General features: G+C 37.9%; 3 protein-coding genes, 1 long non-coding RNA gene and 1 other non-coding gene across 13 annotated transcripts; 3 read left to right on the top strand and 2 right to left on the bottom strand.

The window, feature by feature from the left end:
- Positions 1-23,936: 23,936 nt before the first annotated feature.
- LOC148211433 (small nucleolar RNA R71) lies at positions 23,937-24,043 on the top strand. Its single transcript, XR_015791152.1, has one exon. It is a non-coding gene; the product is annotated as a small nucleolar RNA R71 (small nucleolar RNA).
- Positions 24,044-38,064: 14,021 nt separating this feature from the next.
- Positions 38,065-40,364, top strand: LOC148211432 (uncharacterized). Its single transcript, XR_015790995.1, has 3 exons — positions 38,065-38,461; positions 38,565-38,752; positions 40,059-40,364. It is a non-coding gene; the product is annotated as an uncharacterized LOC148211432 (long non-coding RNA).
- A 10,839-nt stretch (positions 40,365-51,203) lies between these two features.
- LOC148211431 (uncharacterized) lies at positions 51,204-54,564 on the bottom strand. Its single transcript, XM_088124505.1, has 5 exons — positions 54,428-54,564; positions 52,486-52,785; positions 52,005-52,403; positions 51,826-51,921; positions 51,204-51,741 (listed from the first exon to the last, which is right to left on the bottom strand). Exons 1-3 carry the CDS (start codon positions 54,428-54,430, stop codon positions 52,353-52,355), a joined length of 354 nt encoding a protein of 117 aa, XP_087980631.1. The 5' UTR covers positions 54,431-54,564; the 3' UTR covers positions 51,204-51,741; positions 51,826-51,921; positions 52,005-52,352.
- LOC111023475 (uncharacterized) lies at positions 54,418-59,713 on the top strand. Of its 4 annotated transcripts, none has more exons than XM_088124502.1 (7): positions 54,418-54,896; positions 55,132-55,241; positions 56,874-57,030; positions 57,183-57,333; positions 57,937-58,047; positions 59,374-59,418; positions 59,489-59,713. In XM_088124502.1, exons 1-7 carry the CDS (start codon positions 54,782-54,784, stop codon positions 59,646-59,648), a joined length of 849 nt encoding a protein of 282 aa, XP_087980628.1. In that variant the 5' UTR covers positions 54,418-54,781; the 3' UTR covers positions 59,649-59,713. The 4 variants fall into 4 exon arrangements, with proteins under 4 accessions (XP_087980628.1, XP_087980629.1, XP_087980627.1 ...); XM_088124503.1 differs by having other exon boundaries at positions 54,419-54,896; positions 56,874-57,023; positions 57,113-57,333; positions 59,497-59,713; XM_088124501.1 differs by having other exon boundaries at positions 54,419-54,896; positions 56,874-57,023; positions 57,113-57,333.
- Positions 59,714-60,665: 952 nt separating this feature from the next.
- On the bottom strand, positions 60,666-69,077 carry LOC148211430 (uncharacterized). Of its 6 annotated transcripts, XM_088124332.1 has the most exons (6): positions 66,842-67,015; positions 64,483-64,545; positions 63,797-63,939; positions 62,956-63,289; positions 62,030-62,431; positions 60,666-61,245 (listed from the first exon to the last, which is right to left on the bottom strand). In XM_088124332.1, the coding sequence occupies exons 3-6, from the start codon at positions 63,874-63,876 to the stop codon at positions 60,793-60,795; spliced, it is 1,269 nt and encodes a 422-aa protein (XP_087980458.1). In that variant the 5' UTR covers positions 63,877-63,939; positions 64,483-64,545; positions 66,842-67,015; the 3' UTR covers positions 60,666-60,792. The 6 variants fall into 6 exon arrangements, with proteins under 6 accessions (XP_087980458.1, XP_087980459.1, XP_087980455.1 ...); XM_088124333.1 differs by lacking the exons at positions 64,483-64,545; positions 66,842-67,015 and adding an exon at positions 69,059-69,077; XM_088124329.1 differs by having other exon boundaries at positions 63,797-64,545.
- Positions 69,078-72,089: the final 3,012 nt, after the last annotated feature.

The raw sequence follows: 72,089 nt of genomic DNA, 5'->3' as shown, positions 1-72,089 counted from the left end.
AGCTACAATCGATTCTAATCCTCTGAGATAACTGCACGTTCAAGTAAGGTGTAGTGTTAGTCTTGGAGAACAACTGGCGTGGATACAATTTAACACCGAGGTCGTGTCGAAATTGTTTTCAAGGAAACGATTCTTCCACATTGCAAAAATTATATTTTTCATCTTTATGTTAGAAATGACAAAAAAGAAAAATGGCTTTTACAAACATTTAACTTATTAATTATGCTTTAAATTCATTTATGAAATTAACTACATTTTACTATAGATAACGTTTTCTTTTATATAGTCTTGGTTACTTCTAAATGAGTGATAGAAGTTATTCTCTCTTATTGGTTTTTTCATTATTTTCTATAAGAAATTCTGAGCATGTTCTTGGATTTCATTTGGTTCCGACAAGTGCACGCTTGAGTTTGAAGTTGTGTTAATCTTGGGAGCAATCGACAAATATAGGTGGTAACACTAAGGTAGTATGGAAATTGCTTTCAAGACAGTGATTCATTTCCAGGACACAACCACTTTTTCATGTAAATCAGATCTGGTTCTAGTCATTGCAGATTTGGACGGAGCAAGTCTGATCGTAGTTCAGGTGTTCGCAAATATGGTCGATATGTCCAGGATGCAGATCGACGGTCTCGCAGAGCGTCGATGGGTCTCTTCAGGTAGCGGTACAATGTCATAGATCTGATTGGGGTCACACGGTTGGGATCTGTTCGTTGAAGCTCCAGACGTTGCACGTGGGTTTTCTCGTGGTACGCCACCGTAAAACCTCGCCATAACGTTGATGGTTTACGTCGTGTTGCAGATCCGAGGAGATGAAGACATCAGATCGATCGACGATCTCCTCTAACCGATCAACGCGGTTCATGGACTTGAAGGCCTGCACCGCCTTGGGTCACTGTAGTCGTGTCGTTGTCAGTGGTCGTCGGAGGTAGTCGCCAGCAAGATAGGGTTATGGTGTGGCGAGTGAGATTGAACAAGAGTAAGAGAAAAAAGGGGAGAATATGGGTACTTGGTATGCAAGTGGAAGAAGGGAAATATGGGTTTCTTTCTTTTGTCTTATTCCAAAAGAAAGAGAGAGTCCATATTTCTTAAAAAACTTGAAGTACCCATGAAGCAGGCCGTGAACAAGATCAACATATCCTTCAACGAATTATATATTGTAATTATGTGATTGAGATTTTCTTTTAAGTTTATAATCTCTATAATTTATATTCTTTAAGAATTTTCAATTGATCGGACACATTTGAAGATAAATATGCATTGGTTGGTCGAGGTCGGTTTTTTTTGCCAAAACCGACCTAATCGATTTTCATTATTAGAAACTGACTATTCTTATATGCATGCTAAAGCCGACCGACCAACATGTCGGTTCGATCAGTCGTTGTGTCGGTTTGGATTTGTTTTTTTTTTCCCTTAAAATACCTTGTTTTCATTGGTTTCCACGCAACGACAAGCACAAGAATAAGTAAAAAACTTACCCGGTTACTGTGCACGAAAGAGAAGGAGGGTTTTAGCGCTACCGTTGCACACTAAAGAGAAGAGAGGAGAGCTGTGCACAGAAGAGAGCTATGGTTGTTGTGGCACATGAACAAAAGGGAAAAAGAACATAAAAGAAAGAAGATGAATAACAGAAGAAGGCTGAAGATCGAAGAAGATGAAAAAATACTTGAAGAAGAAGAGGAGTGCATGAACAAAAGAGAAAAAAAATCAAAGAACACTAAATAAAGAAGATGAATAAAAGAAGAAAGATGAAAAAGGAATTGGAATTGGGAGAAGAAGACCAAGAGGTGGCACACGATACGAGGTAGAAAATAAAGAAAAAACATTTTTGGGAAGAGGGAAAGTTGGATTAGATTAGAGGTCTTCACGGATCGGTTGGGTCGGGTTAGAGGGATTTTATGGACCAACTCGAAAATTCGGATCAGTAAGATTTGTAACCCCAAAAAGGTTTGCAAACCAACCCAACCCAACCTTATATTTTCGGGTTGGATCGGATTGGGTCGTCGGGTTGCTAAAAGATTTCGTGCAGAGAGGGAGACGGGAGTCGGAGATGGGGGACTAGAGGGGAGGGCGGTGAGATTTATACAGAGGGTAGGAAGGTGAGATGTAGATTCTGAAATCTGAAGGCAAAAAACAAAAACAAACTAACTAAAATAAAAAATAAAAAACAAGGGCAACAAATTGCTCAAAAAAAAATCCAAATGAAATTCAAGACATAGAAACTTCAAATACTAAAAGAAATTGACTTTCAAAAAAATGAAATTAAGGTTGAAGATGCTATTCTGTTATGTTTTGTGCTTGAATGGAAGATGAAGAAGCACTTCTACCAGAGCAATCCACGGTGTCATCTACTGTTCGGATTGAATAGAAAAAAAATACTTCCAACCCGCGAACCGAACCGAATTTTCGGTTCTAAAAAAATCCAACCCAACCCAAATTGAAAATTTTTCTAACCCAACCCAACCCTTACGGTTTGGATTGGGTTGTTCGGGTTGCTCGGATCATTGGATTTTTTGAACACCCCTGAATTAGATATCTGAATCATTAAAAATAAATAAATTAAAATAAAAAGAAAAGTTACGGAGAAGAGAGAAAGTTGGATTAGATAAGTTAATTATTAAAGATATATTAAAAAAGAAAAACTACGGAGGAGAGGAAAGGTTAATTATTAAAAGAAATAAATTAAAAAATAATAATAATAAAAGTTAGAAACCAGGAGAGGAAAGGTTAATTATTAAAAGAAATAAATTAAAAAATAATAATAATAAAAGTTAGAAACGGATTTTTTTTTAAATATTGTTCCAAATGAAACTTATTTTAAAAATATAGTTGTTTAATTAGAAATATTAAAAATATTGTAGGTTTTGAAACTAATTTTAAAAATATTGTACTTGAAGGTTGGTCGTCTCTCGAAGAGACGACCATTTAGACGTGGCACCACGTGGGTGCCACGTAAATTTTTTAAAAAATTTGAACGTGGTCGTCTCTTGGGATGGTCGTCAGACGACCATTTGGTCGGTTCATTTTTGGAAAAAAAAAATTGTTATATTATATATTATTTAGTAGTTTTAATGTAAAAAACTGCTTAGTGGTGTAGTGGATGTATTACTACCCTAATATTTCTTCCATAAACTTGGGTAACTCACTTTTTTATTTTATAACATTAATCATCTCTCTTTTTATATATATATATATATTATTCTTATTTATTTGTCTCTTTTTCCCTTAATATTACCATTTCCATCCAAACTTCTTTTTTTATACATTATTATTTCTATTCTATATATTATTATTCATTTAATAATAATAATAAAGTTATTATTATTACTATTATTGTATGTTCTTTTATTTTATATATTATTGTTTATACTATTATTTATAGTAAGTAAAAAAGAGAAAATAGATGATTAATGGTTATAAAAATAAAAGTTGAATTACTCAGGATTTGAATTTGAGAGGGAAGTGTTATCCAGGTAAACAGTACACCCACTGCACCACTAAATAGTTTTTTGATTTAAACTACTAAATAATATATAATATAACAAATGTTATTTTTTTTTTCAAAAATGAACCGACCGGATGGTCGTCTCTTGAAGAGATGGTCGTCTCTGAGAGACGACCACCTCCTAAATTTAAAACAAATTTACGTGGCGTCCAGCGTGGCGCCACGTTGCATGGTCGTCTCTTGAATATACCATATTTTAAACATTTTTAATTAAAATACAATATTTTTAAAATAACTTTTATTATTAACATTATTAATAAAAAACACCCAGTTAGAAACCAGCCTGATTTTCGACTGGTTTCTTGGTAATTGTGGCAGCCATATGTTCTTAAAAATAATTTTTTATGTTTTCCCTAAAAAATCAATCAGTCGGTCAGAAAGTTATTTTTTGGTCATTTCGACCGACCACTGATCGAACATCTCATGAAACCTACCGACCGACCTCATTTTGGTCAGTTTCGGTCAGTTGGCTCGATTTTTCGGATCCCTTTACTTACCCCTAATCGTGGGAAAGACCACCAGAAAGAATTTTAAAGATGGAGAAATGACAAGAGAAGTCAAATAGGTCGTATTACTATTGTCTTTAACTTGTGCAATATTATAAATCTCATGCATATTTGTTTTGACCTTTCAACAAGTAAGTTTTTTAATATTCAAATTGAAAATTTTTGGACGAATTATTGTAAAATATAGGCCAAGTTATTTAGTCTATTTCATTAAAATTTTGGATTGATTTTCCACGGTGTACATATTTAAATTTTATATAGACTGGTTTTATATAGTGTAAAGTTTTTGAATCTTTTAAGTGCCTTACGAGTATTTAATAATTTTCAATTAATGTTGTCACAATTTGAGTTGATATTTATTGATAATTTTGTATAAAATGAGGTGCCTCTGTTATCTTATTTTTGCAATTTACAATTATTTGTGATAATTTGAATAATTGTCAAAGTTGTTTTAAGCTAATTAGCTTGAAATTGTGAAAATTGTTTTAAACTAATTAGCTTGAAATTGTGAAGAAGGAAAAATGAGGTAATAGAGTATCAAGGAAAAATTAGGTAATCTAGGGCTTGTTTGGTAATAGTGTCGTATCTTGTTTCTATTTTTTTTTTTTTTAGAATTAGAAACAGGAATATGTTTGGTAACCATTTCTGTTTCTTGTTTGTTGAAAAAAGAAATAGAAACTAAGAAAAAAAGAAACAGAAACTAAAAAATGTTTGATAACTATTTCGTATTTCTTGTTTCTATTTTTTGTTTTACAACAACATGTAGGGGTGGGATTCGAACCTACTACAACCTATTGACCGAGAATTTATACATTAATTCATGCTACCTAATTTTTATTTTTAGTTAAATAAAATTGAGTTAATATAATATAAAAAGATGTAACATATACTTTGAAGAATAATATTTATTAAAGAAAATATAATTTAAAATATGAATTTCTTTGATATAAAAGTATCAATTATTAGCTTAAATAAAGAATAAAATTCCAAAATATTTTCAATTTGAAAAATAAATTTTTTTTGTTTAATAAAATATAATAACTTTAAATAAAGAATAAATTATCAAAATATTATAAATTAGAAATATAAAACATAAAAAAAAGAAAAAAATCATAATTTATTAAAGAAAATAAAATTTATATTTATATAAAAGTATAAGTTATTAGTTTAAATAAAGAATAAAATATTAAAATATTTTTAATTTAGAAAATATATATTTTTTTCTAAGAAAATATAATAGTTTTAAATAAAAATAAACTTTCAAGCAAAATTTTAAAATATTTTTAATTTAAAAAATAAGATTTTTTTTAAAGAAAATATAATAGTTTTAAATAAAAATAAAATTTAAAAACATTTCAAATTAGAAAACTATAAAATATAAAAAATAAATAAATAAAAACAAAACAAAAGATTGATATTTTGCATCTGGGTCAAACTCTAAAACTTGGTGTAAAATAGGGTTACACATGCCCCACCAGGCCCTTGATTGTTTTTATATAGCATGAGACAAATATATTAATTAAACGTAAACAACGCCTGGACACAAAATAGAGAAACAGAAACGATAAAAACGAAACTAATTTTCGTAGTTTTCAAAAATTGGTCCAGTTTTTGGAAACGTTTCTCAAATTTTAGAAACGAGAAACAGGATTGGTTACTAAACATGTTTGATTCTCAAAAACATAAAAAATAGGAACAACAAACAGGAAACGGGAACGTTACCAAATGAGCCGCTAATGTCTCAATTAAAGGAATTTAAGTTTGATTTTATATCTTAAATTATTGTGGTTAGATTTTAATTGGTGAGGACTTTTCATTAGAATGAAAATTATTTAATTGATATTAATTTAGTTTGGACTATAATTTCCTTACTTTAGTTCGAAATAGGAAATATGTTGATGAAAAATCCAATTATATGTGCTACTAATAAAAAAACTTATGATGGATTAAGATTTTCTTGGCGGTGGTTTGAGATCTTGCTTGACTATAATTGAATATACAGTCTTATTTTAATTAAAGATATGAAATTATTCATTATGAATATTTTATTGCGAGCCTGTCTATGATCCCAAATAAATAAATGATGCATTGTATTCTCTTTTGAAGTTATATATTTATTATATGATCATGAGTATTATTGAAGGTGAAAATTGTGAATTTATATAATTGGTTAATTACTCATGTGCATCTTATATCTATTAAAGACGTGATGTTTTTGCTTTTAAAATTATTTAGCAAACTGTGGAAAATATATATTCTTGGTGAAGTTTATTGACATGATTATGTGAAATTAAATTAATTATTGGTAGAATAAATATTTTGAGATGTCATGAGTATGATCAAGTGAAATCAATTTTTCTTAATGATCTTTTGGTAGAAAATTCAAATAAGATAGATGTTCAATGTGTATGCATGTATCTTATAGATGAGGTGGACTTGATAAACTTGCCTAAAGAAAATGAACATATTAGATGTAAATGAATTTTTAAAGTATTGGACTAGTTGGTTGAATAAAAATTCTTAGTAGTTGTAGGATATGCACAAAATATGGTATTGATACACATTCTCTTGTAACTAAAATAGCTATTATTAGATCTCTAATCACGTTTGCAGCTATTCATGACATGTTTATATATCAAATTGATGTAAAAAATTGCATCTTTTAATGGTGATTCAGAGGGGGAGATTTTTATGGCAACCTAAAAACTTTGTGATTATTGGTCAAAAAATTAAGGTATGCAAGCTTAAAAATCTATTTATGGTCTTAAACAAACTCCTAAACAATAGTACGTGAAATTTAATGGTTCTTTAGTAAATAATGATTATAAAGTGAACTTCCATGATAAGTAAGTATTATATGTGTGTTTACGTAAAATTGTTTGGAGCTGATTATTCCCATGATACATGTGTTTACTTAAAGTTGTTTGAAGCTGATTATATTTCTTTGGAGCTGATTTTGTTGTTGCATGTTTATATGTTGATGACATGCTTGTTTTGTAAAAATTTAGATGTTATTAACAATACCAAGTTGCATTTATCTTCCCATTCTGAAATGAAAGATTTAGGAGAGACTGATATAATACTTGATATTAAGATAAGTAAACATGATAATGAATTCTTCTTATGTCTATATTGAGAATATGCTAATAAGTTTGATTGTTTTGATGATCTACTGTAAAAACATCCTATGATGCTAGTATGATTTTGAATAGAATCAGGGTAATAGTATATCTCAATACGAATATTAAAAAATTATAGGCAACTACTTGATATTGAATATGTTGTGAGTAGATTGAGTAGATATACTCTATATTTTGGTAAACACCATTGGACTATTTTTCATCGTTTGAATTATAGTTTGAACCTTAATAAGTTTTATCATGTGTTAGAAGGTTATTGTGATGCAAATAGTGTTATAGATAACGATGAGGTGTCCATTAGATAATATGTGTTTCTTTTAAGTGGAGAAACTATATTTCATAGAAATGAGCAAACTGTCATTGGGATTATTCTACCATACTCTTGCATAGAAGTGTATGAATAATTTTTATTTCATGGAATATAGTATGATTATGGGAGGAATCTAATTCCTTATATTGTGATTCATAAGCTGCCATAGAGATTGTAAAAAATAATGTGCACAATGGCAAGAGAAGGCATATATGAGACATTGAGCTGTAAAATAATTACTAAAAGGTGAAGTTATCTCCTTGGAGCATGTGAGGTCTAAAAGGAACTTAGTGGATCCTCTCACCATGTTTATGCAGGAATTTGCACAACGGTTCTTCAGGAATCAAGCTCGAACCTGGTCTCCGGTTCCGACCTGAACACTAGAGTGGACCTGCACAAGAGGGTAAGCACTCCGACGCTCAAGTCTGTATAGATCGGACTCCTTATTTAGTTCGAGGTGAGATTCGATACCTGAACGTGAAATAAAGCCCTCTATTTATAGGTGACGGATCCGACAGCACACATGACCGGCGGTTACATGTCTTTTCTCATGTCGGACCTGTCGGATTCCGAGCAGTCGGTCCCCAGTCAGGTCGAACCTTGGTGCCCATACTTCATCTTTTATAACGGGCAAACCCGGTCTCCTCGGCAGGGCCGAGGTGGACCTAAATAATCCTTTTTTATTTAATTTCTTCAAACACTAATAAGGGTCCTCCACGTGTCTTGGGTATGTTTACCCCCAAACATTGGCCCCCTCTCTGTCAGGTTCGATCTCGACCTGACAGAGAAGTTTATTCGAATCTATTTTGGACACGTGGCGACTTCTCATTTGCAGAGGAAATATGACCGTTGCGGAAGATGTTTCGACCTGCCAGGTTGTCGGAGCACTCAAGTGTTTCGCCGTTGCGTATCTCGAGAAGATCCTAGCCGCTCGTTGATTACACGTGTACGGCGCAGAGGTTTTTCCGATCAACTATAAATAGTCCCGAAACTTCAGGTCAAACCTTACGTTTCCTGAATTTCTGGAGTTCGATCTGAAACTAGCTCGAACGCTTTCTCTAGGTCAGTCACTTTTCCTTGCTCTTACTCTTCTTTCAAACATGGTAGTTTTCTTGTCTTCTCCCTCCAGTAGTGATAACCTGGGTAGTGTAGGTCGGACAATAAGTAGTTCGTCCCCCAAGCCAAGTGACTCTGGGGAGGTCTTAGCTCGTAGGTTAGAGTCCGAGCTGGAAGAAATAGAGAACTTTAGGTTCTCAGATGACGGAGAGGATAGCGATACCTCTACCTCAGGCCAAGGTCTGGAGTACCCTTCTAGGATGCCCGAGCACTATCTTGGACCCCTTCGTAGGGGGTTTAACATTCCGAATCATATCCTCCTTAGGATTCCGGAGGAAGGGGAAAGAGCTGACAATCCTCCAGAGGGATGGGTCACTCTTTATTTGAAGATGTTTGAGTACGACCTCAGACTTCCCATTCATCCCTTTGCTAAGGAGTTCATAAACCGAACTGGACTGGCTCCTGCTCAAGTGGCCCCCAATGGGTGGGGTGTCATTTTTGCTTTAGCCATTCTTTTTTGGTTGCGAGCTCGGGACGAGGATGAGGGCGAGCTGCTAAGTGTTAACCAGCTTCTTGGGTGTTTTGAGGCCAAGAGGATAGCCAAAAAACCAGGTCGGTACTATATGTGCGCAAGGAAGGGTGCGGGTGGTATAGTCAAGGGGCCGACCTCAATCAAAGGATGGGTAGGTAAGTGGTTCTTTGCTTCTGGAGAGTGGCTGGCAAAGGACGAATCAGGTCGTGCCTTTTGTGATGTTCCCACTAGGTTTGGGAACCTAGGTATGGAGTCTTTCTTACTTTCTTTTTCTTTTAGTTTCTTGATATTCACATCTAACTCGAACTTTTTGTTTACTTTGTGCAGTATCGATCAAGCCGATTCCTGAGCTCGGTCAAGCCACTTTTGACACCCTCAAATTCTAAAAGGACAACTTCCCAAGGGGCCGGAAGATCGGGACCTTGGTCACTGACAAACTGCTGCTAGAATCAGGGCTATTGGACTACAATCCTTTAGTTCGCCCGATTGAAGCTTCGAGGCCAAACTCCGAGCTTGGTAAGCCGTGTTCGATCTTCAACCTCAATTTTAGCTTCAAGTTTTTACTTCTAACATTTCATCTTATTCGTATTGCAACCATGGTGTGTGGATTCACGAGCAGCGTGAAACGCAAGTCTAAGGGCCGTGCTCACGCCCTTAAGACAGTTCAGAGCTCTGATCCATCTACTCCTGCTGTGGATCAGAATGCGGCTCAAGACCAGGCGGGTCCATCTTCTGCAGCTCCAACTCCGGTGATTGAGTTGGATTCTATTGGGGAGTGCTCCAGGGAGAAGCGCTCGAGGAGCGAGTCCGAAGCCTTGGACGTGTCACCTCTTCGTGAGGTAAGAGAGGGCTCTCCTCTGAAGAGGAGGAAGAAAAAGAAGAAGACCACCTCCTCCTCGGAGGTTGGACCTCGTGGCCCCCTACCCTCAAGCCACGCCGATCTGGTAGATGACTCGGAAGCTCGGATGGGGGGGGGGACATCCGACGTGAAGATGCGGTTCAGAATGGAACCGTCGAGCTCCGGGGTGAAAGACCAGGTGTCACGCATCTCGGCTGCCTACTTGGATCGCTGTCTCAGGAGAGCATCCAAGTTTGTGAGCGACCCAGGGTCCGTGCTGCAACGGGATATCGACCACGTCGTCGAGGTAAGACCTGCTCTTTAGCACTTGGTTTTACTTATTTTGTGATTTGGTCTAATATGCTCGCCTTCTATGTCTTACAGGCGTTCATTGCCTCCATCCATTCAGCAGTCATGATCAAGGCCGAGCTGGATGGAAGGGAGGCTGCCACTACGCTCAAGGGTGAGCTACTGAAGGCTCGGAGCGAGGTGGATATACTGAGGGCCGAGGTTGAAGCCAAGGCCCAGCTGCTGAAGAGGGAGGATGAGAGGCATAAGGCCCACCTCCGAGCTGCCCACGCCATCACAAAAGGGTTGGAGAAGGAAAAGTTCCAACTCCTTAAGGAGAACGACGACATGCTCCAGGCCCTTGAAGGGAAGAACGCTGCAATTGGGCGTCTCAATGCTGAGCTGAAGGCGGAGAAGGAACGCCTTACCAGCGGAGCTCTCCTTGAAGCAGTCTTCAGGCAACACCCAGATATTGATGGGTTTGCCAAAGATTTCAGCGACGTAGGCTTCAAATTTTTGATGAAGGGGATTGCTGCTGATATGCCACACCTCCAGGTCGACCTCGGTGATTTGAAGAAGAGGTACGCTGAGAAATGGGCTTCTGGGCCTAACGGCACCCCTGGTCCTGCATCCCTGGTGGACAAATATGTCAGAGATCTAGACTCTGACTACTCCGACCTGGATGAAGACGAGGTCCCAAGTTAGGAACCTACTAAGGTCGGCACCACTCAAGAAGGAGTCCCTTCTCAGCAGAACGGATCTCAGGAGGTCAACCTTCTAGGCTCTCAAGGCGAGCTATCTTCTCATCTCGGGAGCGGCTGAGTCTCCTTATTAGCTTTGTTGTTGTTTCTTTTTTTATTCTTTTGTAAGCCTTTGGGCTGGGCTACAAGGTATACAAGCCTTGGCTCTGCCCTTTTGATTAATGAAATTTCCAATTCTACATTTCCATTTGTTCTTCTGCTACTTTTCCTTTAGGCTTTTAAACTTGATTTTGTAAATTGGAACTTACAAATGAATAAATTCATCTCGCACCTCTAACTTAAAGGATCGCACCTCTAACTTTAAGGATCGCAGCTCCAACTTAACTTTGGGCTGAGCTTCAAGATAACTATTTTCACATCGTACCTCTTACCTAAGGTTTTAATTTGAGAGTTTCTTTTATTATTCTTTAATATTTCTCCTCGAACTCGGAAGTTCGAAAGAACATTAAGCAATTGGAACTTTCTACATCGCGCCTTTAACTCGTTTGCTCAAAGGGTTGAATTTTGAGTCCCTAGTTATTATTCACATCGCACCTCGAACCCGTAGGTTTAGAGGTCCGAATTTCTTGAGCCTTCAACATCGCACCTTTAACTTTATCGTTACAAGGATTGAATTTTGGCTCGTTATTGATTTTGACATCGCACCTCGAACCCGTGGGTCTTGAGGTTGCCAATTTTAAATCTTACGGGAGTCCATGGCCCCCATTTAATTTCTAATCGAACTCGGAGTTATGAAATTAAATAACCCCATTTATTGAAAGTTCCGCCCCTTAAAAAATTTTACAAGCCCATTTTGGAACTATTTTGACATTTCAGGGGTAATAGCGCTTCAATTGCTTCGCGTTCCATGGATGCGCAAGCACTCTTCCTTCCAGGTCAGCCAGCATATAAATTCCAGGTCGGACTATGCCTTTGACTTCGAATGGTCCCTCCCAACTTGGGTCAAGGGTGCCGACATGACTCTGAATTTTTCTTAAGACTAAATGTCCAACTTGGAAGCTTCCAGGTCGAACTCGGGCATTGTAATGTCTGGCCATTCTGTTCTGATACTCTGCTAAGCGCAGCTGAGCCATTTCCCTTTTCTCTTCCAATAAGTCCAGGTTAAGGAGTAGCTCTTCCTCGTTCTTTGTTGGCTCGTACTGTTCTACCCTTTCTGTTGGTATGCCGATCTCGACTGGTACAACAGCTTCGGAGCCAAAGGCTAGCGAGAACGGAGTTTCGCCAGTTGACTCTCTTGGGGTGGTTCGATATGACCACAAAACTTCGGGTAGCTCCTCGGCCCATCTTCCCTTTCTATAGTCCAACCTTAGCTTGAGTCCTCACTTTATGATCTTGTTTACTGCTTCAACCTGCCCATTTGCTTTTGGATGCGCAGGGGACGAACTGAGGTGGCTTATACTCAGTTTTCTGCAAAAGTCCTTGAACTTTGCATTATCAAATTGTTTTCCGTTGTCCGTCACAATATCATTGGGTATGCCAAAGCGGCACACGATGTTTGTCCATATGAACGACGTGACTCTAGACTCTATGATGTGGGATAGTGCCTCGACTTCGGCCCACTTAGTGAAGTAGTCCACAACGACAACGGCGAACTTTGTTTGTCCTTTACCCAGAGGAAAAGGACCTATGATGTCTACCCCCCATTGCGTAAATGGCCATGGGGCCGAGATGGGGGTGAGCAGTTCGGGAGGTTGATGGATAATGTTTGCGAAACGCTGGCAGTTGTCACAAGCTTTCACAAACTGCTTTGCATCCTGCTCGACACTGGGCCAATAGTACCCTTGTCAAACCACCTTGGCCGACAACGACCTTGTGCCAGAGTGGTTTCCACACACCCCTTCATGAACTTCCCTAAGAATGTAAAGGCCTTCTTCAGGAGTCACACACTTGAGCAGAAGCAGGGAGAAGCCACATGGTACAACATTCCTTCTCGGAGTGTGAACCGAGCTGCTTTTCGCGCCATCTTCTTTTGCTCTTCGGATCTTGCGATGGGTTTCATTTGATGAAGTCCACAATTGGGTCCATCCATGTGGGTGATGGAGTATCAACCTCCATTACATCTGGCTCCAAGATTGAAGGAGTGTCCAAGATCTCGACCGGGACCGATCTAACCAGGTCGGTCTCATACGCTGATGCCAATTTAGCTAAGGCATCCGCATTAGAGTTTTCAGATCTTGGAACTTGACTCACCTTATAAGTCCCGAACTGGGCGAGGTGTGATCTGACCTTGCTTAGATATTTTTCCATTCGGGGGTCCTTTGTTTGGTACTCCTCCTTAATCTGATTCACGATTAGCTTGGAGTCACTAAAGACCTTAATATGGTTGGCCCCCAGCCCTTTGGCAATGCGCAGGCCTTCTAGGAGTGCTTCATGCTTGACCTCATTATTTGACGTCCGAAAGTTGAACCGTAGAGCATATTCGAATCGCTCACCTCCTGGTGCGAGCAAGAGGATTCCTGCCCCGCACCCCCTCTCGTTAGAAGATACATCAACGTAGATCGTCCACGGGAGGTCGGACTTGGCCAACTGAGGTGGTGGAGTGAGCTCTACGATAAAATCTGCCACTGCTTGCCCTTTCAACGCGGTTCTGGGCTCGAACTGGATGTCGTACTCGCTCAACTCTAATGCCCACTTCATCGGACGCCCTGATGTTTCAGGCTTAAGGAAGATATTCTTCAGGGGCAAGTTTGTGAGTACTACGACCGTGTGCACTTGGAAGTACGGCCTCTTCGGGCCGAGGTGACTAAAGCGAGGGCCAGCTTCTCCATTTGGGGGTATCTGGTCTCGGCTTCAGTCATGGCCTTACTGGTGTAATAAACGGGGCTTTGGCTCGTACCCTCCTGCTTGATCAGTGCCGAGCTGACGGCGCTATCAGATACTGCCAGGTACAAGTGGAGCTTTTCTCCTGACAATGGCTTTGCGAGTAGTGGTGCCGAACAGAGATAGTCTTTTAACTACTCTAGCGCTTGCTCACACTCTACTATCCATTCGAATGGTCCCTTCTTCCTAAGAACCTTGAAGAAAGGAAGGCATTTGTCCGTTGATCTTGACACGAACCTATTCAAGGCTGCAATCCTGCCATTTAGGCATTGAAGCTGCTTTAGAGTCTTGGGTGCCTCCATCTCGAGCACGACCTTTATCTTCTCTGGGTTAGCCTCAATCCCACGGTTATTTACCATAAAACCAAGGAACTTTCCTGAGGAGACTCCAAAGGAACACTTGGTCGGATTGAGCTTCATTTGAGACTTGCGTAGCACTCCAAAGGCTTCGGTCAGATCGGAAAGATGCGACTTTGACTGCTTGCTCTTGACAAGCATGTCGTCCACATACACTTCCATATTCCGACCGATCTGCTTGGCGAACATTTTGTTCACCATCCTTTGGTAGGTCGCACCTGCATTCTTTAAGCCAAAAGGCATCACCTTGTAGCAGTACAGACCTTGGTCTGTTATAAACGCGGTATGATCTTGGTCTGGCAAATGCATTTTAATTTGATTGTATCCGGAGTAGGCATCCATGAAGGTGAGTAGCTCGTGCCCGGCTGTTGCGTCCACGAGCTGGTCGATCCTCGGAAGGGGGAAGCAATCTTTTGAGCATGCCTTATTTAAATTAGTGAAGTCCACGCACATCCTCCACTTCCCATTGGATTTTTTAACTAATACTACATTAGAGAGCCACTCAGGATACAGAATTTCTCGTATATATTCAGCTTTTAAGAGTTTGTTTACTTCCTCAACAATTACATCACTCCTCTCTCTATTTACAGGTCTTCTTTTTTGCTTTATAGGTCGGAATGAGGGGTCTATGTTGAGGCGGTGCACCATAATCTTTGGGTTGATGCCAGACATGTCCTCGTGAGACCATGCGAAGACGTCTGAGTTAGACCTGAGAAAGTTGATCAGTTCTTCCCTGTCAGTGGCCCCCAGCTTGGTTTCTATGCTTACTTATTTTTCAGAAGTAAGTAAAGGAACGAGCTCGAGCTCTTCTGTTGGCGGGGAGAACAACCTTTTACCTTCCTTGGGCAGGTCTGTCTCGGACCCTTGCAGCTTGCCACGATTGGCTTGCTCTTCCAGGGCGCATACCGCCGACCCTTTAAGCGCGGATGCATAACACTCCCGCGAGGTTTTTTGCTCACCTTGGACCATGCCCACTCCATTCGTGGTTGAGTACTTCAAGACTTGATGCAATGTTGAGGGGACAACCCGAAATGAGTGGATAATGGGTCTCCCAAAAATGGCGTTGTAGGTCGATCTGTCGTCGATTACCATGAACTCGGCCATCTGCGTTACTTGGGTAGCATCTTGCCCGATCGTTACCGGCAGGTCAATGCACCCTTCTAGGGAGACCGATTCTCCAGAGAATCCAACCAAAATGTCCAATTGTCTGCAACATTTGGAACATCATTGGTTTAAGCTCAAAGTTTGCGTGGGCTGGAATAGGGTTGACTATCCCTGAATCAAAGTTCTGAAAAGCCGTGGCGGCATATTCTCGCATTGCTACGTCTCTGTTGTCCGCCATCTGGATATGGTTGAATTCATCATTTCTTGCATGATCCCTCATATTACCATTTACAGTAGGTGGATCAACCGGATCACGAGGTGGAATATCCGCCATTGATGTGCTCGTACTCTCTACCTCACTTTCAGGACTGATTTCACCTTCTCTTTCTTTTTGCTTTTCTAGTTGTTTTCGAAGTCTTTGCTCCTTTCGAGTTTTTCGAAGGGTCCGCTCAATCTCAGGGTCAAGGGGTAGAAGAAAAGATCTTGTGCTCATGCACTTAAACTTACCCTTGTGAGATAAACGACCAAAAATATAGAACAAAAACGGTGGATGGAAATTACACCGAACAACAATTCACAAAAATAAAAACTAAAATAATTTTAAAATAATTTTAAAACTAAAGTCCCCAGCAACGGCGCCAAAAACTTGACTGGTGGTTATGCTGAACGCACGCACTAGGCGTGGTAACAATTCTATAGATGCAAGTGCACACCTGTCAGAGTAATATAAAATGGATGGAGCATCCAAGTATCGATCCTCAAGGACTTCTAAATAATTTCCAAACTCTAAAGTTTTAATGAATAGTGAACGTTGAAATGAGTGATTCTTGTAAAATGGGAAGTGGTCACAAATAATGGTTTTGGATTTGGGATTTGGTCTTATAATGGTAAAACCTAGCCCGAATTACTTCAAGTTAGCCAACAAAGAATCAAGGATACGCTAAGGACGATATGCATTTTACTTTAGGAACCAACGACTACGCTTTTCACTTGACTTATGTCTAAGCAAGTTCAAAGTCCTAAGACATTCCCTAATATGTCTATTATGAGAGATATCTTAGTTTTAGGATGGAAATAGTCGCAACCTCGGGTTAAGGTCCTATGTCTAGGCTACTTAACCGGAACCCTTATGTTTAAGGCGCTCCTCTCCACGGTTTAACCACTCAACAATGCAAATAAGCAACCTTTTCAGTATTGACTTGTTAAGACTTACAGTGGCCTTCTCTAAATCCTAACTTTTTGGGAAAACATGTTGAGCAATGAATGGAAGCAAAAACACTACTTCTTAGCAACCCTTTTTAGAAATAAAATGCTAACTATCCATAACCGGGCTAGAGACGGGAATTTAGAAAGACATATTGAAGAAAATACAGCAAGTAAAATGGTTGAAATTGGAATGCATGTGTGAAAAACAAAAGTTAACTAACAAAGAGTTTTTCTCGGGATTGAGAGCTTCGCCCTTCTCTTTCAAGCAAGGGGGAGTGTCACGTGCTCTTTCCTCCAAAAACACAACTCTTTCAAGAAAATAATGTAAAGGCAAAGGGAAGATAAGCAAAGTGCTGGATTTTTATATATTTGAATAAGTATAAATAACTAAGTACAAATGGAAACAAAACAAAGCTCAATAAAGGAATGTAAAGTACTCGGGATTTAAAAACCAAAAGCAACTAATGAAAGCAACTCAAAAGTACTTAGAAAGCAACAAAGAAACACTAAAAATGATCAAGAGAAGGAAGCAAGGCTTGATGAATTTGGTGGAGAAGCTGCTGGAATTTATAGCTGTGCAGAATTGGTTAGGTAGGTCATAAAACGATGGTGGATCACCCATTTCCAACTCCTTTGACTGACTAAATCGTGCTCAAACTGATAGTGGAACACTTCTTCTACACGTATGAATCGGTTGGAACCACCAAAAAGAATTGGAAGACGCGTTTCATTAAGGGCAAAGTTGGAAGAAAAACAGTTTTCTGCAGCCTTCCCAGGCGCCTGGCGCCTCCCATGTAGATATTTCCGTCTTTTTGCTTCTTTTGATTAATTTGCACTCTCAAATGGTCCTAAAATGTCATAAATACAATATAAGCCAACCACAAACCATCATATATGAATTTTGCATGAATTGGAACTCAAACGACCGAGAAAAAGTCCGGAACAAAGTTAAAACATAGTAAAAACAGCATCTAAAACCTTCTTTTTACGCATGTAAACAAGCGTAATCACACCCCCAAACTTAACTTTTTGCTTGTCCTCAAGCAAAACTTAGCAACTTTAATCAGCTTCCTAACACATGGACAAGGTAAAGCAAAAGCAACCGAGATGTTCAATCATAAATTGTCTCAGGGAAAAGACGCCAAAGCCTACCATTCTATTGCCTTTGTAAGCTTAGTCACTATAAAAACTTTCTCTTTCAAAATCCTTTTTCCTTTCAAAAACAGAAAACGTTTTCAAATACCCCTAAGGAACATGCACGCTCCCTATTTACATTGAGACTTTTACATCTGAAAGACCGGCTACTAGCCCCTGAGGTTTCCACACACTAACATCGGTTTCAACCACAGCTACTCGTAGAAAGACTTTGAACTAACAGCTAGGTCATAAAACGACGACAATGAGAAACACGAAGTCACTTATCACCATCGTTACTGCTATTTTCAAAGTCAACACCCAACCTAAAACTACATGGGTGTCTACAGTAGGACTCGGAAATCATAAATACATTTTTTTTAACTCTCATTGTTTTTACCACTCTTTTCTTTCTAACACAAGTATTTTCCCCACTCTTATTTTCTCTCAACAAGACTCTTTTTTACTCTTTTGCAACTTTTGTCTCTTTTTTTTTCACTTATTCTTTTCAACACTTTCTTTTTTAATAGCATTTGTTTTTCCAACTGACTCTTTTTCAAAAGAAAATAGCATGAGTTTTCAAATATAAATAACACTTTATCTTTCTGAAACAACAACGACTGTCCCCCCCAAACTTAAGAGAGACAGTGTCCTCACTGGGAAAAGACTTTTGCATCGGATGAAAAAGGCTTAACAGTAAAAAGGACAAGGACTTCCTATATAGGGGTAAAGAAAAAGCTGAAAGTTTGTAAAGATAAAAAAGACATAAAAGAAAATGAGTTTATCACAGAAACGAAGGAAATAGCTCAAAGCTTAGTCAGGCATAGAACAGAAAACTCAACAATCTCTTATAATCATCATCGACATGAAATCACATGCACAGCACAGATGCGTCAAAGTAGGCATGTGAAAAGCTAAACTAAGGCTAAGTGAAGGCATACTTTAAGTGATAAGAAGATAAACGATACTATTTTATTCATGCTTCACTTAGCTCGAAACATAATCAATACAAAAAAAACATGCATAGTAATGCTAGAATATGCAAACTACGTCATTAACCAAAAGAGTAAAACACAAAATATAGCAAAGAAGGAACCTCCCCTTCATGAAGTTGGAGGTTGTGGACTAGGATCAGTGTCGGTACTGGAAGATGGATGACCAAGGATAACAGCTAGCATTGGAGGCCATGAAGGTAAAACCGCAAAATCCAATGAAGCCCTCAAGTTGTAGATATGTTGCACGACTTCTCGAACCTGATCTCGCAGCTGTTGGTTCTCCTCTCGGAGACGACGGAACTTCGATGTAGGAGACGTCCCAGTAGCTTCCCTTCTTTGTAGCGCATGTGCGATAATTCTCCGAATATTCTTCTCTTCCACAACTAGAACATTCCCTAATATTTTTCAAAATGCTGGAAAGAACAGGGCAGGCGCCAGGCTCCTGCGTAATTTTCTTCTTTTTTTTTTTCCTTCTTCTTTCTTTCTTTTTTTTTTCAACGTTTTCAAAAACATTCTCTTAATAAGAAAAACTTTTTATAATTAAACAAAAAGAATGTAAGATACAAAAACTTCCTTCCTTTACTTTTGTTCTTTCAAAACGGATAAGAAGGAAAAACATTTTTCACAAACATTTATTGACCTGAAAGTTGAATAGAGGTTTTTCCTCTATCCACTGGTTCTCCAAAATATGGCTTAAGTCTCTGCCCATTTACTTTAAAAATACTTCCCTTAGAGTCAACTAGATCCACTGCCCCATATGGGTAGACTTTAAAAATTTGAAAGAGACCAGACTATCTAGACTTAAGTTTCCCAGGAAAAAGTTTCAACCAAGAATTAAATAACAGAACCAGATCACCTTCTTGAAGATTGTTCGGTCGAAGACGCCTATCATGCCACTGTTTAGTTTTTTCCTTAAACAGCTTAGCATTCTCATAAGAAAATTGCCTGTGTTCTTCTAATTCCAACAATTGTAACGTCCTCGCTTCACCTGCAGCTGACAAATCAAAATTTAATTTCTTAGTAGCCCAAAATGCTTTATACTCTAGCTCAAGAGGCAAATGACATGATTTTCCAAAGACTAGCCTATAGGGGGACATGCCGAGGGGAGTCTTAAATGCTGTCCTATATGCCTAAAGTGAATCATCAAGCTTCAAAGACCAATCCCTACGGTTAAGATTTACAGTTTTTTCTAAAATGTTTTTTATCTCCCTATTAGATATTTCGGCTAAACCATTCGACTGAGGATGATATGCTGTTGCAACCCTATGACGCACATTGTATTTAGCCAGCAACTTTTGCATAGACCTATTCACAAAATGAGCCCCCCCATCGCTTATCAGACAACGCGGGGTTTCATAACGCGTAAAAATGTGCTTTTGCAGAAAACGAATGACAACTTTAGAATCATTGGTAGCAATTGCAATGGCTTCTATCCATTTCGAAACATAATCTACTGCTAACAATATATAAAGCTTACCATTAGAAGATGGAAATGGACCCATGAAATCTATACCCCACACATCAAATATTTCAATCTCAAGGATCGGGGTTTGAGGCATTTCATGGCGTTTAGATATATTACCAGTCCGCTGGCATTTGTCACAAACCTGGGCAAACTTATGTGCATCTTTGAACAGAGTGGGCCAAAAGAACCCACTTTGCAAAACTTTGGCTGCGGTTTTGTGTCCTGCAAAATGTCCTCCATATGGAGACATATGACAAGCGTCTAATATCGCCTCGTGCTCTTCTTCTGCTACACACCTGCGTAAGATATTGTCAGGTCCTAGCTTATATAAAAAAGGTTCATCCCAACGATAAAATCGAACTTCATTTAGAAATTTCTTTACCTGTTGCTTGTTAAACTCATAAGGAACTATTCGACTTACCAAATAATTTGCTATATCGGCATACCACGGAACTGAATCAACTCGCAAGAGTTGCTCGTCAATAAACTGTTCACGTATAACAGTTCCATCATCACAGAGCGGGGATTCCAATCTAGACAGGTGATCAACAACTTGGTTTTCAGTACCCTTCCTGTCCCTAACTTCAATATCAAGCTCTTGAAGTAACAAAATCCACCGTATCAAACGTGGTTTCGCATCTTTTTAGCAAATAAATATTTTAAAGCAGAATGGTCAGTAAAAACAATGACTTTTATGCCTATCAAGTAAGACCTAAACTTATCAAAGGCGAACACAACTGCTAACAGTTCCTTTTCAGTAGTAGTGTAATTGAGTTGTGCACCGGTCAAAGTCTTACTAGCATAATATACAGGATGCAAGATCTTGTTTTTACGTTGTCCTAACATAGCTCCTATTGCATAATCACTAGCATCACACATGAGCTCGAAAGGTAAATCCCAATTAGGTTCGATAATTATAGGGGCTGAACTTAAAGCAACTTTCAACATTTCAAATGATTTTAAACAGTCATCATCAAAAACAAATGGTCTATCATGTTCTAACAATTGACACAAGGGTTTAGAAATTTTAGCAAAGTTTTTTATAAAGCGACGGTAAAATCCCCCATGCCCTAAAAAACTTCTAATCCTTTTAACATTCGTGGGAGGAGGTAGCTTTGAAATGATGTCTATCTTAGCGTGGTCTACCTCTATTCCTTGCTTGGAAATTTTGTGACCCAAAACAATACCCTATTGTACCATGAAATGACACTTCTCCCAATTTAAGACTAGGTTTGTTTGTTCACATCTCTCCAATACTCTCTCCAAATTAACTAAACATGCGTCAAAAGAATTTCCAAAAACAGAAAAGTCATCCATAAAAACTTCTAGAATATTTTCTACCATGTCAGAGAAGATGGCCATCATACACCTCTGAAAAGTCACGGGTGCATTGCATAATCCAAAGGGCATTCGCCTGAAACGAACGTACCATACGGACACGTAAATCTTGTCTTCTCCTGGTCTTCTGGAGCAATAGTAATTTGATTATAACCCGAATATCCATCTAAAAAACAATAGAAATCCTTACCTGCCAGACGGTCGAGCATCTGGTCAATAAACGGTAGAGGAAAATGGTCTTTCTTCGTTACCTTGTTGAGTTTGCGATAGTCAATGCAAACTCTCCACCCACTCACAGTTCGGGTTGAGATGAGCTCATTCTCCTCATTGGCCACCACGGTTATACCCCCTTTCTTTGGTACACACTGTACTGGGCTTACCCAGCTGCTGTCGGATATTGGGTATATAACACCGGCGTCAAGCCATTTAAGAATTTCTTTCCTTACAACCTCTTTCATCTTCGGGTTCAACCGCCTTTGACTCTCAATAGAGTTCTTAGCATCTTCTTCCAATAAGATTTTGTGCATGCAAAAGGCCGGGCTTATCTCTCGGATATCTGCTATCGTCCATCCCATGACCTTTTTGTGCTTCTCCAAAATCTGCAATAAAGAATATTCATTAGTAGGTGATAAATTGGAAGCTATAATAACTGGTAAAGTGTCGTTATCCCCTAGATACGCATATTTCAAATGCGACGGCAATGGCTTCTGCTCCAAAGTGGGTGGTTCCACAATGGACGGAAGTAACGACTTGCATTCTTCTTTTTGTATTTTTTCAACAGGATTAGTCACATCTTCCGATCCTTCTGCTATCTTATCAAGCTCTTCTTCAATCTCTGTAACTAACAAGTCATAAAACTCATCAAACATAACAGGATTCAAGCTAGTTATAGCAGAGCAGTCTTCAAAGTCTCCTGGTAATTTCATGGCGTCTAGAACGTTAAATTTAACTTCTTCATTATTTACCCTCATTGTAATTTCTCCCTTCCTCACATTAAAAACTGTATCCCCAGTGGCTAGAAATGGTCTTCCCAAAATAATGGGAACGTCTAAGTCTGCCTCGCAATCTAGAATGATAAAGTCCGCAGGGAAAATGAATTTGTCCACCTGGACTAAAACATCTTCTATCTTTCCCTCAAGTCTTATGATAGATCTATCTGCTAGTTGGAGGGTAACCGTAGTAGGTCTAGCTTCTCCTATGCCTAAAGATTTGAAAACTGATAATGGCATAAGATTAATGCTAGCGCCTAAATCATATAATGCCCTACCTAAGTTTTTTCCTCCTATGGAACATGGAATGGCAAAACTGCCAGGATCGTTACAGCTTCACTACTACATTTTGTCATGGCTACCAGTTCATGCTCTCCTATCTTTTTCTTCCTAGAAACTATATCTTTCAAAAACATAGCATAATTTGGCATCTGTTCTAGAGCATCTACTAATGGTATATTTATATGCAATTGTTTTAAAATATCTAAAAATTTTCTAAACTGGGAATCATTATTTTTCTTAACTAATCTTTGTGGAAACGGGGGAGTAGGGGTAAAAGAAGGTTGTACCTGTGGAGGAACACTCGGGGTGTCCTCATTACCTTTTGTAATATTTTCTTTTTCTGGTGTTGTCGGATTCTCTGGTATCTTTACAGTTGGTTCAGTGGACGAAATCTGTACATCTGTTGTTGGCATTGTTGGTCCATCATATGCCAGTCCACTCCTAAGGGTGATAGCTTTGCACTGTTCTTTCCCTTCTCGTTTTGGTAATTCAATATGGCCTGGAAAAGAACCTTGTGGTCTATTCTTCAATTCATTGGCGAGCTGTCCCAATTGGGTCTCGAAATTCCTCATTGATGCAGCTTGGGATTGTATCACAGCGTCGGTTCAGGCCATGTACTCCTTCATCATATTCTCAAGATTTGAGTTGTTATTTTGAACTGGTGGAGTCTGTGTTCTCTAATTGTACTGCTGTTGCGGTGGCGGGATGTATTGCTGTGTAGGTGGAACATAGGGCTGTTTGTTCTGCTGGCTCTGCCCTTGATTAAAACCGCTCGAACCTCCTTGACCTCCCCATGAGAAATTAGGGTGGTGCCTCCAACCTGGGTTGTAGGTGTTCGAGTATGGGTTAAAGTTCCTATTGTTCCCATGTCCTACATAAAAAACGGAAGCAGGGTTATGTGGACAATTATCATAAATATGGTTTTCACTGGAAAATGAACAAATGAGATCGTTGACTTGGCAAACAGTTGCAGGAGTGCAATAATCTGACTGCACAGATTGTGTCGGCGTGGCTAATGGATTTTTTATTCTCAACGCCATCTCTTTCAGCCTCTGGTTCATTGTAACCATCTCTTTTTGCATCGAGGTCGCAATGTCCAGAGCCAAAACTCCAGCTGGATCTTGCTTCTTTGGTGCTGCCCTAGATCTTTGCGAACACCATAGTTTGTTGTGTGAAGCTAAGTCATTTAGGATGTCAACTATCTCGTTCAATGTCTTCTTTGTAAAGGCTCCGTTGGCAGCATTGTTTAGCATCATCTTAGTAGGATGATCTAAACCTCTAAAGAAATGTTCTATCTGGATGCATGCCGGCAAGCCATGGTTCGGACATTTCCTGATGAGTTCTTTAAATCTTTCCCATGCCTCGTGAACAGGTTCACGATCATACTGTCTAAAGGAGATGATCTCCTCTCTGATATCAGCGTGGCGAGTAGGTGGGAAGAATTTTGTTAAGAACTTCTCCACTAACGACCCCCATGTGGTGATGGATCCCGGTGGAAATGCATCGAGCCATGCTCTAGCTTGGTCCTTCAAAGAAAATGGAAAAAGTGTTAGTCTAAAAGCATCGTCTGTTATACCAGGTAATCGAAATGCATTTGCAATTTGAATGAATGATTTTAGATGATCATGTGGATCCTCATGTTCCTGCCCTCCAAAATGTCCAATTGTCTGCAACATTTGAAACATCATTGGTTTAAGCTCAAAGTTTGCGTGGGCTGGAATAGGGTTGACTATCCCTGAATCAAAGTTCTGAAAAGCCGTGGCGGCATATTCTCGCATTGCTACGTCTCTGTTGTCCGCCATCTGGATATGGTTGAATTCATCATTTCTTGCATGATCCCTCATATTACCGTTTACAGCAGGTGGATCAACCGGATCACGAGGTGGAATATCCGCCATTGATGTGCTCGTACTCTCTACCTCACTTTCAGGACTGATTTCACCTTCTCTCTCTTTTTGCTTTTCTAGTTGTTTTCGAAGTCTTTGCTCCTTTCGAGTTTTTCGAAGGGTCCGCTCAATCTTAGGGTCAAGGGGTAGAAGAAAAGATCTTGTGCTCATGCACTTAAACTTACCCTTGTGAGATAAACGACCAAAAATATAGAACAAAAACGGTGGATGGAAATTACACCGAACAACAATTCACAAAAATAAAAACTAAAATAATTTTAAAATAATTTTAAAACTAAAGTCCCCGGCAACGGTGCCAAAAACTTGACTGGTGGTTATGCTGAACGCACGCACTAGGCGTGGTAACAATTCTATAGATGCAAGCGCACACCTGTCAGAGTAATATAAAATGGATGGAGCATCCAAGTATCGATCCTCAAGGACTTCTAAATAATTTCCAAACTCTAAAGTTTTAATGAATAGTGAACGTTGAAATGAGTGATTCTTGTAAAATGGGAAGTGGTCACAAATAATGGTTTTGGATTTGTGATTTGGTCTTATAATGGTAAAACCTAGCCCGAATTACTTCAAGTTAGCCAACAAAGAATCAAGGATACGCTAAGGACGATATGCATTTTACTTTAGGAACCAATGACTACGCTTTTCACTTGACTTATGTCTAAGCAAGTTCAAAGTCCTAAGACATTCCCTGATATGTCTATTATGAGAGATATCTTAGTTTTAGGATGGAAATAGTCGCAACATCGGGTTAAGGTCCTATGTCTAGGCTACTTAATCGGAACCCTTATGTCTAAGGCGCTCCTCTCCTCGGTTTAACCACTCAACAATGCAAATAAGCAACCTTTTCAGTATTGACTTGTTAAGACTTACAGTGGCCTTCTCTAAATCCTAACTTTTTGGGAAAACATGTTGAGCAATGAATGGAAAGCAAAAACACTACTTCTTAGCAACCCCTTTTAGAAATAAAAGGCTAACTATCCATAGCCGGGCTAGAGACGGGAATTTAGAAAGACATATTGAAGAAAATACAGCAAGTAAAATGGTTGAAATTGGAATGCATGTGTGAAAAACAAAAGTTAACTAACAGAGAGTTTTTCTCGGGATTGAGAGCTTCGCCCTTCTCTTTCAAGCAAGGGGGAGTGTCACGTGCTCTTTCCTCCAAAAACACAACTCTCTTAAAAAAAATAAAGTAAAGGCAAAGGGAAGATAAGCAAAGTGCTGGATTTTTATATATTTGAATAAGTAGAAAATAACTAAGTACAAATTTAAACAAAACAAAGCTCAATAAAGGAATGTAAAGTACTCGGGATAAGCAAAGTGTTGGGTTTTGGCAAAATATTGAAATTAAAGTTGTCCCACATTGGAAAAATACAAGGATGGTTTCCATGTGCTAGAAGTTGTCCCACATAGAAAAAGTACAAGGAGGAGATGTGTTTCAACTACTATAAAAGGAGCTCATGGGCTTGGGTTTTAATCATCCCAATTGAAATACTTTAAGCCTGATATACTAGCTCTAGTTAACTGATCGGTATTTACTTTGAAAGAGTGTTTTGTGTAATTGGGGTCGGGGAGAGAAATCTGTGTGATTGTAATAATTTTTCACATAGTGGATTTTCACTTGTGGGCCGTGAAAAATTATTAGCTCTAGTTAACTGACCGGTTTGGAGTTTTTCCACGTTAATTCTTGTGTTTCTTTATTTTATTACTTTCTTTAAATTTCTCAGTTATTTTCTGCTTATTCCTGCGGTAGAAGTAGGGGATTTTTTCCCAACAAGTGGTATCAGAGCTTTAGGTTTAGAATTTCTGAGTATGCTCTGTGGTTGTAGCATTATCTGAACTTCAACATCAGAAAAGATTTCTTGAAACGAGCTACGGTTCTGTGAATAGTGTGGATTGTTCACTATTTGCAGATTTGCTAGGAGTGTGAAGCAGATATGTCATTCTTTATGAGTCCAGTGAAGATTGACGTGGAGAAATTTGACGGAAGGATCAACTTTGACTTGTGGCAAGTGGAAGTCAAGGATGTGCTGATACAATCTGGGTTACACAAGGCGTTGAAGGGAAGACCGAGTGAAGGTGCTTCGGAAAAGCAAAGCGGTGATGGTGGTCCAATGGAGTCCAGTGGTGGTTCCAGCAGAGGTTCTAAGAAGTCTAGCATGAGTGATGAAGATTGGGAGGAAATGGATTTAAGAGCTGCAAGCGCGATACGAACAAGTTTGGCTAAGAATATTCTTGCGAATGTGCATGGAATTTCGACAGCCAAAGAACTTTGGGAGAAGCTCGAGGCGTTGTATCAGGCAAAGGGCATCTCAAATCGGCTGTACCTGAAGGAGCAGTTTCACACGCTGCAAATGGAGGAAGGTATGAAAATTTCAGATCATCTGAGTAATCTCAATAGCATCATCTTTGACCTGGAGGCGATCGAAGTGAAGATAGATGACGAAGATAAAGCACTCAGGCTCATTTTATCACTTCCACCTTCTTATGAACACATGAAGCCGATCTTGATGTATGGGAAGGATACTTTGAATTTTGCTGAGGTTACTAGTAAACTCTTGTCAGAGGAAAGAAGGCTGAAGAGTGAAGGGCGTACTTCACATGAAGATTCGGCACTGGTAGCTAGCAATTGGAAGAAGAAGAAAGACTCCGTACAAAAGAAAGCTTGTTGCTGGGGATGCGGACAGTCTGGACACATGAAGAAAGATTGTCCCAACAGAGCCGGTTCGTCAAAGGGTTTTGGGCGGGATGCTGACAATGTTTCTCTCATTAGGGGAGACGATGATCATATCCTTTGAAGAGAGAGAGAATTCATCCTCATGGTATGTCCGCTTTACCATGATAGAGGATGTGATGTTAGCGGTTCCACAAGTTTACACAAGGGCATTGATTTGGCGATTATGCAAGGTGTGTGTGGTGGAAGTTATGTCGATGGCTGAAGAACTTCCAAGTGAGCCAAGTAGGTGGAAGTTGCACCATAAATCTCAGCAGGATTTATCGACATGTGACGAGGAAGAAAACTCTTGGAAGGCGACATTCCAAGTGATCTACTTTTATGGTGGGGTAGGCTATAGTTCTCTGAATTGAGAATTATGATTGTCGGTGAAGACAATGAGTGCAGTAGAAGCTGTAAACTTTTTTCAATATCTTGCCAAGGTGGAATTTGTTGGGTTTTGGCAAAATATTGGAATTAAAGTTGTCCCACATTGGAAGAATACAAGGATGGTCTCCATGTGCTAGAAGTTGTCCCACATCGGAAAAGTACAAGGAGGAGATGTGTTTCAACTACTATAAAAGGAGCTCATGGGCTTGGGTTTTAATCATCCCAATTGAAATACTTTAAGTCTGATATACTAGCTCTAGTTAACTGAGCGGTATTTGCTTTGAAAGAGTGTTTTGTGTAATTGGGGTCGGGGAGAGAAATCTGTGTGATTGTAATAATTTTTCATATAGTGGATTTTTCCTTGTGGGCCGTGGCTTTTTCTCCGGTTTGGAGTTTTTCCACTTTAATTTTTGTGTTTCTTTATTTTATTGCTTTCTTTAAATTTCTCAGTTATTTTCTGCTTATTCCTGCGGTAGAAGTAGGGGATTTTTTTCCAACAATACCGACCTCCCTTTACAAAAACTTGGCGTTCGACCTTGCCATTTATCCCCAAGGTCTTGAACTGTACACCAGTCCTTGACATTTATCCCCAAGGTATCGATGACTACCCGACGTATTGGTTCTTGACATTTATCCCCAAGACCCCAATACTTATCTATAGAAACTTGATGTTCGGCCTTGACATTTATCCCCAAGGCCTTGAACGGTGCACCAGTCTATGACATTTATCCCCAAGGTACCGATGACTACCAGCGTATTGGTCCTTGACATTTATCCCCAAGACCCCAATACTCCTTTATAGAAACTTGGTGTCCGGCCTTGTCATTTATCCCCAAGGTCTTCTACCCACGAAGCCTCGACATCCAGTAGGGACGTAACCGCCTCGTCCATTGCCCACGAGGCCACAAAACCGGTACATGCACTTTCATTACACGATAGACCACGCATTCGCAACATCGTCATTCGCTAAAACTTTATCACATAATCCCAAATCATGCACTACAAGGCCTTGAATAACCAAACGACTAGTATGAATTTTCACTTCAGACAACCCACATAATAACAACAACTAACCCGTCCCATCACTCTTGACAATTCCCACTAACCCTTCCAAGACAACCTATAAGTCACCCACATTTCAAGTCACAACACAATTTTCCAGCATGCTTTTAATCGTACCAAACAAAACACTAATCCAACAGCTTCCAACTAAACAACATAAAACTAAATAACATACAATCAGCACATGCATTTCATCTCAAACATGTTTCCAAACGTCATAGATCAATCACTCCCAACCATAATAATCAAAACTGACCAGTCACATCCAACGAGAAGAACCATGCATGCTCATAATGTTTAACAATAGAAATAGTAACATGTAACTTAACAATAATCACTAGGCGTTCACAAAACCAAGACTAACAATTTCTATATGCACGAAATAAATTATTCTAACTAAACATCAGCACAAAACCATTCCATTAGCATTCAATAACGCACGCACTCGCCCCCTGGTGTTACTTACACACTGCTATGCTCCTAGATCTTGCGTCAATTCATCACCTAATCAACAATAGACAAACAAAAATAATTAACACAAAATTTCCAGCCATCAAAATTCATTATAAGGGATCTTGCAACGTCCGTTACCGCAAAAATCGACTTCGTCTAGGTGCGGGTAACTCTGGCCTAACTCGAATAAATGCAGGTTGCGTATATCGAGCTTCTAATGGTTATCGAGCAAAAACTGCTGCTGTCCAAGCTACTTTATCAACAAAAACTCACCAAATCGATACCCACGACACCGTGTGCAACAAGGACCCGCGCCGCAATTTCTGACCACCAACGGAGACTGAACCCGCTCGTGAGAGGGCTACGCCGCAGGAAAACACCACGGAAACAACACCCACGCCCCATCGCTGCCGCTTGCTGCTGCCTGACGCGGCGCGCACGCCTGCTGCTGCCTGAAGCCGCGCGCACGCCTGCTGCTGCCTGAAGCCGCGCGCACGCCTGCTGCTGCCCGAAGCCGTGCGCACATTTACTGCTGCCCGAAGCCATGTGTCTATTGCTGCCTAATGCGCGCGTCGCTGCTGCCCGGAGCCGCGCCGCTTGCTGCCGTCCGCCAGAGATAGGCGTCGCTATGTCGAGGTCGCCGACCGTTGAGCACGCCTCGAGGAGGAATGGGTTGACGGTAGAAGAAAGAACGGAAAGAAGGAAAACGGGGGGGGGGGGTGTTTCACGAAGAAAATGGGTTTGGGGCTAGGGTTTTCTCTTCACTTTTCTTTTGTTTTAAAACAAAAGACCCACTTGGGCTAGGGTTTTCCTTTTACTTCTCTTTTGTTTTAAAATAAGGAGGGCCCACTTACCCAATTATTTTTTGTTAAAACAAAACAAAGCCCACGAACAAGAAATTAGAATCCTATTTCCAACCTCCTTAAGCTTAATTATATCCAATAATAGAATTAAGTAGTTGGCGCAACGACCTTGGACAATTGCCAAAGTACATACACGCCAATAACTCACAACAATTACCGCAGCAGCTCGAAATAAGATGAAATGAAACACTTAAATTAAATTAAAAAGATTTCTAAGAAAAGATTCCCCGAGACTCGAGGGTAACCTAACTTGAGTAACGCGGGGCGTTACACAAACCATCTAACATGCAACTTCAGGGTTATGCATATGTCGTTGGGCATCAGATCCAGATGATAGGAAATCAACATCTGGGTTATGTATCTACATAAGTGGAAATTTAATCTCATGGGGTTCAAAGAAACAAACAATTATGTCAAAGTCAAGTACAGAGGCTGAATATCATGCACTTGCTCTTGCTGTCTCTGAATTAGTATGGTTGAAAACTCTATTCCATGATCTCCGCATTGTTGTTCCTTCTTCTCCCATACTTTGGTGTGATAACTTGAGCTCGGTCCACCTTAGTGTAAACCCTATCCTGCATGCATGAACAAAGCACATTGAAATTGATATATACTTTGTACACGATCTAGTAATCTCAGGCAAAATCAAGGTGCAACACTTACCTTCCATTGCTCATATTGCAGATTCTCTCACGAAGCCTTTATCCTCTGCTCGATTTCACGATCTGAAGAACAAGCTCAATGTTCACTCTATAGTGTCCATCGGCTTGAGGGGGAGTTAAAGTGATTCATTAAAATTGTAAATAAGGTTTTCTGTTAAAGGGGTTACTTTCTGTTAAATGGGTTTTAGTTTGTTAGAAGGTCCATCTCTTCTATAAATTGGACCTAAGCCCATTGTAATCATTTAGAGAATTTACAAAGGAAAGAAATCAAAATTCTCTCTTTTCTGATATACGTTGTTATAGATGTCTTAGCTTTATGTACAGGAATGAGACTAGTTGTAATGATAGACTATGGCGGAAAGATACCTGAACTGCAAGAGCGGCTTTGTGCTCTTCTAAAACTAATGTAAAAGGTTTATTACATACTTCTTGCTTGCATACTCTAGTTGATGGATTCTAAATTATGTTGATCACTTTGCATCCCTAATATTATTTCAATACACCTTAAAATCAATTTCTTTGTTGTCTCATTGGGAGGAATGAGACTACTGAAGCCTATAAAAATTGTCACTATAGTGAATACTCGATCTCTGATATTTAACGTCCCATGATGGTGGCTTTGCGGTTCAATAGCAACAAAAAAATGTAGAATCTCTTTGAAGAAATTACCTTGTAGATTTTATCTTTATATAACTGTTATAATAGCGAGGTTGCTACTCTAGAAAGTTGAGCTACTACTTAATAACAATTATGAAAACAAGATACATGCACATGAACGCACAAAACGAATTAAAATCCCTATAAATTGCTTGTAATTATATACAAATATACATGTCTAGGATTAAGATACCTGAGAATAAGATGCTTGAGAAACAAAGATAACTGTGCTTGGTTGTTATATGTCTAAGATTAAGATGCCTGATGTTGGGGGAATCACAAATAACAGAGGTAAATCGAGTAAACATTGAGAAACAAACACGTAATCAATTAGGTTGAGATCCGGGTATCTCGCTCTCTTTAAGGAGATTCAAGCCCTCTGCGGTGTATATTTTTTTATCAACCACCAGTGCAGCAAGTATTCTATGGCCTGTCCCCTCTAGGATACAACAACCCAACTGAAACGTTGTGTAGCTCAAACCACTCTACAACTAGAGGTTGAGCTCAAACCTCCACAACAAACAACACCCTTCTTTTGGCCAATTGCTCTTAAAAGAGTAAAATGGGAGAACGTAGAGAAAGTAGAGAAGATACAAGATGTATTGTATTGTAAGTAAGTTGTGAAATGAAAATGAGGTTAGAGAGGTATTTATAGGATTTGTACATCTAGTAACTTAAAGAAAAATAAATAAGTTTTTTTTAAACATTTCTTGGAATACATTTTCTTCTTTAGAAAGCTCAAGTTTAATTTTCTCATTTAAAAGTTAAAACTCCTACAAATAGTAAATATTAAAATGTTACAACGTTCCCACTCATTGTAATATTTAAAATACTCAAAACCAATTTACCAAAAGAAAGACAATTATGCATCATAAATGTGTGACTATGCATTGAACATTTACTAGTGAAATAATAATCTTTACTCAAGCGTTAGTAGTGGTCTCTAACTTGAACTATAACACTAAGGGGGAAATAAAGAGTTACTATCCACACATAATCATCCAAGTGTTAGTTAGACATGAGCTTTAATAGTTAGCACTTTAAGGCCTTGTGCTGATCTCAGTATTTCGTGAGTGTATTTTGAGTATAAGCCCTATATCCTCATAGAGAGCGGCCTCACTCTCACACTCATATAGGTAAAATCTATCAATGGTGCTCCTATAACAACGACACCCCACTCATAAGAGCTACAGACTTTATTAAGAGTTTATTGAAACATTCAACCCTCCAAAACGTTATAGGATTAATGCACTCACATCATAGGGATTGATCAAAATATATAAATAGTGTGTTTTTACGACCACCTTATAATTCGTTTTTCTCGTTGAACCTAGTTCTCAGAATCTCTGATCATTAGGTGAGTATCCTTATATATGGCTCATGACAATGATAGGGATTGAACTTCATCCCCCTCGATGTGTTCCAGACATTTTCTTTAGTCAAGGCCTTTGTCAATGGATCTACAAGATTATCACGAGATTTAATGTAATTCACATTAATAATTTCATTGCTGAAATAAGATCTCACAGTATTGTGTTTTCTTCTTATAGGTCTGGATTTACCATTATAAAAACGGTTTTTTACTCTACCAACTGTAGTAGTGCTATCACAATTAATTAAAATTGGAGGTATTGGTTTCTCCCACGTTGGAATCTCATATAACAGATCTCTTAGCCAACTTGCTTCCTCACTAGCTGAAGCTAAAGCAATTAGATCTGCTACCATGGTAGAGTTGGCAATAATTGTTTGTTTTTTTTATTTCCAACAAATAGCACCATCTCCAAGTAAATACATACCTAGTAGTAGATAGAGAATCACATGACAAAATATATTAATACAAAATATTGATTTAAACATATTTTCTGTTCATTTATTTATGGTACCTTTACAATTCCTAATTATTTTTTTATGCGAATATTTTAGATAATTCTTTTTTTTTCATATGAATATTTTTTTATTGGAATTTAAATCAACACATACGATGTTGCATGAATGTTGAACTACGTATTATATTTTATCATGATTTTTATAAAAATATTTTATCGAGATTAATTACAATTCAAAAAATATCACAATATATTATTTACTTACAACTTTTTTTGTAATTATATTTAAAAATAAAGGATAATTAATTATTCAACAAAATTGAAACTGAATTTAAACATGTTAATGAAATTAATAATTGTTTTATATAATACAATACATTATTTATTTATTGGACTTTATTTGTGGGAAAGTTACTTAATAATTATCTACTACAGTTCTCACATATTTTTACCTATACCGACCCAATATTATCATATGTAGCTCAACCATAAACTTCAGCTAATAACAAAGCCCGACTACAAGGATTTTGTATTTCTAAACCTAAATGCACAATTATAGAAACCTATTTTTCTCTCCTCTCCCTTCACGTGTGTATCGCCTTTCACATATGTCGTCTTCTTCTATCCAGTGCCGCTACTGTCTCAACAGCTTTCTCCTTCTGGCTCGCCAGTACCGTTCCCTCTCTCGATCGCACCCTTAGCATACAAGTTTAAAGCAACAACATTTTGCGACCTTGACTACAACTGTTATGCCATTTGTCTTCCCTGTAACGACTTCTACTATGCCCTTTGGTTAAGTATGGTGAGAACGAAAATCTCACTTAACCTATGCACTTTGGGATAACACTTGGTAACCGCGATGACTCTCTCAATGACCTCCTCCTTGGTAAGGTGATCATCGTGTAATGAAAATAACCAGAGCAATCCATCAGAACATGGCTACGGTTGGCATTGTCCAGAACTCAAACATCGCAAAGAATGGCTACCCTGCTTTATCTCTCACTTTTTTTTTTGTCATTTTATTTTTCAATGACTCAAATAAGAATTGAAACAAAGTTGTATTTACTTTTATGTATTGTTATGTTTAGGGAAAAAAAGATGAAAAATTCATGAATATGTGATTTTTTTAGAAAAAAAAATTAAGTAATTGAAGAATAATACTTTTAGTCACACTAACCACATCAGTGGGTGATGAGAATTATTGAGACGTTGTTTTATGATATAAACATTAAAAATACCAAAAAACTTGGTGAGGTAAATATTTAGAAATAAAAAAAACCAAATTATATTATAAATTTTAACTATTTAATTAAATTTTATATTTTTAAACATTGAAATAAAAACTATGAAATTTCACGTGCACCGCACGTGTTTCTTACTAATAATTATAAAAGTATCATTAATCTAATCCAACACTCGAATTAGTAAAACAAAACGTCCAAATTCAGACAAAATCGAACTAAAAAATATCTAAGATAATAATGAAAATAACTAATATCTTTAAAAAAATATTATATAAAATCACACTCCACGAGTTAAAAACAAAAAAAAAAATCACACCTTTTAATTTTTTAAAATATAACATAAAATTTACTTTCTTTATTTTTTAAATGTATTGTACTTTATATTTGAGTTTCACTTGAAATATATTGGGTCCGCATCATTGTCATCAACCCCATAGCCCACAGCTTATTTTTAAATTGATATTTTCCATGATATTAACTTTTAGCATAGCTCCAAATCAACTTATACGTTGAAATAAAAAAAAAAAAAAATCGACTTCTACAATTTTTATCCATCTCAATATCATAAGGTTGGACCTTTTAGGATTTACTCTTTCTCTCATTCTTACCTTTCTTTTTCATTCTAGAATGAACAAACTTAATGATTTAACGTCACACAATTTAACAAAGATAAAATGTAATATAATAATTTATAATCAAGAAAATTAGAGGTAAATTAAGAACGTTCATTCATTAAAAAAAAAAAACTTGCATGTTGGTGCTTTTTCATCTTTCTTACACTTCAAATTTGTACTTACTTTCCATGCTAATCTTTCATCATATTCTTTTATTATAACAACATCATACCTTGAATTTATATTTATATATAATCACTTTCATTCTTTAAAATGATAATATTATAAACTTAAAAAATACTATTTATTTTATCTTTTGTGCCCAGTAAATATTTCATGACACGTTTGATGGCATGTCAATGCTCTTTACCTAGCTTACTTGTAAATCTGCTAAGAACTCCTACTGCATATGCTATGTTAGGTCTCGTACAATCAGTTGTATACCGTAGACTACCAATCACACTAGCATACTCCTTTTGATTTATTATATCACTTTCACTTTCAATGGGAAACAAGTGAACTCTAGAATCAAAAGTAGTGGACACATGTTTACAATCAAAATAATTGTACTTTCTAAGTATTTTCTCAATATAATGTGATTGGTTAAGAAAAAACTCATCAGAGATTTTAGTTATTTTCATACCCAAAATAAAATTAGCCTCACCAAGATCTTTCATGTCAAAATGGCTTCTCAATAAATTTTTTGTTTCATTTATGACAATAATATTAGACCCAAAAATTAGTAGATCATCAACATAGAGGCTAATAATAACATGTGAATCTTCCCATGATTTCCAATATATGCATTTATTACATTCATTTGGTTTATAACCATTATTTAGCATGCATGACTCAAATTTCTCATGCCACTGCTTTGGGGCTTGTTTTAAGCCATATAGAGATTTAGTAAGCTTACACACTTTGTTCTCATTCCCAGGTTCTATAAAATCTTCAAGTTGGTCCATAAAAATTTATTCTTCTAAATCACGATTTAGAAAAGCTGTTTTCACATCCATTTCATGGATGCTCAAATTAAAAATTGCAGCAATCTAATGGATGTGATTCTAGTAACCGGGGAAAAGGTATCAAAAAGTTCTATATCTTCTTTTTGTTTAAAAACTTTTGCAACAAGTCTTGCTTTATACTTACCTATATTACCATCTGGTTTCAGCTTTTTTCTCAGTACCCATTTACACCCTATGGTTTTACAACTGGGTGGCAAATCAATTAATTTCCTAGTTTTCTTAGAGATTAGTGACTCCATCTCATCATTCACAACCTATTTCCAGAAAATTGCATCTGAAGATGATAAAGCTTATTGTAAAGAAACTAGTGTTTCTTGCACATTATAAATATAAAAATCAGGACCAAAATCTTTTACAATTCTAGTTCTTTTACTCCTTCTCAATTCAACTGGAGAATTGTTTTCGTTATTATCACTTGGAGTAGAAGATTCAAAATTAGTAGAAGTTTGTCAATGATTTTGACCCCCAGTATTTCTTGACTTGAAAGAAAATTTTTCTTCATGAAACATTGCATCACTTGATTCAAAAATCACATTATTTTCAATATCAAGAAATCTATAAGATGTGCTATTAACTGCATATCCAAGAAAAACAGAAATTGTTGCTTTATACCCCAATTTAGGTCTTTTTGGATCTGTTACCCTTACAAAAGCTAAGCATCCCTAAACCCTTAAATATCCCAAATTTTGCTTATACCATTTCCACACTAGAAAAATGAGGTTTATTCTTCTTTTTCATATAACTCTTCTTTGGCTTTAAATGACTATTTAAGGAATTTGACCATTAGGTAAATTATCATTAGTAGAGACTAGATTTACCTTGATGGAATTTTCATTACCTTCTTGAATTAAAGCATCTTGCCTTCTTGCTTCTTTAGTATCATATTTACTCTACAAAAATTTGTACTCATCTTTCTCATACTTGTCAGTTTTCTCCTGGTGTTCCATGAACTCTTCAACGCTCATGTTTTCAGTATCAATTTTCTTTGGGTTCTTGTCAGTGAGGACATAAGCCACCTTGAGAAGATTAAGGTAGAACAACATTTTTTCCTTCCATCTCTTAAAGTGTGTTCCCTTAAATCTATAGGGCTTGTTGAGATCTCCAACATTCTCATTAGATTTCTCAATAGTAGATTCCATATCAGTTGTTCTTAAATTGATGTTGAATCTTCTTAAAATTGTTGGGAGAATTACAAATAACAGAGGTAAATGGAGTGAACATTGAGAAACAAATACGTCAATTAGGTTGAGGTACGGGTATCTCGCTCTCTTTAAGGAGATTCAAGCCCTCTGCGGTGTATATTTCTTTACCAACCACCAGTCGCAGGTATTCTCTGGCCCCCTCCAAGATACAACAATCCAACTGAAACGTTGTGTAGCTCAAACCACTCTGCAACTAGAGGTTAAGCTCAAAGCTCCACAACAAAGAACACCCCTCTTTTGGCCAATTGCTCTTAAAAGAGCAAAATGAGAGAAAGTAGAGAAAGTAGAGAAGATACAAGATATATTGTATTGTAAGTAAGTTGTGAAATGAAAATGAGGTTAGAGAGGTATTTATAGGATTTGTACATCTAGTAACTTAAAGAAAAATAAATGAGTTTTTTTTAAACCTTACTTGGAATACGTTTTCTTCTTTAAAGAGCTCAAGTTTAACTTTCTCATTTAAAAGTTAAAACTCCTACAAATAATAAATTGTAACGCCCCGCGTTACTCAGGTTAGCTTGCCTCGAGTTCCAGGAAATTTTTATAACAAAATAGATTTTTATTTATTTATTTCATTTTATTTTATTTGATTCATCAGTTATCTTTATTTAATTTAAGTATGGCATCTCGGTTATTGAGTATTGCTACAGAATTAGTGGTGAGTTAGTCGCATGTAGTTATTTATTAAATTATGGTTTATTACGGATTCCGTTATGTGACACTTGTTTTGGGCCATTGGGTCAATTACGAAATTATATTATTGGCTTGTTTTAACAAGGAGGGGTTGGGTAAGTGGGCCTTGAACAAAAGGAAAAGAACCCAAGCCCAAAGGAGTTAAAGTTTAAAACAATTAACCCTAGCCCTTGTTCTTTTTCCTCTTCTTCTTCCTCCCTTTCCCTCTCTTGTTGAAGCCGCCAGCCACCCCCCACTTGGATTCTTCTTCTCCGGCGAGCAGCTCCGTTCAGGCGACGCGACGAACAGCGGCGGCATCGGAGCAGCAGGTGCGGCGTCGGGACATCAGCACGGCAGCAGCAGCGTCGGGCTCGGGCAGCAGCAGGCGGCGTCGAGTAGCAGCTGGCGCGGGCGTCGGGCAGCAGCAAGCGGCGGCGCGTGGTCTCGGGCAGCAGCAGGTGCGGCGGCGGCGCGTGGTGGCTATTCCTAGTGTTTTCCCTCGATCCGACAAACTCCAACGACTCGAATAGCTTAGATCCGGGAAGCCCGGTAATTTTCTTTGACCCACCTTTGTTCGAAGTTAGATTTGGATTACCCACACCTAAACGAAATCGATTTGGAATACCCACACCTAAGCGAAATTGTTTTGTAGTAACGGACATCAAATCGAAGTCGTTGGAGGTCGTTTTGCGCGTTTTTCGCTGCTGTAAAAAAACGTGGACAGCAGTGTTTTGGGTGGTGTCCGGCGATCATCTTCATCCGTTCGAAGCCCGATTTACGCTACCCACCCCGTTGCAAGCTAGATCTAATTTACCCACACCTACACGAAGTCGTTTTGCGGTAATGAGACCCTTTGAACCCTCTTAGAGTTGTTTTCGAAGGCTGAAGAGTATATTTATATTGCTGTATTTTTCCGTTTTTGTGCAAACTTAAAGACGTGGTTGTGTAAGTAGCACCAGGGGGCGAATGCGTGCGTTATTTAGCGTTAACGGAATGATTTTGATGCTGATTTTTAGTTAAAATAATTTAATTGTGCATGTAGGGATTGTTAGTTTTGATTTGTGAACTTCTAGTGATTTTGTTGCCGTCTTTCTATTATTGAACACTTATGAGGAAACATGCTTTCTATTCTTATTGTTGGAGGTGACTAGAAGATTCTGAATTGTTGTGGTTAAAAGTAACTGGCTCATGACGTTTTGCAAACATGTTGTAAATGAAATGCTCGCGTTGTTAAACTGATAATTAGTTTATATTGTTTTAGTTGTGAGTTGTTGGGTGGTGACTTGTTTATTACAAAGAAAAGCATGCTTGTGAACTGTGCAGTGAATTGGAATGTGGGAAATATACTTGTAGGTGGTCTTGGGAGGGCTAGTGGGAGTGGTGAAGGGTGAAGGGACGGGTTGGCAGTCCGTTAAACTATGGGTGGTCTGAACTGAAAATGCATATAAATCGCTTGGAGGTTCAAAGCCTTGAGTAGTTGCCTTGGGAATAAATGACAAGGCCGAAAGTCAAATTTCTGTAAATGAGTATTGGGGTCTTGGGGATAAATGTCACGGACCAATACGCTGGGAAGTCATCGGTACCTTGGGGATAAACGGCAAGGACCGGTGCACAGTTCAGGCCTTGGGAATAAATGGCAAGGCCGAACATCAAGTTTCTGTAGAGGAGTATTGAGGCCTTGGGGATAAATGTCAAGGGCCAATGCGACTCGAGGAGTTAGGCTTGAAGGACTAAAGTAGAGTGGTGCTTGCGAAGTAGTGGTGCTAGGCCTTGGGAATAAATGGCAAGGTCGAGCATCAAGTACTGTAAAAGGAGGGGGGCGGTATCTTGGGAATAAATGTCAAGAGTCTTCATGCCTCGAGAAGTTAAACGGGGAGTATCATAGGGGGGTGTAGAGGGAGGTTTAGTACAGTGGGACAAGGGCTAGTGAATCATATGGTTGTAGTCTTGGTAGTTCCGACGCATGGTTGTTGTATGTAAATATCAAGTTATTGTTTTTTTTATCTCTCGCTGTCTATTTAAATGTCTTGCCATCGTTTTATTTTATATGCCGTGACTGTGAGCATGATTTTTGTGTTAGTTAGGAAGGGCTCCTTACGGAGTACCTTATGTACTCACCCCCCTTTTTATCCTTATTTGTTTTCAGGTGTGAACAGGGCCGACCGTGGTGATGACGTGGAGGGGGCTTGACCAAGGAGGGATCACTAGTTGAGTTAGTGAGGATAGAAGGAAGGGTCGTTTGGTACGAGTAGCGTTAGGATTTATTTTATTGCTAGGTGTGGACCCGAGGAGCGATTTTGTTTTCTTTAGAACTTTTTTTTTTATGGATGTTATTGTTAAACGCGTCACTGTTGTCGTTGGAGTTTAGGTGTACGATTTTTTATTTATTTAAGAATTTTAGCCACTGAGGCGGACATGAGATGTTTTTTTTTTTTGAAATTGCCCACGGAGAGCGAAGTTTTGACAGTTTATAAAATTGATATTTTTGGTGGAATTATGGGAGTCGAAGCTTTATTTTATTTAAATTATTTTCCAGGGAGTTGGTTATCTCGTGTTTAGAGTTAAGGCTAGACAGGTGGATTATTTAGCATTACCTAGGATGGTATATAACATCTTGGGGCGTTATATAAATATTAAAATAACACCTGAGATTAAGATGTCTGAAAATAAATTTTATATGTTTATTTTGTGTCATTACCCTGCATTTTATATGATTGAATAAAAAAATATAAAAAATTAAATTAAATTATTTGCATTCTAAATTTTAAATTAACAATTTAGCTACATTGAGAATTTAACACTAATCAATTGAATAATTAATATTAAATGTTATTTAATATATATATATATATATAGAAAAATGATAGATTTTTATAAAACTTTAAAATCAATCAAAATTAACTTCCAATAATTAATTTACATTAATTAATTTATCTTTATTGAGTTAAAATAATTATTATTTTAAGCAATTATGTTTTAATTTAAGTTTCACTCGTTAATAAAAATATTATAAATAATATATCTAAATTTATGTTGTTGATTTTATTTATCAATCAATTTTAATAATTGTTTATGCTTGGATTATGCTGTTCTAGTTCCTCCCGAAGTTCGCACCAAGCTTGATTATCAGGAACTCGAAGACCTGCAAAATTGAACAAGACTAGACCGGTCTGACACTTGTCACACGGGCTCTGATGCTTAAGTTAGCCAGGGGGAGCAGTAGAGTAATTGAATTCAAGGGTAGAATTCAGCTTACCTTAGGATTAGGTTGCATAGCCTATTTATAGTCATTTGGAGAATTCTAGAGCCTTCTAGTGAGCCTTAGATAATCGTCGTAAGGCCCAAAGCATCGTGGGCAACAGAAGAGGGAGGATACCGGACTCGACAATGGGTAGAGCTCGGCTCGACTCGATTTGGCCGGCCATCTCGTCGATCCTCTTTTATTCCCTTCGTTGGTTTGTTTGTGGTTTTCCTTTATATAACAATAGCCTCAATAGCCTCCACTCTTAAAGTAGAAGGCATAAAGCATGTCAGGGCTTTTATATTGAGAGTATCTATCGTTGTCAGTTGTCATCTTTTATGGGCTGGCTATCTTAGCCCCTATTCTCTTTTGTTGTAATTGGCTACAATCAAGTCTCTTAGGCACTGTTATACGATTAGTTTTAACCATGCTAGGTCAAGTGACCTGCTTCTGGTTTGGCCGTGCTCGAGATCTTTAATTGTTCTTTCCAGTTTCCGACGATTGATGTAGATTGATGAGAACCTTCTAGACGTGCCCTAGTTGCAGACCTATCGCATCGTAGGCAACAGAAGATTGGGAAGTCGTGCTCGGCAATAGGCCGAGCCCGGGTCGACTCCGATCAGGGGTCGGCATCGAGCCCTGCTCGGCTTAGGTTTGTTTTGCCACTGGTTTTGGACCTTGAGATTGTCGTTATTACTTCATAAATTGGAAGTTTTCTCTAATTTTCATTGGTCCCAATCAAGTCTCTTGAGCCTGGTTTTACCATTTACTTTTGGCCCTGGGATCTAACTTTAGCAGAACTAGCGTTGATATTTTTGGATTTCTAACTTGTTTGGCTTTTCAGGTCAAATAGCTTTATATCCTGTATTTTCCTGCTTTAGTTTTGACCATGCTGAGCCGTTATTGGCTTTTTTGCCGTTTGGCTTGCTTATAGGTCTGTCCCAACTTTGAGAGTCTTGACTAGTCGTAGATATTCACTGGTTGTAGATATTTACACAATGTATGTCCCCTGTTTGAGAAATTTATTTCAGAATGAGCATAAAAACTCAAGATTGCACCAAATGTCCAAGACTTTTATTAGTAGAAAAATGACACGACCCGTCCCAGAACACCTACTAGTTCAAAAACGGGCCGCGCCGACCATGGACCCCACTAGGTGCAGAGTCTATAGTCGAAAATCTTCCAGACTTTTACACTAACTTTTAACATCACTTCTATTCTTCAATTTCTTCTAGATACACTATTCATGATGTAACTACAAATGATATGCAATTTCTTAACGACTCTGGGTGGCAGAAGCTGGTCCATTCTCTCTTTGAAACTCAGATATAACCTGGGGAAAACAAAGGGTAAAGAGTGAGCTGAAAGCTCAGTGAGTGGTAAATTAATACAAAAAAAAATAATATTGTAAAACTTCTTTCATAAACAACTGAAGTTTCGAAGTTCTGCAAAACAAGCCTTATAAATCCGTTCTAAGAAATATTCTCATTAAATCTCATAAAACTTGAGAAACTAAAACTCATAAAGACTTTCTCATAATAAACGTGTAACAGCACACATTCTCTAATAAATTTGTTAATCGTTCTCCTGAAACATTAAATAGAACTAGGAAAACACTTTCTAATATCATATAAAACATTTTCTTTCAACCAATAAATAGGTTCAGAAAACTCAACACCACACATGTATCCACATTCTATTCTGGTCTACTAGCGTAGAGTAATCTAAATACACACAGCAGAATAATTCTATTTCTGGTCTACTGGCATAGAGTAATCTCAATATACACAGCAGAATAATTCTCTCAACACGTGGAGTAAAATAGTCTCAAAGATCTTCTATTTCTGGGTATACTATAGAAACATATTTATATAGCATACGGGTAATCACCTGGATACAATAACATGGTGGTTTGAAAACTTCTTTCTCAATCTCATAAACCGTTCTAAAATTCTTTCTTTCTTCTTTCTAGGAACATTTCTTTCTTTCTCAAATCATTTCTAAAACCTTTCTTTCTAAAAACATTTCATGAAATTCTAATATTATTTCTTGAAATCTCTTTCTAAAAAACATTTCATAACTTTCTCGAACATTTCTTTAAATAATAAAGCATTTCCCAATTCTAATAAACATTTCTAAAATAATTCTTTCTAACACATTTTCTTCAATTCTCAGCAGAAATGCTAAATCATACATAATATATGTACTTTCTTAAAATTCTATCATGATATACTTCTAAAAACATTTCAAAAATAAACCACTCACAAATTTCAATAATACTATCCAAAACATTTAGTAAGTAACCACTCATATCAATAATAATATTAAAAAACGTTTAATAAAATAACCATTCACAAATCCTTTAAGGGAGTTGTACGCGGTACCAATTTCCGCTTGACTTGAAATATCGATTTAATACCAAATTATTTCACTTAATTCCAATTTCAACATAACTTAATTCAAAATTTAATCACAATAACTTCAAAATAACCCAATTACACAAATTCCCCATTCTCTCTCTTCATTAAAAACTCACTACTTTTTCTTCTTACAAGTGCGTCCCACCAAACCCGTTAAATTTCTCTTTCTCCCACTCCATTTCACGCAAATAGCCCAATTTTCCAACATTTTCTTTTTTTTCTTTTATTTAATTTAAAACCATTATCTCTCCTCTACTATTCATCATCTTCTTCCTCTTCTTCTTCTCTCTTCTCCAACCAAACCCACGGATTCTTCTTCTTCCTCCCTAAATTCTCAAATTTCCTTCCTTTCTTTTTATTTTCTGCAATTTCTTCTAGCCCACACGTTTTCCCTTAATTTGTACCCAAAAGATCAAAGATTAACACTTATTCCTCTCTATTTCTCTACCCTTCTTCTCCATCTTCAAACCCTCTCATCTTTGTCCATTTTTGTTACCCATTTACAGTCATTAATTTCACACAATAAACCTACAAAAAACCAAAATACCCCTAATTTTTTTTAAACTCCAAACGGTCCTTACAAAAAATCTCCCTACCGGAGAGTGAATTACAATAAAATAACTTTGTTGACCAAGATAACAGAGTTTCAAAACCATAGAGTGCCTAAATTTGTCGAACTAGTGGTAGTATCTTCTGAGGTGCTGAGCGTGCCATGGATGTGGTAAGACCTTCCCATGTTGGTTTTCCAAGGTGTAAGTGCCTGTTCGAACCACTTTAGTGACTTTGTACGGGCATTTTCATGTTAGTCCGAACGCCCCACTAGTGGAATCTTTGGTATTAGATATGATCTTTCTTAAAACTAGATCACCTTCTTTAAAGTCGCGTTCTTAACCTTCGAGTAAGGAGATTAAAGTCGCGTTCTTCTAACAAGTCGAGGTTGAGCCGCATGGATTCATTGTTGTCAAGTAGACTGAACTGCTTTACTCTTGGGGAGAGAAGACCGATTTCCACGGGCACTACCGCCTCAGAACCAAATGACAGCGAGAACGGCGTCTCTCTCGTTGATGTACATGGTGTTGTTCTGTAGGCCCATAATGCATTGGGAATTTCTTCTACCCATATTCTCGTAAGCTTCTCTAATCTGGTTTTTAGAATTTTTTTTTATGATTTTTTTTACTGCTTCAACTTGCCCATTAGCTTGGGGGTGCGCTGGCGAAGAACAAATATGCTTAATGCCCAACTCCCTACAAAATTCTCGAAAGGCAGCATTGTCGAACTGCTTCCCATTATCACTGATAATGGTGTAGGGTATTCCGAAGCGACAAATTATGTTTTTCCAGATAAAGTCAGTGATCTTCTTCCCAGTAATTGTAGCTAGAGCTTTGGCATCGGCCCACTTGGTGAAATAGTCGACTGCCACTACCGCAAATTTGGTCTGGCCCTTTCCTAGTGGGAGAAGTCCTATGAGGTCTATTCCCATTGGGCAAAAGGCCAAAGACTCATTATGTTCGTTAGAGGCTCTGTCGGTTGTCTAGGCACTATTGCAAACCGTTGGCATTTATCGCATTTTCTGGTGAATTGTGTCGCGTCATTTAACATGGTCGACCAGTAATACCCTTGTCGAACTATTTTGTGACTTAAGGATCGTGCTCCAGAATGGTTCCCACAAACGCCCTCATGTATCTCTCTCATGGCGTAGTCAGCTTCACTGGACGTTAAGCATTTCAAGAGTGGCAACGAATAGCCTCTTTTATACAGATTTTCGTCTTTAAGCACATATCTGGCTACTCGTCATTGTAGTTGTTGGGCCTCTATCTTTTCTTTAGGCAGGATCTCGTCTCTTAAATACTTGATCAAATGGCTCATCCAGTTTTCTTCTGGTTGCCTTTGTTCGTCGCTATCCATTGCTTCATGAGCTTCTACGCTCGGCTCGGGCAAAATCTCGACCGACACAGTTCTTCCCAGGTCGGTTTCATAAGCTGCAGTTAGTCGAGCCAACGCGTCTGCATTGACGTTTTGAGTACAAAGAATTTGTCGAATCTCATATTTTGAGAACTAGCCGACCTGGTCTTTTACCTGAGAAAGGTATTTTGCCATTCATGGCTCTCTAGCTTGGAACTCCTTCTTCACCTTACTTACAATCAGTTGCGAATTACCGAGTATCAGTATGTTTCTGACCCCAATGTACCTGGCCACCCTTAATCCTGCTAGTAGAGCCTTAAACTTGGCTTCGTTGTTGGATGCATAGAAACTGAATCGCAGTACATTTCTAATCTCACCTTATCTGTAGAGACCAGTAGAAGTCATGTCCCACACCCTCTAAAGTTTGAGGACCCATCTACGTAGAGTGTCCAGGGCTGCTCTTCTTCAACTAACTGTGAGTCGATGCTACATACTTGAGGCTCTGCAGGAGTTAGTTCTGCTATGAAATCTGCTACAGTCTGCCTTTTCATAGCAACTCTTGGATTATAGTGGATGTCGTACTTACTGAGCCCCACGACCCACTTTAATAATCGCCCTGAAGTGTCTGGCCTTTGCAAAATCTGTTGCAGGGGAAAATTGGTGAGGACAGTTATTCCGTGGGCTTGGAAATACGGACGTAGCCTCCGAGTCGAGGTGACCAGCACCAATGCCAATTTTTCCACTTGTGGGTATCTAAGCTCTGCGTCTACTATCGGTTTCCTTGTGTAGTAGACTAGAGATTGTCATCCACCTTCTTCTTTTATCAACGCGAAACTCACTACAGTGTTGGATACAACTAAGTACAAGTAGAGTTCATCACCAGCGCGGTTTTGAGAGGAGCGGAGCTGCCCCCAGATACTGCTTTAGCTTTTTAAAGGAAGCCTCACACTCTTCTGACCATTCAAATTGCCTTTTCTTCCTTAGGATTTTGAAGAACGGCAGGCACTTGTCAGTTGAGCGGCTAACAAACCTGTTGAGCGCTGCTATCCTTCCGTTGAGTCCCTGTAGTTGCTTTAGATTTCTAGGTGGATCCATCTCCAAAACAGTTTTGATCTTATTTGGATTGGCTTTGATTCCCCTTGAGTGTACCAGGAATCCCATGAATTTGCCTGAGATTACACTAAACGTGCATTTAGTAGGATTTAGCTTCATCTTGTACTTCCTCAAAACGTCAAATGCTTCTGCCAAATCTTCCTCGTGTTGTTTGTCTTTCCGACTCTTTACCAGCATGTTGTCCATGTAGACTTCCATATTTTTACCAATTAAAGCCGTAAACATTCAATTTACCATCCACTGGTAGGTTGCGCCTGCATTCTTCAACCCAAATGGCATTATCGTGTAGCAATAATATAAATCTCGGCTCGTGACAAAAGAGGTCTTCTCCTGATCTGGTAAATGTATCTTGATTTGATTATACCTGGAGTAGGCATCTATAAAACACAACCTTTCATATCCAGCAGTAGAGTCAACCAGTTAATCTATTCGGGGCAAGAGAAAATAATCCTTTGGACAGGCCTTGTTTAGGTCTGTGAAGTTGATGCACATTCTCTATTTGCCATTTGGCTTCTTCACCAGTACCACGTTGGATATCCACTGGGGATAATGCACCTCTCGAATGAAGCCTACTTTCAGTAGCTCCTCTACCTGTTCAACCACAATCTCGTTCCTTTCTTGGTTGAATACTTAGTGCTTCTGTTTCACTGGTTTACAACTCTCGTCAATGTTGAGTCGGTGTATCATGACTCCTTTATCGATTCATGGCATGTCCTCATGTCCTCATGTGACCATGCGAACACGTCGGCGTTGCTTCTAAAAAAAATTATAAGGTTCTTTCTTTCCTTATTCCCCAACCTGGTTCTGATGTTGACTCGATGATCATCGGCTGTCAGAGGGATAGATTCTACCTCCTCAGCTAGTTCTCCCCTATTAGGGGTGGTTGGATTTAGTCAATGACCAAGGCTCGGACTTGCTTCCCCCGAGTGGTCGGCAGCCTTGTTCAGACTCTTCTTTTCAGAACGTTGCTGGCCTCCACCAGGGCTCGTGTCGATTCGCTCTATTCTACCCGCCTCGGATCTGGGCTTCTTCTCGGCCAAGCTTGCTCGGACTGTATCGTCCCCACAGATGGCGCCAATTGTTGATGCGTGGATTATGTTCTCTCGGTTCCTCTCGAGGTTCGCACCAAACTTGATTATCAAGGACTCGAAGACCTGCAAAACCGTACAAGACTAGACCGGTGTGACACTTGCCACACGGTCTGTGATGTCTAAGTTAGCAAGGGGGAGCAGTATTGTAATTGAATTCAAAGGTCGAATTCAGCTTACCTTAGGGTTAGGTTGCATAGCCTATTTATAGTCGTTTGGAGAGTTTTAGAGCCTTCTAGGTGAGCCCTAGATACTCGTCGTAAGGCCCAATGCATTGTGGGCAACAAAAGAGGGAGGATGCCGGACTCGACAATAGGTCGAGCTTGGGTCGGCTCGGCTCGGTTTGGCCAGTCATCTCGTCGATCCTTTTCTGTTCCCTTGGTTGGTTTGTTTGTGGTTTTCCATTGTATAACAATAATTATCATTTTATGTGTTTAACAAAGTTAATCATTTTCATCTTATTAATTGCATCAATTAATTACATTTTTTTTATAGAAAATTAAGTAGAAACTTTAATAAAATTATTTATTACAATAGGATAATTAATTTAGTACGTTATTGGTAAACTTTTAATATTGTTTTATTACTTGTAAATTTAATTTAAGTATTTTAACTAATTTTAGTTAATTAATTTGAATAAAATAAATTAAATAATTACATAAAAATAATTTATTTAAAAGAAGAGAGATAAGAGTATATAACAAAACCCATGGACAAACGCACGAAACTGCAAGGGGGAAAAAGTTCTTGTCCATGGGAATAAGGGATGCTTGAGAATAAGCTATTTTACGAAAAGTTTTCAAATATGTGTAACAAACAATGACTTTACTTGCTCATGCCTATTCCCACCTAGAAAACCTCGGCCCTTGGAAGAAGTTTAAATAAGAGAAATTGACACTTTCCTCCAACCATGAGGTTGTGAGTTCGAACCTCATCCCACATGTTGTACTAAAAAAGAGAGAAAAGAAATTTAAAGAAAATGTTTTAAAACAAAATATTAAGGAGAACTTTGGATATAATAAAATGGTAGGACCTACCTCAAACTTTATAATCTCATTACAACCCCACATACATATTATAATTAATGTAACCCTTTTACCCTTTCTCTCTCATCTATGGATTAGATCCATATAATTTTTAATTAGTTTTTTTATACCTTTATAATTTCTTTTCCATTTATACTCCAATGTGATTTTATTATATAATATGATTAATTTTAATTAATATCAATAAATTTTTTAAATAGATATTATTACTTTTAAATATTATAATAATACTTTATATTAAAGTTTGGTTGTTCTAATAAAAAATATTATATTTGATTTAATTTTATTTTAATTATTCATTATGTATTAATATTAGATAAATTGTGATAATAAAAATATTTACTATCAATAATATAGAAATAAATTAAATTAAAATTTATTATTATTGTAATTTAAAAAAGATTAGCATAATAATTTATTTGTAATTAGGTAAGAAGGACAAACGAGTATATTAGTAATTGTTATATATCTAATTCTGATTCTGATTTCGATTTTAGACAGTTTTAATAAACATCAAACGAATTTTTATTAGAGAAAATTTCTAGTAAACAAATAATATTACGATTCCAATTGATATCGTTACGACTGGGAATAAATAAACGTGGCCTAAGAGAACTCTAAACACGCATATTATTGGGAAATTGACTCGAATGACCTTGAAAAGTTTTTCAAATGCTCAAATGACCCATCCCTCAAAATGTACCCAACTGACCCACTTTTAGCATTGATGATGTGTCAGAAGCAGGTGAAATGACCATAATGCCATTAAATGTAACAGATGACCGTTGTAATAATTCCCGCCTGAGGTAGAAACATTCCCGCCCGAGGTAGCTTCAATGCACCACAAAACCAATTTAATGCACACCAAGTTGTCCTAACCAATCAGTACATGTCATTACTGAGAGAACATATGTCCTTATTGTGAATATTCTCTCTGCAAAATCCTAAGAAATCTGAAAAGCTTTGTGAATATTCTCTTTGGAAGTTTCAAGACTTTGGAAGAGGTAGTTATTTATTTTTTATGCTTTCTCATTTTGTTCAATAATCTTGCTTGATGTCTACATTTTAACAAATGTGTTTTTATTTGGTCATCGTTTGGTTTATTTTTGTTAGAGTCGGAGTAACAATAACGTTTATTATTTTGTTTTAAACTCATTTGTCCATTCCTTCTGCACTGTTCGGTTTAAATTCTGGGCCATTCTCGAGCGAGGTGATATGATTCTCGATCGAGAATCATGTTATTGATGAACCTCGAGCGAGGTACTAAACTCACCTCGGGCGTGGCTGCGTATTGAACTCCACCTCGGGCAAGAAAATATATTTCTCGCCCGAGGTTGAAGTTTATTTTATATATATATATATATATATATTATTTTCCATCTCTAATTGTCTTTCAACTGTGCTTTGTAATGCAGAACAAAATGGTTCGCCTTTTTGTGATCTATGGGGGTCAGTGGAATCAGATAGGCACTGTATACGAAGGTGGAGTTATGGGTGGGTTGAATGTTGATGAAAGAATAACATATAGAGACCTTGTAAGTACAATCTTTAGGATGACTAGAATAAATTTTGACCTTTTCAATATTGTTCTACAATGTATTTACAAATTTGAGTACCAAGTGCCGAACTTTTATATATTTGATGATACTAGCCTTGGTTTTTACCTTATGGGCCCTCCACATCCCTTTCAAGTGCCCTTGTATGTATCTGTTGTACCAAAGGAAAGACAAGGTAGTGGTAGTAACTCACGTGATGGTACATTATATCCTCAAACCAAAACATTCACTTCATTTCCATGCCAAGTATAACAAAATGTTCCTTCTCTTGTCCCACTAAATTACATGCACTCACCTATACATACTGTCAACCCGCCATCTTATGTACAATTTATGACTCTATTGACGTACAACATTGTCCCATGCAATTTAGGCAACGATGAACAAGAACACTTAGGTCAGTGAGATGATGTTGGAGGTGATGAGGATCATGAGAATGAGGATGAGAATGAGGATGATGGTTACATAGGAATTGAGAATGAGGATGATGATTACATTGAAACTGAGAATGAGGATAATGATGAAACTGAGGACCCAGTTTGTGGTGCTGATCCATCCTCAAGAACACCTGTTGTGGAAGTACAATATGTAAGTACGAATGCTCCTTGTGCAACTATGATGGTCAACATGCATCCTTAGGATAGATGGATCTTTTTCAGGTTCTGTCAAATTTCTCGAGCAGATCTCGGGCTAGGTGAAGCCCGGGGTTGGATCTTTTTCAGGTTCTGTCAAAGTTCTCGGGCTCGATCTCGGGTGAGGTCGAACCCGAGGTTGGCACATTTTTGTTGATTCTATAATTCTTGGCTGAGTTATACTCGACCCCGACCCTAAAATTCAATGATCTACAAAAATAGAGATTAAAATGATTAATATATTGAAAAAGAGATCGTACACTTCATCACCAAACTGCCTTATTAGACCATAGCTGGAAGGCAAATTGTCTCCTAAAGTATGGACATATTGTTTTGCCTCAATGTTTCAAAAGAAATCCATATTACATCATATTCAAAATACTTAACACAAAAAATGTCGCAGTCTCTGCTACTAAACTGCTGCAGTGCGACGTAACCCTACGAATTTGCCACAGTGTCAATGGTAGGTTTGGACGTACCGCGATGACCTGAGATTTATGCAATAACGGCGGGATGACTTGTGCGCATGACTTTCAATTGATCCTCCAATGATGCATCTGAGGTAATTGCCCTTAGGGAGTTCCAGACAACGATCTCACCTTCAACGAAGTCTATGCATATCATAACCCAATGGTTGTCGTTGACATTGAAGAGTAAATAGACAGCCTCCACCTCACGCCACTTAAGCGGGTAGTCCGAATGACTTCCATCGATGTATGCCATGACGGTACTCTCCCGCACATCCCAGTCATACTCCTTCGCCACTTGCGCTGGTGTGGCATTTTTTTATTTCACCAGCTTATATAGACCATCGATTCGACGAAAAAAGTTCTGTACATTTAATATGGATGTTGTTAGGCATAGATAAGAAATAGAGAACAAAAATGGAGTAACAGACAATTACGTGGGACGTACTGACAACACAGTGTCTCTAGTGGTGAATTGGCAAGAACATAAGTCAGGACGTTCTTCCAGCTTCTTCCGCACCAACATGACTAGTGAATCAATGACCTGCAAGTATCACCCTCATATTAAAAGTAATAGACACAAAAAAATAAGGAATTCCCAGCCTCCACCATTCTAAGCCTATGTACCTCATTCGTGCACCAGTTGTTCGGCCTTAGTAGGTCACAAAACCACTGCTTCTTTCTGTATGCATATGGCGTCTTTAGGGACGAACGATTTGATTCGTAGTTTTCAATCCACTTTTCGAATTTGACCTCCTCTGCAGCTGGGAGATCTGGGAGTGGATTGTACACGATCACCCTTTTTCGCTTCCCGCCCACTTTAACTTCGTACGACCCTCCAAGTCTCCATGGCTTTTTCTTTTCCCGTTCTCTACGACGAGGGGGTGGACGCGTGATTGGCTGAGATAACACACGTACGTCGCCATCATCCACACGTGTCTGGCCTTGTGATTGTGTTTCCTCGGACGCTTGTGACTAGAATACGATATCTGGGTCAGTGTTGGTATCTGATAAATCATGTAGAATCTGGACTTGAAAGGATGTTATCATTAGAACAACGTCAAAGTAACCCCAACCAAAATAAGTTAGTGCGCAGCAATTGAGATACCTGTATCAGTGACTGGTACTGAATGGCATCGATGTCAACATCTGCCACGTGTTTCGATGTACCAATGTTGGTACTCTGGACGTCCTTGGGATGATCAGGAGGCGTTCCTTGAAGCACATATTCTACCTCAGGTTCCACGGTTTTTTCCATACCAACCGCGCCTGTGTCGACCAGATCTATATCGGGGTCCACGACTATTTCCTTATCAACCGCAATAGTGTCGACCTTTAGTGCCTCGGGGTCCACATATTCGTTCTGGACATACAGCGCGAGAGGAACCTTCGGTATCAAATCCATTTCCTTTAAGTAAATACACACAAACATTTACACTCAGATTCAAACCATCAAGTTCACACTAAACTAAACCATATATGGTCAGAAATGAATACTGTTTAATAACTCACTAAATAATTTGGGCAAAATATATATTATTGTTAACAAAGTTTACATTCTGTAATTTTCCTCGGGCACAACCTCGGGAAAGATCGGGCCCGAGAAATTTCACAGAATGTAGACTATACAAAAATTTGTAAAGTCGCTCAACGTTTGTAAGCTTCTGTCATTTTTCTCGGGTCAACCTCGGACGAGGTTATGCCCGAGGTATTCGTCAGAGTCTCAACCTCGAGGCAACCTTGAAGCAACTCTGCCATTTTTCTCGGGCTCGACCTCTGGCGGGGTTGAGCCTGAGGTATTTGAAAGAAATCCAACCTCGAGCCTACCTCGAGGTTAAGCCTCGAGCATCTGACAAATACTTCGGGCTCAACCTCGCCCGAGGTTGACCCAAGAAAAATGGTAGAGCTGCTTCCTCCTTCTTCAACCTCCCAGCACACTTAGAACTAAACCTCCCACATACCTCAAAACTCAATTCAGCAGAACAACAACGAAGGAAAAACCCACAAATAATGGAACAAACAAAATAAAGTAAAATCGGACAGCGGAATCACTCATTTATGTACATGGTCAACAAGGTACAGTGCTGGTGTTTAGGAATCGACAGAAAGAAACCCATTCAACATGAAAAAACGCAGCCCTAACCCGACGGAAAAGTGGAAAAATTGAACTTACCTCGAGCAATTTCGAACGAAGACGGAGCGGGAGAAGACGACTCACTCGAACGGAGAAGGAGAAGACGACTCACGCAAACGTAGAAGGAGAAGACAAACGGCGATTGAAAACAGAGAGAAATGGGGCTCAACCTCGAGAAACCTCACTCGAGGTTGAGCCTTTTTCAATAACCTTGGGCTCAACCTCGCCCGAGGTCGAACCCGAGGTAATTAAAAGAGGATCAACCGCGAGAAACCTCACTCAAGGTTGAACCTCTTTCAATTCCTCGGGCTCAACCTCGCCTGAGATCGAACCCGAGAAAAATGACAGAGGCTTAGAAACCTCGAGGTTGCGTCAACTTTTTCTATCACCAACCGTTGACCTCAGGCGAAACCTCACTCGAGGTTCATCGTTTCTTATGAAACTCGGTCGAGAAACCATAACTTCCGCTCGAGGTTCATAGTCAACCTTAACAGAATCATGCCGAAATACGAAACTAAATTTAAAAATGACAACGTATTTCAAAATCAAAGCAAATAAAACAGCAAAATTGCTTTTCAAATGTAGTCCAATCTTAAGAAGAAATCAAAAGCAGCAAAATTAAAGGCAATGGTTGTTGTGAATTAAATGATTCCTGGGCGGAAATTAATATGACCCGTCAAGGTTTTTTCCAGCGGTCATGTCTTATAATTAAGGATATTTTGGTCATTTCATCTCTTCTTACACATGCAATAGGTCATTTGGGCGGGTGGATCATTTGAACATTCCACCCACTTTTGAAGGTTATTTGAATCAATTTCCAAAGTTGCTTCAATTTTTTTTGAACAAAGGTACTATAGTAATTCGCTATCTTTAAAAATTAATTTAATATTCTAAGTGGGTCGCAAAAACTTTTTACCATTGATTTTCCATTTCACCATCTTATTGTTTTCCTTCTCCCTGCAGCCGGCCCACCCTCAACTGTTCTCTTCCGGTGACGGTGCTCCTCCGACGACCTCAGACAGCAGCGGCCGGCGTTCTGCAGCTTCCCCAAATGCAGCGACTCCACGGCAGCACGATTGAAGCGGTATCTGCCCGAGCACAGATCTGCGAAAAAACAACCCGTGCGTGAGCTTCCCTAGTGGCGCGACCTAACGACGCAACCTAAAAAAAGATATCATTTTTGTCAAAAATCCATATTGAAAGTTATGATCAAATGATATTTAAACTAAAAAAAGAAATAAACAAAAAGAGTAGAGCTGTTTTGGGGTGAATGAGCGGAATGATGGAGGCAAGAGAACTGGACGAAGCAGTGAAGGTGTTAGATTCTTCTCTTCGTCAAATCAAATGGCGTCTCAAATTCCCAGCGAAGCGTCGCCTTGAAATAGGTCAATTTCTATTATCCTTCGTCTTCTCAGACTCACTCTTTCATTTCTGTTGTTTTCTAATATCTGCATCGTCTTCATTTTCCCCTTTTGTTTATGTGTTTCAATTCTTTGGTATATTTGAAAATTTTGACCCAACATATTGAGGGTTTTGATTATTGCATATTCGAAAGCATTGGCAGTATAGTTCTTATCGTCACCTCCCCCTTGATCATGGCTTGTTTGTTTGGTGGTGCAGATGTCTTAGCTTTGTGTACAGGAATGAGACCAGTTGTAATGATAGACTATGGCGGAAAGATGCCTGAACTGCAAGAGCGGCTTTGTGCTCTTCTAAAACTGATGCAAAAGGTTTATTACATACTTCTTGCTTGCATACTCTAGTTGTTGGATTCTAAATTATGCTAATCAACGTCTTTGCATCCTTAACATTATTTCAATAGACCTTACAATCAATTTCTTTGTTGTATCATTGGGGGAATGAGACTACTGAAGCCTATAAAAATTGTCACTACATCTCTGATATCTAACGTCCCATGAGGGTTGCTTTGTGGTTCAATAGCAACAAAAAATGTAGAATCTCTAGTCTTTGAAGAAATTACCTTGGAGATTTTATCTCTATATAAGTGTTATAATAGCGAGGTTGCTACTATAGAAAGTTGAGCTACTACTTCATAACAATTATGAAAACAAGATACATGCACATGAACGCACAAAACAAATTAAAATCCCTATAAATTTCTTGTACTTTTTGTATAAGAACTCAAAGTTTGAGCTATAAATCTAGTTCGAGACTTAGTTTATTTCAAATATGAACTTATTAACTCTAAGTGAAGATTCAAAATTGGGAGGTTCCTTCACCTATTTCATAACAAAAATGTCTTTCAAATTTATATTTTCATTTTCAGAAATCTTAAATTATGTGGGGGTTTCTTAGTAATTATATTGTACTTATTAGGTGAAAGTAGATGCTGTACTTTTAAATCCTATAAACACAGAAGAAAAGAAATGAATCTCAACCCATTTACTGGAGTAGGGGGCACATTTTCTCTTGGTAAAGTGGAATAATATCCCTTAATTCAAAAATGCCTGACTATTCCTAATTGTTTATGGTGATGATAGGCCTAAGCCTCAATTTTATTTATCAACAAGCCAAGGGAGTTTAGAGAGCTCCATGCCTCTCCCAAGTACTCATAGAGAATACAATCACAATTTAGTAATTACTCAGATAATCCCTCCCTCCCTATCTCTACTCTTAGATATACCCTCCCTACGTAACTAACCAATATTCCTTATACCTGTATAACTAACAAGTATTTTCTAGGGCCCACCTATGAGTGCGTAATGCACTTGTTCAAACCGTCTCTCTCTTTCTCACTCGTTTACGTTGATACACCTTAGTAATCTAGGGTCTATCAGAGAGCCATGAAGGCTGAATTGACTGTGAAACGGCCGGATGGGTTCGCTTTCCACCATAAAATGTCCCTTCCATTTCCAATAGCTGCACCTTCTATTTTTTCAGTGAAGTTTGCCCATATACTCATTTCCCTTTCAAAGAGATTTCTTCTGAAACCGAGATTCCAAGTTGAGGCCTCTGCACACCAACAATCCGCAATGGACATACCTTTCTTGGAGGATAACGCAAACAAATCCGGGAAAGTGGTGGAAAGAGGGGCCGAATCAATCCATGGGTCCTCCCAAAATCTGACTTGGACAAGTGAGGAAACTTTGAAGTCTTGGGCTATCATTTTGTATGCCCATTTTTTGTTGGTCTTCTTGTTTGCCCGTTGGTTGCCCCTTTTGTGCTCTTTCATTTTTCTCGAAAGCTCAGTATTCTTGATCAAAATTTTTTGTTAGGGTCTGACATGACTACATTGAACAATAACACATGCGGGGGTGGTCATTGAAGATATATGACCATTTTATCATCTTAAATGTCTTGTGCACCATTTTAATACAAAATGTTTTAATAAACCGATTCAGGAATTACATATATTTGAGCATCTTAAGGTAATGGTCATAGAGGATATGATATATCTGATACATGTGCAAGGGCTCGCTGAGCACATTCAATCAAGTTTAAATTCGAGAACAGCACTGCTCCTGGTTGATATTGCAAAGGATCCCCCCCAGGTTCACAGTAATATTAATCTTCATCTTTTAAATTCTGAGTGCTACATTTACCCTCTTTGGTGATTACCTTTTTGTCTTATTTGCTCCAGATGATAATAGATCCTCTGGGTTTGCAGCTTAAATCAGTTCAAAAGTTGTTCTCGTCTTTATTTTCTCTAGATGAAATGGAAAATGATCCATCTCCGTCCATTGGGGGAAACTGCATTACGTGTATCAGATCTTCTTTTCACGAGATTAGTTCTCGGTCTTCTGTCATTGATCTTAGCAACTTTTTGGAACATACTGAAATCACGCTGCCAACTTTAAATGGGTAAATTCTTTACTTCTTAAGTACCTCTTAATTATTCATTTCTTACATAAGACTCATAAACTACCTAGAGGCATTTTTTAGCTTTGTAGTTGCAATTGGGGTTGGTAGTACTAGAAGAATCTTAGTTTTAGTAGGATGCTTGAGTTCCACAGCCACTTAATGAGTCAAGGACCCATCAATTGGCATTGTTAGCGTAAACTGTTGGATATAGTAGTAATTGAACATGATATTAGTTGATATTGTATAAGGACTTTAATAGTGGAATGAATTGGATAGAGATGGAAAGTTATAAGTAGTGTAGAGACCAAGCACCTTCTGACTAGAGAGCCATTAGGAGGTGGAATTAAAATCCTTTAATGAACTTTTCTGGAAAAATCTCTCTTCTCATACAATTCTGTTGCGAAAAGGAAAGAGGAAGATCACAAAATAGTAATGAAAATTAATTTTCAAATTCTGTTACCAATGAAAATTAATTTTCAAATTCAAATATAAATCATGGTAAGAATTTAATGACTATTCAATGTGATTTGTATAGCAGTTTAATTTTATTCTTTTGATAGGTTGAGTTTAATATGTGATTAGTTGATATTTTATTTGGCTCAGATGGCTTCTTGGCTATCCAATTGTATACCTATTTGACAAGGAGCACATCTCTGAGGCTACTTACAATCTTTCTGCTAAGCCTCTTCACATCTTCAGTTTATCAGTAAGCAGGTACGCCGTTTCCAATTTCTTTCCTATCGTGGAAATAATAATGCTACTAAATGATAATCTTCCTTCATAGCTGCATCATTACCATACTTTAAAATCTGAGATATCTGGCATATCTCTTCCATAGAATCAAGAAACTGTTATCCAATTCAGATCTTGTAACAGTCCAAAATGTACTTGTTGTAGCAATAATCCAGTTGGTGACAAGCTTGTCACACTAAATCTAAAAAACCAGTCCATAATTTTCTTAGAAGACTAGATTGTTGGATACTATTTGTGTGCTGTGCTGTTTCTTCACTTCATACACAGAATCTTTTACCGCTCTAACATGGCTTGGTTTAATGGAGTTGTGAAAACCTGTTACTTGCCAACCAGATAATGAAAGAATACAATATGCAACTAGAAGATCATCCCATCCCATGATAGCTAGCTTTCTTAGGGTGAGTTTCGTATGATTTTTGGGACGCTGAATAGTGTCTTAACTAATTTTTGAAAGCTCTTGTCAAAATGTTCATATTGTTTAGTCCAATAATCAAAAGCGATTTTGAAAATCTAAAAATACCATGCTCTCGGAAGAAGGCTGATTTCATTTATTGGAGCCCCGATCCCAGTGGTGTTTTCACAACCAGCTCCCTCATCAAGGACCTATCTTCCCACTTAACGAGCTCCCCTCCTGGACTTTACAAAGCAATTTGGAAGGATCCCTACCCAAAAAGGGGGGTCAAATTTTCCCTATGGGAGTGCAGTCACCAAGCTATAAACTCCTGTGACAAGCTGAAAAGGAAACAGCCATACAAGTCTATTTCTCCCCATTGGTGCATCCTTTATAAACAGGCTTCAGAAACACAACAGCACCTTTTTATCACTTGTTCATTAGCATTGAGGTTCTGGAATTTTCTGTTAAAAACGTTTGGATGGACTACAGCATTACCTGAGGACCTCCCTTCCCTTTTGGAAGCCACTCTCTTGGGCCACCCTTTCAAAAAAGAAAAGGAAGTTCTCTGGAAGCATTTTGTTAGAGTCTTCTTTTGGATTACTTGGAGGGAAAGAAAATACCGACAAAATCCACCCTTTAGATCGGCTTTTCGATTCAATTGTCTTTGTAGTCATTTCTTGGTGCAAATGTTCTCCCATATTTCTTTACTATAGTCACACTTCTTTAAGCTATAGTTGGAAGTGCTTCATGTAACCTCTTGGGGTCTTTTGTAATTTCATATCATCAATGAAATTGTTTCTTCCACTAAAATGCTCTCGAAAGAAGGCTAATGAAGCGGTGCTCCAGTTGTTCTCAAAGGTTATTTCAACTTCTTATAAGTTTGATTCCTACAGGAAAGGTGCGTCTACAAAGCGATCTCAGCTTGAAGAACTGCTGAGGTAATTTTGTAGGTAAATTCTCAAATTGTGACCATTACTGTGTGTGTTGTTAAATAAATTTTCACAACAGTTTCACAGTGCCTTATGAAGTGAGCATGGGAGGGGCAAAGGAGGCTTGGGCAGAGGCTTTTTTGGGAAATATGCAGCGAAAATGGGAGAGATGCAGCCATGTATGGGGTTCGCTGAGGATGAACGTTACTGAATGTGATGCACAGGCCATTGTCTTGTAAATTATAAATTCTAAATTCTAATCAATTTGTTGCTCACAATTTTTTAATGGGTCAATTTTCTATAACCACCGCCAATTTCAAGTCATATAAAATGAATAATCTATTGTTAAATGCAATATGAAAATGTAATGGTAAAATTAAAATCAATTCTTGTGAAATTTTATAGGACTGAAATAAAACATTTCAAAATACATAAAGATAATTGTGAAATATAGTGATTGGAATAAGATTTAATTACTTTTTTTCCCTTTCCCAACTCCTCAAGGTGGATAAAGGAGAGGAAACTGGTGTTGGAAAATAGTTTTTGTTTTTATTTTAACTTTTTAGAATGGGAAAGAAAAACATTTGAGTCGACCTAAGTATAGTTCAACCGGTTAAAATAGCTATTTTCGATCAAATGACACTAGAGAAGAATTCTTTTCTAAAAAGGTTTAATCCAAAATTAATTCTCATTGCACTTGAGGCTCAATATTCAATTCCTTTTGTTTATTGATTTTTTCCCTTTTTGATTCATTTTCTAGTTTTGTCTACCTCTCCTCCCTTATACGGTTATTTATTTTAAGTTCTTGAAGAGGTGGACAACACGTCATTTGTCGTTAAAATATACCATAATCAAGAATTCAAATTACTATGAGTATTTTTATATGTACATCTTTAAATTATTTTACAAGGTTATGTTGTATTGATATCGATCTACTTCACGCTTTTAAAAGATTATACATCCCGTATATTTTTAAATGAATACCTTTAGATTTTCACAACTTTTCATCAATAATTGTTTGAATCATGACTTTTATAGAACTTCTTTCCCGCTGGCCATAGGATATGCGAAATTAGACTCATAGATTGCACTCAGAGAAAAACAGCACATTAAATTCAATAGACTGAAGCGACAAACCAAATCGAGCTCAGTTCAGCTCAATCTCTTCCTCCATACGATTAGCGAGTTCGAAAAGATTTTTACGTTAAAATTAGTGAATGAATGTAATAGAAGAGCAAAGCAGGAAAGAAAATTGATGCAGCTTCCCAAAATTTCCTGTGTATATGGTATACTTCCGAAAATATTCTGCTGTATATATACATAAATCAGCTCATGCTTTCATTCGATCATACATCTAATCGGAGCAGAACACAAAAAACTAGATTACGGTCTCATGTCATCATCATTTATCAGTAATTCTTGGTTATGAAATCCAAATTTAGTCTCAAAAGCTGAACTTCCTTCTGTACTCCCATTATCAGAATCATATAATTTGTCACTCTCAGAATCTGATTCACTTGTAGATAAGTTGGAATCTGCAGAGTCATCTTCAATGTCTGATGATTCGTCATCAGACAAATCGAGATTTCTCCTGTTCATAAGATCAGAAGCTAAGCAAAGAGCAGTAGAATCAGAGTTTTCCATTTGACAAACTTGATGTTTCTGTGATTCCTTCAAGTTGTCAGATGGAATGTCCAAGATGGACAATGGATTCCTATCATTTGGATCACCATAAAGTGCAATATGCCTGTAATATAGCTCCAGTTCCTTCTCAGCGATACTGATAAATCGCTGTACAGACTCGAGTGATTGCTCATACTTGGATTTTTCTAGCGCCTGCAAGGAGGAAAAAACCATTTGCATGGGTTTATTTATAATCAATTTCCAACAAACTGAACCCACATAAGCACTCGCAGTGGAGTTGCTAATATGAAAATGGAAAATCTGCTCTAATTTTATTGATCATTCATCCACACAGACAGTTTGATAGCAACCAACAGGACTTGAAAATTGTATTGAAAGACTAAAGATAAGAAAATACATGGGAGATGCTTGCGAGTAATTCTAGGAACTCGGACCCTCCCCTTCTAAATGCAAACTTCCCTAATGTCAAGTCCCACCATCTATAACAAATAGCCTCCAACAAACCACAAATAGACTACCTTCTAATTACGATATTACCAGTGCGATCGAGTCCTATCATAGTATTTCTTAGCATGGTCATTCACTATTGTACCTACAGAGTCACTATTATTGTTAGCCATATCATGCACAGTACTGCTCTGTTGCAAGACATCAATCATACACTTCTCTATTTTTTCTTTTTAATATCCGAGAATGTCTGAGCCAGCTTACGCGCACTTCGATTAATCTCATAGTACAGCTAACCCTACAACATTTGGTACCGAAAAATACATAGAAATTAATTCCTAAGGTAGGTGGACATAATGAGGCGTGAACTCATTCCCTCTCAATTTACCCTAGCCCTCTGGACCAATGAGCCACCAAGATGATTATTATAAATTTCTCTATTTATATAAATTTTTAAAAAAATTAAAAATAAAGGAATGTTTAACAATCCATTCAAAACATTATAGAAAGCAAAAGATGTAAAACTCACACGTTTCTTAGATAATGTATCGATTGGTGACATAACTTCTGGTTGCACGTAGTCCTTTCCTCGATAAAATATAATCGTATCATCACCAATTATCTGTATTGCGATCCCTCCACTCAATCTTGCAATTTCCTGTGCATAATCATGCACTTGGCCGGGTTTACAAGGCTTGAAAATAACTTTAACTGTTTCATGTTTCTTCCAATGCATGTGCATGTTTAGAATCACACCTCCAAAAATTCCTCTTCTTCCAATGGGTACATAATTAGACCTCTTTTGACCCATTTTCTTCATATAAAACCGTTCCTCAGCAGTTAGATTGTGTGGTTTCACCAAAGGGCCCTGAACCATTGGAACTTCATACCGCTTTAATCTCTCAATCAGCAATGCCTCCTTAATCCTGGCCTGCAAGTGAAACACACGAAAACTACCAACATCCATTAACTTGAAAACCATTTTGCTGCAGTTCAGCAGAAGAATGAAAAAATATCAAAATATCCAAATTCATTTCTCTACTTTGAATAGAGGATATAGCAATTTCTTTGGGATTTATCCGTCTAAGCAAGAGACTATACTTTGATGTTATTGATCATTCTTTGATTTAAGGAATCATCCCATCTCAATTGAAAATGAAAAAAAAAGAAAAAAAAAAAACTTTTAGGAAGAAATCAAGCTCCGCTCCCGTGTTTTTCTTGAATTGCTTTTTATTTATATGTTTTTTCACATGTGCTCCCACGGAATCTTCTTGAACATATTTTTTCACATCTGCTTCAGAATCTTCAGTATAAGAATGAAGAAATGCTTCTGAAATCATTCTTTTTCTTTTGAAAATAGCAAATTTTGCTAAGTACATTAGTAATAATACCATAAAATAAGCTAACCATTAACAATATAGACCTAAATAAGATCCTTGGTTCTAATTGCCTCACCTTTTCCAGCTTGTGCTTGATTCTCTCTTCTGCATTTGAAAACTTCTGCTTTTTCTTTCCCTTTACACGTAGTAGACGAGGGTCTTTCTTGTTTGCTGCTCTTCTTTTCTCCTTCTCTCTCTTTCGCTGAACCTTCAACCTTTTCTTAGTTTTCCACTTATACTTTTTCGGAGGATCCACTTCATGTGTTTCAAATTTCGGTTTCCCTTGAGATATGACAAGATCCACAGAACCGTGGCTCGAGTTTCTAAATCCCAAGAAAGGTTTTGAGATGTTGGGCAGAGGAAAGTGTTTGAATTGAGAGAAAACAGTGTCAGGTACTCCAAGAATAGGTCTGCAACAAAATATATGATGGAAACACAATAAAATTCTCAATGTTCAACTAGCAAATCCATCAAAAGCTCAGACATGCTATAGTTTCTACCCTATTTGTATCTTTGAAAGTCAAACACAAGCCGTTTACTTCCAATCTAAAAATTCTGAGGTTAGATTAAATTTTAAAAGAACCAAAAGGAGGGGAAACAGATCAAAGAAGAAATTCGCCACAAGCTTAGATAATCAAAAAACTAAAAGGTGTCGATCGACAAGAAAAATAATTCTTTCTTACTTTCAAAGAATGGATGCACGAGTAGGTTAAATAGAAATTACTGGGAAGAACAACTTCAGAAGCATTTCTACATCAAGGAAACACCTAATCAATCAAGGAAACACTTACCTAAATACAAAAGGAAATAACAATACAATATAATTTAACAAAAGTAGGAAAAAATGGCTGTTCAAAAGTAAAACACAAACATATTCTAATAATGAAGATGGAAGGAAAATAGCTGTAAAGTACCACCTGAAAGATGCTTGGTTCAGAGACAAAGATCTCAAAAGCAGGGAAGCCCTACGAAGATTATAAAACAGAGAGTTTGCCATATATCAACAATGTTTCTTATATCATAGCTCGTTGCCATGCCACCATACTTCCATGTGAATATTCTGCAAAGAAAAAAGGGAACCAGCAAAGATAAATTTAAGAAAAGAACCAAGCATACTCCTGGAAAGAATCTGAAACTCACTCTCACTCATCCTTAACTCAAAACAAATCCAATCAAAATCCTTAAACAAGCATTCTTAGCTCAACATATACAAATTTATCTCCAAAACCTTCAACAAGGGAATAAATCTATTCTACAAATAATGAAACAACTTCATATATTAGTAGATCCAACGCAACTATAACGTCCCCAAATTTCCAACAACTCAAATAGGAAACGTTATTAAACTCATTTATAAAGTTCAACTCAACACGAGAAAGAACTACTATTTTCACAAGAATCTTTAACAAAAATAATAACTCTTAACTTCAATAAGTCTCAATCCCACGGTACAACAACTAAACAAAATTTTAACTCTAACAAATAACAAAGCAATAACTAGCTAATTTCCAACTTGAAATAAGAATCAACTAACGACTTGCTACTAAAGAAAACTACAACTATCCTATCTAAAAATAATAATTATAAAACTAAATAACGCAACCATATGGTCCTTTCAGTTAAGTCTTCTCCACGTCATCACCACGTTCAAGAGTCACATTATTACCTACAAGGGGAAGGAGGTTAGTACAACCGCTCAGTAAGTAGCCCTCACAAGAAGGGTCACGTACAAACCGCATGTTTTTCACACAAAAACCAAACATCACGCTCATAAAAATATCATGCTTTGCATAAAATAAAATATTTTATGTATAAGGACTAAACATGCAACCAATATTCCAAGCTCAAGTCTCACATCACAGATCTCACTAGCGTCCTTCCTATTTGAACAAGGCTTACTTATTTGAGTTGTACTGACCCCTGACCATGTTTACCCATGGCCTCGATACTTTTCTATAACGTTTGACGTTCGACCTTTGACTATTTATACCCAGGGCCTCGTACTGTTATTTTATTATTATTTTTTTAATAAGAAACTAAAATTTCATTACCAAATGGGGGGGGGGGGGGGGGGGGGGGGGGTTGAGATATCCCCACAACCAAGGAATTACAAAAAAGCTTCCCAATTGGCAAATATTTGAGAAATACCATAATTACAAAAAACTTTGTTAGTAGAAGCCCAAGAAGACACAAAAATTATAACATTCTCCCAAAAGACTCTTCTTTCTGACTCTTGGTCCTGGAAACACCTCTTGTTGCGTTCAAACCACAATTTCCAAACCAAAACAACTACCCCAATGGACCAAAGGATGTTTGCTTGTCCTCTGAAGTGAGATCCTTGAAAAAGCTGTAGGAGGAAGTCAGAGGTTGTGTTTGGGAAGCACCAGCTAATATTAAAAATTTTGGACAGATCCGACCAACAAGCTAAGGCAAAGGGGCAATTAAAAACCAAGTGCGAAAGGTCTTCTTCACTGTTCTTGCACAAGACACACCAGCTGGGGGAGAGGCACACACTAGGCATCACCTTTTGAAGTCTGTCACAAGTTCTTAATCCCTCATGCATCATCAGACATTAACACATTTTCACCTTTTTGGGGACCTTCAGATGCCAGTTAAGCCACATTTAACCAGCGTGAGTCTACCCTGGACAGATGCAAAGAATTCCACTTAGTCAATTTTCTTTCCACTTTCTCTTCTATAGGCTGCCAAAATGACTTCTTCTTTGGATTTCCTCCCAACGGCATGCCCAGATAGAGGATAGGCCACTGCCCAACTTCACATCCCCAGCTAATGGCTCTAGAGGCAACTTTACCTTTAGGGATGTTCACACCCGCCACTTGTGACTTGGCCATATTGATCTTGAAGCCTGAAATGACTTCGAAATAGCGTATCATTTCTTCCAAGTTTGAGAGAAGAATGTCATCATCTTTGTAGAATATTAAAGTATGATAAAGTATGATAATCATCAGCAAACTGAAGATGATTCACCTGAACATCGTTCAGTCCCACCTTGAAACCTTCAAGACAATCTTCCTAAGCACCTTGGTCTAACATTATGCTTAGCACATCACCAACAATAACAAACAAGAAAGGGGCCAACGGATCTCCTTGACGTAGACCTCTTGAGGCTTTGATGCGACCTTGGGGCCTACCATTTATAATTATGGAGAAGAAGGTGTTCGAAATGAATCCTTTGATCCATGAAATCCACCTCAGCCCGAAACCTTTCCTGTGGAGCACTTCCAGAAGAAAGTCTCAATCAACCGTATCATAAGCTTTCTCAAAATCTGGATTTTAGCCTTGCTTCCTCTTAACTTTGTATTCATCTACAAGTTCGTTAGCCCAATGCTTCGTTGCATCAATCCTTGATCATTTTTATCCAAGACCTCGATGACTTTGCAACGTATTGACAGTTGACGCCTCAATACTTTTTGTTTAACAAAATACGATTTCATTAATTCAATGAAATGAAAAGTGAAAATATACAAAACGGGGAAGATATCCCAAACCAATGGAACTACGAAAAAGCTTTCCACAATTGGTTAATAGAGAAACAAAACTATAGTAATGAAAGATGGGAAACATTTGTATCCTAAGAAGCACGGACATAGTACGAGACACGGACACAATAGGACACGACGATACGTCAATATTTTTTTAAGATATATGTAAATTTAACGAAAAAAATGTTAAATAAACATAAATCAGCATTATCCATTTGATTATTAAATTTATAAAACAAGAAAAAAAAAAGAATAAACAAAGACTAAGTCCTTGTAAAAAAAAGAAGAAAGGGACATAAACAAAACGTAGGATTAGGAACCAAAAAAATATGATCATATTGACCTTCAGAGATGGTAGGCAATAAATAAAGTTTAGAATTAAAAAAGCAGTTTAAAAAAATAAGATTTGTTTTTAGTATATGAAAATGAAAACAAAAGGTTGAGGTTATTAGAGTTTACCTAAGAAGCAAAAAGAAAAAACAGAGAAGGCGGGCGGCAGCAAGGGCGGTCTGCGTTGGCGGCGGCAAGGGCGAGCGGCGGCGGTGGCGGCGGCGGCGTCGGCGTCGGCAACAAAGAAGGGGTGCAGCAGCGTCGGTTTCGTGGAGTGGGTTTGTGTGTTTTGATTGTTCATGGGTAAGTATTAGGTTACTAATCATTTATTTGTTTTTTTTTAATTATTAATGGGTATTGGGCCTTTTTATTTGGGTTCAGAAAACCCACAAATTTGTCTAGCCGTGTCCACGCCATTTCCAGCCCGTGTCCAATTTAAATGAAAAATAAAATAATCAGACACACCAAAATGCGTGTCTGACAAGTGTCTGGGCGTATCCGTGTCGGACACGTGTCCGATATAGATACTTTGCCCAAAAATTGTTTTTGTGTTTCCTACTTTGTACCCGTACTTGTCATCCAATACTTGTCATCCAACTAGACTCATAGCATTAACTCTTGACCATTTTTACTTGAAGTCTCGACACTCATCCTATCCAAAACTGACATATTGATCCTCAACTATTTTTACCTAAAATCTTGATACCCAATTAGTGATGTATCGACCATTTATCCCTGATACCCACTCATTCACTTGATAACAATAAAACTCTCACACAGATCCTACAACATGCTTTCTAAGTCATGACTCATGCATCAATTGTAACGCCCCAAATTTCAACATCCAAAATAGAGCATGTTATTAAAACATCCTATTCAACTCAATACAATAAAGTGAATAACTACACTTTATTCCATGACATCAACTAAGCAACTTTACTAAGTTTCATAAATTATCAACTAAACAATTCTTATCAATGAAGTCTAACACTAGTTTAGTTTCACCTTGAAGCAAAACAATGATAGTTAACATCACTAAATTTCAATTCCACAATCCGAACAGATAACCAAAGCTAGAGTTCAAAAGAATAGTAAATTGACAACTTTAAATCATTCTTAAAATAAGAAATTAAACAAAACTAACCTATTAACTAAAATAACAAACTCAACTAAACATAAAACAACTGCATCTATCATACTAGAAAATAATAACTGGAACGAAACTACTCTACGCAGCTAATGGTCTTTTCCCGTCAAGTTTCCTCCTTGCCACCACCATTCCTATGAGTGACCTCGTTACTTGCAAAATCTAGGGGAAAAGGGGAGAGGGACATCGATGACTTTGCAACATATTGGTTTTTGTCCTTTCCTCTCAAGGCCCAAATACTTGCCTTACCTCTAAAACTCATCGCATCGACCCTCCACCATTTATTTGAAGCCTCGACACTCATCTTTGTCCAAAGTTTGGCATATCGATCTCCGACCTTTATACCCAAAGCCTCGATATCCAACTAGTGACGTATGAGCCCTCTGGCCCTGATACTCACCAATTTACTTCATAATAGAACAAAACTCTCACCAGAGCCCTACTACATGCTTTCTAAGCCAGACCCATGCATCAAATGTCTCACAACAATTCAATATGTTGTCATAATCACAAAAAAATCATAATAATCACGAAACAGTATACCAATATGCTTTTACAATATAGCGAATCTAGAAAAACTCAGTATGCTTTCATGAATACAATAATTCAATAATATAATTGTCAATATAATCTAGAAAGATATCCAACAGACATAAAGAGATAAAACACACAATTTAAAACATGCAATTCATACGTAAGCACACAGTACACATCCCCACAAGTAAGAACTACTTACTAACAAGGGCCCGGGCCCTAACACGGGTACAATTTGTTTGGGCCTTTCATTGGAGCTTATAGTCGGAGAGGAACAATAGGGTCTTTAATAACAAAGCCCTTCATTTTTGACATATTTTTTGATAGAGTTATTCTTAGGGTCTTTAATAACAATTAACAAAGCTCTTCTTTTGACATATATATTTTTTTTAATAGAGTTATTCTTCTAACTCTTGGTTGGTGTAATGTTTTAATAGCTACTCTCTAAATGATCTTATTACAAGTTGGAAAGCTTTCTTGTAATTGCCTTTATGACTTTTTGTATATTTCATACCATCAATGAAATTTTTGTTTCTCAACCAAGACTCTAACGTACTACTAAGCTCGTCGAAGGATTCCCTAAATCAAAGGCAACCAAGCTTGAGTTAGAAACTAACTAAAAAAATACTTAATTTGTATCAAAACTACTTTTAGTGAGTGGTTACCTACTAACTCACACTAAAACCTCTTGGGTTAGGGGGGTCAGCGCCGAGAAGGTTCTGAGTTCGACTAACCTTAGGCTTGCTGATCTGATGCCGAATAGTAATGCTTTCCACCGGAACACCGCAAAAGCTCACTGGAACGGACTGAAACCAAGACGCTAGATGCCACTGCCGTGGGTCACTATCGAAACTACTTCGAGCCGTCGACTGTGGGTGTTGGAGGACGCCGGCCGGAACACCACAGATCGACGCCAATCGAAGGAGGAGCGTCGGACTCGTTGCTGTGGCACTACTGATGGTGAAGTCGCGCCGCCAGTCGTCGGGTTGCTGATGAGTCGTGGAATGCTGGAGTGTCGCTGCCGTTTGTGGAGGGCTGCTACTCTTGGAGCGTCACCGGTCGCTGCTGGTCCAAGGTCGCTGGAGAGATGGCCATGAGAATTACAAGGGAAATTGACTCAAATGACCTCCAAAAACTTTTGAAATGCTCAAATAACCCTCTTTCTTTCATTGTGCCCTAATGACCCACTTGAATATTAAATTAATTTTTATAGGTAGCGAAATTACTATAGTACCCTTTGTTCAAAAAATTGAACCGTTCTAACTTTCCCCATTTCTCTCCGTTTTCAGTCGTCGTTCGTCTTCTCCTTCTCTGTTCGTCTTCTCCTTTTCCGTTTGCGTGAGTCGTCTTCTCCCGCTCTACCGATCCAACCATGGCGGATTCAACGAGTTACGTCAGCACCACAACAGATTGGCGGTGTCGACTATGGGATTTTCTGCGTCAAGTATTTTGAGTACGATGTAACCGGGTCCGCATTGAATACTCTAACACAGTCTAGGATCGCATACTTTAGGAGGCAACTTGCTTTTCAACTTTGGACGAATAGACCTATTTTTTGATATTCCATTAGAATTTTTTTCTTATTTTGTACGTAACTTAGTTAAATTTGATAATACGAATGAATTTAAGTATATTGACTATGATTTAACAGGGACTCGTTTAGATACATTGAGACAAAACATCAATTATTAATGGAGTTTAGGACTGCGTTTTCAATATTAGGATCATTCTAATCTTTATTTATGAAGAACATTGTATTTTACGGTCGAGGTAAGCTGGTTCACGCTCGAGGTTTTTTGCACAACTGACAAAAAAACCAACCTCGGTATCTACCTCGACCGAGTTCGAGCCTGAGAATATTGGCAGAACTGAAATAAAGAACAACCTCCATATTAAATGTACAGAACTTTTATCTCTATTTTTGTAGCTCATTGAATTTTACGGTCGGGGTCGACCATAACTTGGCCGAGAATTATGGAATCAAGAAAAATATGCGGCGGCGGCGTCCAACACGGGGAACAAATTTTGGTGGCTTAATCGTCCTCGACACGTAGTCATCCGGTAAAATCCAATATTCTTCGTCTCCGACGGGGGTACACAGGTTCAGCGTAACCAAGTATGAGGGTTCCGATTCGGTACCATTTTGTTCTGCATTACAAAGCACAATTGAAAGACAATTAGAGATGGAATATATATATATATACATCAACCTCGGGCGGGAAACATATTTTCTCGCTCGAGGTGGAGTTCAATACGCAGCCAAGCCCGAGGTAAGTTTAACAAACATTCCGTTTTGAAAACCTCTGACCCCGGTCGAGAAAGTTTAGTACCTCGCCCGATGTTCATCAAAAACATGAATCTCGGCCAATAATCATATCACCTCGCTCGAGAATAACCCGACAATTAGAGCGCATAGTGCAGGAGGAATGAACATATGAGTTTAAAACAAAATAACAAAAGTTATTGTTACTCCGACTGTAACAAAAATAAACCAAACGATGATCAAATAAAAACACATGTGTTCAAATGTAGACATCAAGCAAGATTAACGCGCAAAAGGAGAAAGCATAAAAAATAAAGAACTACTTCTCCCAAAATCTTGAAACTTCTAAAGATAATATTCACAATAGTTTGAAGCTATCTCGGGCGGGAATTTTTCTACCTCGGCCAGGAATTATTCCAGCGGTCATCTGTTACATTTAATGGCATTTTGGTCATTTCACCTGCTTCTGACACATCATCAATGTTAAAAGTGAGTCATTTGGGCATAATTAAAGGGGGTGGGTCATTAAATCGAACTCAGGCACCCTTAAAATACCATTACTTAGCCCACCACTATGCCAATAGGAGAACATTATTATTATAGATATAGATAAAGAAAACATATTTATCGGACATAAATTATATGCCATGCGACTAATACGTGGCATTGAGTCGAAGCCACGTTAAATTGAAATCGTAGCTAATGAATGCAATTTTGTTTAGAAATCGCAGTCAACAATTGCGATTTCGCTATCCTATTTTTTAATATAGTTTCCAACGTACATTATTTCTGTCATTATTTATGAAAAAGAAATTCCAAAAAATATCTCTTCTTATTCCTTTTTGCAATCCAATATTTTAGTTATCGAAATTTTAAAGGTTGTATAATATATTATCCAATAAAAAAATAGTTGTCTCCCATTCAAGACATATCGTTTTTTTTGTTTTAAGGAAAGGAAGGACTTCATTAACGAGAAACAAAGCCTCATGGACTATAATTGAGACAATCTCCTTTATAGCTTCTTACAGGAGGAGATTGAGAGACACCAGTAAAATTCACATAGGTACATAGGCAAATTGGACTGCATTGAAGGAGGAGAGATTGCAAATATCGTGAATTAAGGTGCCATCTTCGCTTAGGTCTTCAGCTTCTCCATAATGGCTGTGAGCGAATCGAATTTAATAACAATCCAACTCTGTTGACTTTTTGACTTTAATCTTAATTAATTGATATTTTAATGATAATAAACACACCTAATATTAAATATTTTTGGTGTAAGCATAAATTTATTATGAGCTTCAATAATATTATATATTTATTAATAATAAATATTTTATTTAACATAGAGTTTTAGTGTTTTGAAGTGTCCACAGAATAGAGCAAGACGATTCCAGCACATTTTCAATTATCCAAATCGAAGTTCAAACGAAAAA

Source organism: Momordica charantia (genome assembly GCF_013281855.1).
Source record: "Momordica charantia cultivar OHB3-1 chromosome 5 unlocalized genomic scaffold, Mcharantia_2.0 BLBB01000005.1, whole genome shotgun sequence".
Lineage (NCBI taxonomy): Eukaryota > Viridiplantae > Streptophyta > Magnoliopsida > Cucurbitales > Cucurbitaceae > Momordica > Momordica charantia.
This window is presented reverse-complemented; position numbering and strand designations above follow the sequence as displayed.

Bases quoted from the DNA above. Each gene is read 5' to 3' on its own strand.
- LOC111023475 (XM_088124501.1), top strand. From the start codon at position 54,782: ATGAGCGGAATGATGGAGGCAAGAGAACTGGACGAAGCAGTGAAGGTG. The intron at 54,897-55,131 runs GTCAATTTCTAT...TTGGTGGTGCAG, and splicing joins GAAGCGTCGCCTTGAAATAG to ATGTCTTAGCTTTGTGTACA. The intron at 55,242-56,873 runs GTTTATTACATA...AAACCGATTCAG, and splicing joins TTCTAAAACTGATGCAAAAG to GAATTACATATATTTGAGCA.
- LOC148211431 (XM_088124505.1), bottom strand. The intron at 52,404-52,485 runs GTATCTCAATTG...TTTCAAGTCCAG, and splicing joins AGTACCAGTCACTGATACAG to ATTCTACATGATTTATCAGA.
- LOC148211430 (XM_088124333.1), bottom strand. From the start codon at position 63,876: ATGGCAAACTCTCTGTTTTATAATCTTCGTAGGGCTTCCCTGCTTTTG. The intron at 63,290-63,796 runs GTGGTACTTTAC...ATTTTGTTGCAG, and splicing joins CTGAACCAAGCATCTTTCAG to ACCTATTCTTGGAGTACCTG. The intron at 62,432-62,955 runs GTGAGGCAATTA...TTTCACTTGCAG, and splicing joins TCAAGCACAAGCTGGAAAAG to GCCAGGATTAAGGAGGCATT.